Raw genomic sequence first — 70,756 nt, forward strand, 5'->3', positions numbered from 1 at the left:
GCAGGAGGGAGAGGATTAGCAGGTATGCAAATCACAGTGGGTGGGGGAGGGAGGTAGAGCTATGCTAAAAAATTAATAAATGCCACGGTGGTATTGCTGTTCAAGCTCTCCGGTGCCCTTTTTAGGAGAACTAATGTGTTTGCAGGGTGACTGCAGGCCTGATGGGAAGAGGGAGCCAACCTTCCCCCTCCTGGCTCCTGCTCTGGGTCAGGTAACAGGATCTCCAGCACAGCTGGGGCTAGGAGCAAGCAGCCAGCACCCCCCTGCACACGCACATGCACACGCACGTGCACACACTGTGCAGAACTGCAGCATCTCCCCGCATCAGATGTTCGGGGCTGCTGCATACTGAGGAGGGGAGACGGCAGATGCTGGCAGGAGCACAGCAAAGGCTCCCTGTTAGGCCAGCGTCCGAGTGAGCGAGGGAAGGGACTCCACAGCGTGTCCATCGCTGCTGGGACTGACTGTGGTCCCTGACACGCTGGGCTGCGTTGAGACGTCATGTCATGCTGCAGCCACACTGCACGCCAGCTCCTGCCGTCTGGCTGTCATCTGTCAGTGGCCAGCGCCAGGCAGCAACCCCGGGTGAGCGGGCAGCTGAGTCCCTCCTTCACCCTGGGTACCTCCCTAGTCACCCTGTCCCAGCTCCCAGCCCCCTGCCCAGGTCTGATTTAAAGGGGAGGCAGCACATCTGCACCCCCACCTCACCTAACCCAAGAGAGTATGCACTGTTGGGGGGCTAATGGCAAGCTAGAGTGATTTGAATAAGTCCCTTAGTGCCCGATCTCAATTTCTAAATAAATCTGCTTTAAATTACACCGATTTATGATTCACGTATTTTTATTTGATCAGTCAGTGGTGCTGCAAAACCTTCAGGCGCTTAAGGTGTTTCTAATCTCCCCATCCTGTCGGATGGAGGCACCACTTGCAAAATGCTTGGTTTTAACCCGTGAATCCACCAGCCACTCAGCCAGGACCGGCCGGAAGCCTGTCTCCTGTCCTTTTACTGGGGCCATCTCTTTTCCTGGCTCTTGTACATCATGGTGGCCTGGTGTGATCACTGTGTAGGTTATCCAGCATCTCCGGGGTCCCCAGCTGTCATGCTGGGACACTTAATGTGAATCTGGGGTGAGGATATTTGGGACACTGGCTGTAACAGTACACATCCCTGGGAGTTTACATTTTAACATTTGTACCAGGAAATCAGCTCTCGCAGTGTCACGGGGTTAGACAAATACCTGATAAAGAAATAAACCTGTCAAATAAATTTACTTTACAAAAAGACCCAGCCCTGCAGAAGTCTCCGTTGTGTATTTAAAAAAATGCCTTACGCCTTCACAAACAGACTGCCTGGGATACCGCATTCCTCCACGCTTGGGAGCTGCTGGCAGCAGAAGAGGGGTGCGCGTACAGGAACGTCCTTGGGGCTGTTTTGCTGCGATTCGGCACCAGCTGCGGAGCAGACCCGCTCTCCTCCTCCTCCTCCTCCAGGGCTGGCTGAATTGCTCTGCCTCCAAAGCAATGCCGAAGGCCCCACCGAGCACCGAGCTCGCTTGAGAGTTACCACACGTGAAGTTAAGTCAAACACTGAGCAGGAAAGACTGTAACGTTAGAAACTTAGCCGGATATTTGAAGCCCTGGCAAGTCAAACATGGGCTGAGTACAAGGCTGCGTTTTCGAGATGATCTGTAGCTGTAGAAATAAGCCTGGGAAGGGGCTTTCTGGATTTCTCCAGCCTGCGATGCCCCTGCCACAGCTCCTGCTGTGCTCACAAAATAGCCCAAGCCCGAGCGCTTAGGCAGCAGTGGGTTGCTCTCCTCCTGACGGCACTTGTTTACTATTAAATAACCTTGAAGATAGAGACGCTGCTTTGTGTCCACAGAGCCATGAGCTGATCTGAGCCACTGGTTTCTCCAGAATAACACACTCTCCCTTCTCTAATGTTTCCCAACAGCGAGAGCTGTTGCTTGCTGCTACCCAGGGCATTGACTCCCAGACTAACAAGGCACCTTTTTGCTGCAGCGTATGTGCATCCCTTTGTTGACTTTGCTAATTGAGCTCACTCCTGAGCCTTTGAAAACAGTAGTAGTCAAAGGCACACTGGCTCTTAGGGCATGGCAGCCATTTCAGGAGAGGTAACCCCTTGGGGACCAGGCACTTTCGGTCACTAGACTGTTAACGGCTGCGTGGGGAGCTGGTGGATAGGCTGTGCATCCAGGCTCCGGAGGCACACGCTCACCCATCTTTCTGAGCCAAGGTAATGCCACACTGCCACCAAAAGGGCAACGCTTCGTTGCCCGTCCCTGACCCCTTGCCTGGCTCCCACGGCCAGGCACCACTGCCTCCTCCCATTGCAGGGGGCTGGGGTGCTCTCCCACCCTGTTACCCCCCCACACCCCGACGGTCTTCTGGGTCTGGCTTCTGCTGGTTTAGTGAGTGCAACCAGCCCACGGGGGGAGCAGTGGACGTTCCCAGAGGGGACCACCCCATCCAGCAGCAGCCATCCCTGCGACGGGCCCCGCTCTATCACGTAGCTGTCGCAATCACTGCCCTGCTGAGCTGGCCCTGCAGAGAGGCTCCCCAAATTCCCAGGTGCTCACAGCAGCCAGCGGGTAGCACAGGTAGGGTTCCTGGGCTGGGGAAGTCGAGTCAGCCAGGGCAGCCGGGCAGCTACAAAGCCACCCTCGTGACACGGAGCTAGAGGGCAGAAGGATGAACTCCACTCTGCACCCAGCTCCCATCCCATGCTTACCTCTGCCCATGGGTTGGCCCAATTCAGAAAGGAGATTTTTTTTGTGTAGACTGGCGTATCACAAAGATACTTAAAACTGATGTTTCCCCTAAGATGTCACGGAGGGGGGAGGTAAGATATCCAGCTTCAAACTATTTGTTTCAGTTCCCTCAGTGTTTCATGCCACCAGTTTCAGCATCTCAGCAAGGAAGCCCGAGCCTGGCCCCACCGAGCGGTCAGACACCAAACGCCCATTAGATTCCTGTGGTGGTGGAGGAACTTCTCCTAAACAAGCACCCACAGACCACTGACCTAACACGTGGCAGTCGCAGCCCAGGTCTCCCCGCTCCCAGCACTGGGCTCTGTGATTAACGGCGGTGGTTTGAGAGCAGCCAGGCCAGGCTGTTAGAGAAGAGTCCCTTCGGCGCATGTTGGCTCCAGCGCTAAATTTGCATACTGTATTTGCCAAGGGTTATTAGTGTTGATCAGCTGTTAAATAATCTGCCCTTTTCATTTCAGGAGGCCTGTCAGGACTTGCCTTCGTGGAGGCTTTACTTAAACAGGAGTTTTATGGCATATCAGAAAAGGGTTTTCATTAGGGAGCCTTTTCCTTGAAATTTCAACAGCTACAAATACTAAACACTGTCTCTGACATCATGAGCGTCTGCCACATGTGTTGCCTAACCATCTACCTCCTCAGCGCATGAAAATGGCTGCAGCCACGGAGCAGTGGAAATCAGGACACAGCCCTGCTGGCACTCCTCATTGTGCCAGGGAAGGACCTGAGAGAAGAGATGAAGATAAGGACAGATCCCACATCAGAAAATGAAATTATCCCCTGTTGGAGAAGGGCACTGGGAGGTTGATGTATACCGGTTTTAAAAACAGCCTCACCCTGCTCTGCACCTGCAGGGATATAGTCTTTGGGGTGACTTATGGCTGCGTTTCACCATCCTCAGTTTTAGCTGTGTCTCTTCAGGGCCATACACCCTTTGCAATTAGCCAGCAACAGGAGCTCCTGAGCCTGCGGAGGCTGGGAGCACGGGCCAGCGGTTCAAAGGGGGTGGCTTCTGACTCATGAGGAAACAGCAGGATGGGGTAAGAACCGCATTTGGCCTCATGGTTAGGCAACACCGTGAAAGGCCTCTGGAAAGTCAAGCCAGAAAAAAAAATAACTTGAGGACTGAGGGGAACTTTGCAATAACCAGCTGGTTCCCACACGTGTAATTATGCCCAGTATGCTACAAATTGTTAAAAGAGCCAGAAAGGAATGAAAAATATGGATGCAGCAGGGAGCTGAAGAGGGTTTTGATATGCGTACCAGCTAGTCTTGAATAGCCTAATAGAAAAAAGTTGTGCTACTTTGTGGGCAAAGGACCTCCACCGTTACCAGCAAGTGAACTAAAATACATGCCTGCAGGACAGCCCCACGCTCCACATCTCCTATTCCTCCTGCCTGCAGATTTTGAGCAGCTGTTGAACTCCCAGGGCTTTTCACCCTGGTTTCTTCAGCACGGGGACGCACCTTCCCCACCGTGCCGGGGGGAGTGTGCTGCCCACCGCCCGCCTGCCATGCTGGGGGCCAGAGCGCTGCCCTCCTCCTCCCCGGGGCTGAGCCGTAGCTGGTGTCAAGGCGGTACCCGCGGGGAGCGCCTGCCGGCGGAGATAAGGGGGAGCAGGGGGGGCCCTGCGGAGCCGCGACGGCCACATTTCCCTCAGCCATGCCGGAGAGGTGCGAGTAAGACGAGGGTGGCAGCGGGTACCGCACCAGGCACGGTCTTCACTTTCTCTCCCACCACTCCTCTGGGGGGAAGAAACAAAAGCAACTATGAAAACCAAACAATTTGACTGTAACGAACCATAAAACATGGGATCAGCTGTCTGCCCCTCGCTCACCTCGCCGGTACAGTGACTTGGTTGTGCCTTGCTGGTACTGTCTGCGTTACGGTCATCAGGCGACAAAGCCAGCAGTTAGAATTGATTAATTGATTTGTACATTAAATAGGTATTCCTGCTCAATTATTGGCAGGTTTGTTAATGGATTACTATTTAAACGATTCTGATATTTTAAATTACATGTTATTTTATAGATGCACATTTACTTAAAAAAAGAGCACCCCTTGCATCTATTAACATATTAAAGAGAAAATAAAACATCCAGGCTGATATAATGCACAATGTAGCATTACTCTGGGTGCTTCCTAAGCTAGGGAAATCTTATTTGTTTAATAATAAGTTGGTCATGAATATGCAAATCTGCATCAGTGCAGTACCTCACTGCTGTCACTATTAATGAGTTGCAAATTAATGTGACAACAAAAGGAAAATCTATTTAGTGGCAGATTTGTGGTTTATACCTGGCTCAAGAGAGCAACCATCTACAGTCACGTCGGTCTGCTGGAGCAAAATGTGTACATGGTGTGGACAAGGTTTGCTTCGGGGCTGGCAAAGCAGAAACAAGCACCGCGCTGCCTTCACTCCCAAGGGTAGAAGGCAGTGTTGCTCCTAATGATCCATCACACTTAGCTTGCAGGAAAATACAATCTCTTCACTCTGCAATCACGGTGAACCCATGCAAAGCACACTAACGGGTGAAATGCAGAACTAGCAAGACTGACATAGGTGCGAAGATGGTGTGGACATCTAGACGCGGTACTTAAAAGAGAACTTCTTCTTCAGATCTGTTTGGGGATTTTTTTCCCCTGAGAATGCTACAAGCTCACGAAGTGAAACTTGTTGGATTCCAGTCACTTTCTTCTCCTGCCCCTCCTTCTAGCAGAAATGCAATGGTGAATAAGCACATTGACAAAAGACCTAATATATGTCTTCACAACTGTGGCATTCAACTCTTCTGTCTTGTGTAGTGGTGCCAAGCCCTATTCTACCAACACTGGACCATACTGAAATGAACATATGATGTTCTGCAAACAATTTTAAACAGATATGATACTATTTCTTCAGTTAGCTTGCAGCTGTACAAGTTTAAAGGAGCAATGTGTGCCTTTTTCCTGTACGAACTGAAGAAATGATGCTGAATGTTTACCAGCAGCCCCGCAGAGCCTGGGAATGGCAGCTGCCTGCATTTACCACTCCCTGACACCTTGTTCATATTAATGCACAAACGATGGGTCTCATCTATAGTTTCGTTATTTAGCACAGAAATGAAGGGAGGAGTCAGCTTCAAACTCTTTGATTCACGGAGTGAGCTTGGCCCCTGGGAGCAGTTTTTAAGACAATTTCCTTTCTGCTTCTGTGATCCTGCAAACTAGAAGCTGGGTCGGGCTTCCAGTGGGCATCTGTGCTCTCCTTTTAGCAGATTGCTCCCCAAAGAGCACAAACAAGGACCAAATGCCTCTGGCCGTTGCTTGCCACTCACTGTATCAGTGTCTTTGGCACAAGTCTCCAGCTAGGCCACCAGAGCAAAAGGGGGAGACAACAGCAAAGCAGAAGAAACCAGAAGAGTGTCCAGAGGGAGAAATAACCCAAATGGGAAACTCCCAGGGCTGACCCCACTATGCAGAACCCAGTCCTCTTGGGTAAGGCAAGAAGGCGAAGGAGGAGTTCAATATTTTGCAGTCCTCAGCAGCATTGCTTATCTCGGGGGAAACCTCCCAGCACTGCCCGTGCTGTGGCTTCCCCACCCCCGCCAGGCAGCCAGCCTGGAGCCGGGTATTTCCTGGGATTTCCCAGCCAGCACCAAGTAAAAGTCTGACCAAGGAAACTCCCTTCAGTGAGGCTCACCTGCCTGCTCTAGCTGGAGATGGGGTTTTCGCTATTGCACCAGTGGTTCTTCAACACCTCCACAGGGCAGCAAAACCTCCCAGCCAGGCAAATCCAAGTGATAAGCAGGGGAAATTCAAGGAAACACCTTGGCTTGGGCCCCAACAGCATCAACGCTGCACTTTCACCTTGCAGAAGGCAGGACACGGGATCAGCAGGGTTTTACCATCCCCAAAGGCGGCGTTTCTGTTTCCTTGTTTTTTATTAACCTGGAGCAATGCCAGCGGTGTGAAGCAAGTCTCTTTGGCCCACGAAGGATGCACAGGAAAGTGCTTTAAAGGAGAGCAGCACGAGTCCAGAAGCTGAAAGGCTGAACATCAGCCCCCTCCCAGCCCTGCCCTGCCATGCTGGTTGGAGCTAGCTCAGTCCCTGGCTCTGCACCGTGCAGGATCCAGCCAGTCCTGATGCTGGCAAGGCAGCCAGCATTTCGACTCCCCTGCCTACACTTGCTGTCACTGAGTTCACTCCCTGCCGGCATGCTGCCATCTCTCCTCTCCCCAAGGTAACTATCCCCTGGGCTTGCCTACTGCAAAACTACACGTGCAGCCAGCCTCCCCTGTGACAGTCTCTCCCAAACCGCCCAGAATAGGGTCAGTCAAGACAGCCTCGTTCGCCCAGCAGCACGGGATGCTGCCCTCCTCCTTTGCTGAACCCTCCGTGCTCTCTCAAGCACCCTCACGCAGCAAAGTCTCTTTAAAAGAGTACATCCTAGAAGGTAAAATGGTTGCATTATGTCAAGGGAGAGCACTGCGACCAGGTGTTCCCCGCCACAGCCCTATTTTTAGAGTGCAGACGAGCCCCAGGATGGGCACACGCTTGCATTACAACAGCATGAGGCTGTTACTGTATTTGAGCACGGATGCAAGCGCCAGCATGGAGAAGGCCCAACTGTACTCGGTGGAGATAGTGGAAAGCTGACTAAGCGGAGATGTTCGGGGAGCACGTGCTCAAGATCATTTGAGGAGGAGCTGGCCAAAAGAGGAAGCTGCGTCAATCTTCCGTTTGCCTGCGGGGCATGGCGAGAAGTGAGGTGTCTGCCACACACCCCTGGAAGTGACACGAAGCTGATTTATGCTCAGCTCGAACCATCCAAGCATTACGCAGCTGATCAGATAAAGGTGTCTGTAACAATTGCTTTTAATGTTCTCCCTTGCCTTAGTTTTTCTGGCCTACCTCTGCTTTCCGGGAAAATCAGGGGATAAAAGCAGCCGGCGCTGGAGAGCAGGGATGTCTGTATTTCAGTTCCTTGCAAAGCTGGAGGCTGGCTTAAAAGGAAACCCAGGGTGTGCATGTAAGTCGTACAGGAGATAACCATCATCATCCTTATCCGAAGTCTGGAGAAAGATGTTGGCGGTTGTATTAGGACTAAAAATTCCCTGTCCTGTGCAGAAATGGGACTTCTAGACCCCTGTCCGACCCTTCTCTTGCCTCTTGGCTCAGCTACAAAACCACCTTACCCCCAGAAGCAGTCCCACTGTAAGCCACACAGTACAAACGCTTGGCGAAAGACTCGATGGCAACACACCACGAGAAGCATCAGCCCTGCGTCTTTCCCTCTGGGGTACCTTCAGGAATGAGGTGTCATTCTCCCTTACCTTCAGGACGACGGTAATTCACACCCTTTCTTAAGCTCCGCCAAGAGCAAAGATCTAACCTGCAGTACACTGTCTATTAATCAAAACCTCTGAGCCTCACTGCTCCAGATGGAGATACTTTTTCCCAGATGCTTTTCTCAGATGCACCAGGTGCTCTGCTTGAGACCCTTTTGGTGGGTGTCCTGGCCCTCATCAGAAGAGCAGCGCGATTTAAACATCTCAGCTGAAGCGTTTGGCTATCGCAGGACATACTACTGTTACAAACAGCCCCAAAGCAAAACTCCAGAGTTTGGGTTGACAGCAAGAACTTCTTTCCACAAGGGGAAGGGCAGACCCAGACCCTTAAGAGAGGGCCTGCCCAAGCCCAGGGAGCCCAGCCTCTTAGATGCAAGTTCCTGAGCTGTGTAAAAGTGACATTCTGGTCACTGTCCCTTTAGATCCCCCCAAAGTGTGCTCATAGCTTTCATGTTCCACATTAAAACTAAAGCATTTACCCTGGTACTATTTTCCTCCCCTCTGCAGACACCACTGAAAAGAGAATTCAGTCAATTCAACTTAAAATGATTACAAAGGAGGGAAAAGAATTGAAGCTATTCACAATTCTTTAACTAAAAGGCGATGCAGAAAGTATTGTGAATACTGCTTTTAAACCTCTGTCCTACAAAAGGCGCCCGTCCGATGTTTTCTTGCAACCTTGAATTTAGAAAGCCGATGCAGATTCTACCTCAGATTTCATCAGCTGCTCGCTGCTCGCCGGCACCTGTGCCAGCTCTGCTCCGCTTTGGGAGCCACACGCGGAGCCTCCTTTCATAAACATTAATGAGTCAGAGCTCATTTCGCAACCAGGCACGGAATTAATGGGAGTCACTTTAGCCTCTTCATTTCTCAACAGTTTTATTGCCTTTAAGAAAATTTTTGTAAAATATAAATACAAAGGCAGGAGATTTACTTACAAAGTTAAAACACAGATCTCAAACATAAACACACAATTCAGAAAATTTAGTTTATGTACAGTTTCAAGCAACTTCAACATATGTTAGTTTTTCAATATTTTACAAGGTACAGAAAAAATAGTTCAAAGTCTTCTTTAAATAAAGAGCATAAAATGTTTAAACATATATAAACAATCCGGTTTGATGTGTGAAAACTAAATTTCACAGCTTTTAAATTAGGATATAAAAGTTCTTACAATTAGTTGATGCGTATGGATATGGTTTAATTTATATTACAAACTATTGAATTATATTCAATAGTGCTTACCTGGCCAAAGCAGGTAATTCTGTAAACAAAAAAACAAAAATAATATCACCAAGTGCCTTACCGAATTCTATCTCCCAAACAAGCCACACGACTTTGATCACATCACCTAGAAAAAGTATGTTCTGTGTAATCAGTGCTTTGTATGAAACAAAGTCAATGTGTGGGTGTGTTCTTTAAAAAAAAATGTGTTCCGAGTAATAACAAACTTATCCCAAAGCCTGTGTGCATTTAAAGAAACATTATATAACAATTTTGTAAAAACTGATTGAAGTTAAAAAAAAATTCTTCCAAAATCCATCCAACTGGAATTCAGATCTCTTATATAAAGGAAAGATATTTTCATATTTAATAGTGTCCTTTCTTTACAGAAACAATTGCATTTGAACACATATACATAAAGAAGTAACTGTATAGAGCACTGTACATTAAACGGCCTGATGGTTCACCAGAGAATGTCGAAGGGAGGGTCCTCGTGTGGATGCAACCAGTGAAGCGAGGAGCCGAGCAAAGTCTTGAGTTCGCTTGTAAACTCTACCAAGTCCAACAGCTCTTTGCTCTCCGGGTTAAAAGCTTCAAGGTCCGTAGCGCAAGAGAACAACTGGCTGAGGGAAGTCTGTTTGTAAAACTCTGCCTCCGTGATGGTGACAACTTCCAGACTGGGGAAGTTGCAGCGGAAGATGCGAGATGACATTTTTAGCCTCTTCACCACGTCCGAGAGCAGAAGCCAGTTTCGTGGTCTGTGGAAGCGAAGGAGAAAGAGGCTCCAGTAACCGACATTAGGTCACGGGCTTCTTGACTCTTCACTGTGTCGCTGTGTGACAAACCCTCCCTGACGGTACCCGCACAAACAACCCCCCTGAAATCAAGGCCATTGCCCAGGGGGTCAAATATAACAGATGTGCAGGCGCGTATGTATTTACTCATAATACCGCTGCCCGCAGCTTTGGGGAAGGAGGGGGACCAGGCATGCAGGGGCACTGGAGCCTATAAACCCGGGGCTCGTGAGCGCATGCGTGGGTCAGCAGCCATCCCGAAGGCTGCTCACATGGTTCAAGGTTCGCCTGGCTGAGCCCAACTCCCATTTAAGCGAGTTAGGAAAAGGCCCAGAGCTATAATCAGGAATTTCAGCACCTCTGACTTCCAGAGATGCCAATATTAAATACAAGTCAACCGAGGCGTTTTTCTCAGATTAAGAATACCATTTTTTAATTCAATCTTTGTACTTGTCCACTTCAGAGAACTTAAGTTATATCCATCACTCAATAAAAACATGCTAAAACCCGCACTCCTGCACGATTAAAACTATTTTTCCCACAGCTGTCATCAAAACTGGTGCAAATGACAAATGGTAGCTGTTTATGAAGCTAATTTATATCTTGAATATAACAGATGATAAAATTTTCCAGGTCTTTGTTTATTATTAAGTATCATAGTATCTTCTTCAAGATGTTTATTTGTTTGATACGATTCAGGGCTTTAAACCAGTTTTGCTGCAAAGTCTAGACCAGTTTCGTCATCCACAAAAGCATGTCCACTCAGCAAAACAGAAAAGCCCATTAAATAAAATTAAGAACACCTTACAAACATGATATCCAAATTTAAGTGCTAGAAGCACTCGTATTTTGGGATGTTATACCAAGATGCCTGCCTGGGATGAGGGAAGGAATCTGTGCTCAAACGTCATTTGTTCAGCTCAGGAGTATGGCACTCAAAACACAGCCCTGACAAGTCAGCCTCTCCCCCTCTCACCTCCTATTACCTTATTTCTAAAAACCCTGGCAGTTACGGTATTGCTCTCTCATTTACGTTAGATAAATGCAAACGCATTTCCCCACAGACACAAACTGCTGCCATCCCAAGCAGATCGTCTCAGCTATTTTTACCCCGAACCCTGTATTTGTTCTTACCCCTGAGAGAGACACACTTGAATGTTGTAACACGGCAAGGGAGGCTCATCCGAAAATTCAAATTCAAACACATCGCTAAAGTCATCCTCCTCTTCATCACCTGGGCCAGGAGGATTTGCCAAGATGTCAAATCCAGACTCATCTTTTGGATCTAAATAAAATTGAATAAAGGTGCCAAGTCAGCATTGAAAAGACTGTTGCAGGTCTTGCTTTTGCTTCCAATAGCGTGATCTGTAAATAAAGTCAGTTTGCTTCCTTCCTAGCTTCCTCTACCATAAAAACAAAACAGCCCCCACCCCCACGTGCCGCATGTTTTGAAAGTCTCCGCATACAAAGAAATAAAGGGTAACATTTGCTCACCACACACAGAGCTGCCATAGAAATCCCAGTACAAACCAGGGTCATCAACACTTCGACCTTGCAGGTCAGTTAAATACTCTGGAGAGGAAAAAACAACAACAAAAACACACTGATGAGAACAAAAAGCTGGCAAGTTTAGCAGACCGTGTGTCATACAGTCTCACTATGCATCCTCCATACCTTCCACAAAAAAAACCCCGCACCGTATTCCTGATGCACATGCTACAAACAACAGCATATACACACCCTTCTCGCAAATATTCCTGGAATTCGCTTTTCTCCTGCATCCCTTCTCCCATCACATCAAATAACGACCCACCGCATCAAATAATCACCCAAGGTCTAACAGGGACAGACCCAACCTTAAGCTTCAGAAACTGAGAGCGGCATTTTATTTTTGTGAAGGACAGGGATGTACCACACTTCATAGCCTGCACAGTTATTCTGGACACCAACTTGGTGGTCAAACAGTGGCCCCAAAGAAACTGATGGAAAAGATTTTTCCACACAGATACGTTCAGAAGATGTAATTCTTTTCTACAGACATAATTTGGGAGATTTGCTACCTGAGTTGATGAAAAGACACTCGGATTCAACATGCTAAGAAGTCCAAGATACTGGACTTTACTGGAGTCCTGATACACCTATGTGCTTTCTATGCGCTTTCTACATTGCACCGTTTAAACAGGTAAGTGGATGAGTACTTGAACTCATTGACTGTGAACATTGCAAACATTTTCAGAGTTAAGTTATTAGGGAATGCAAGTGTCTTTATCCAAAACTAACAGGAAAAAAACCCTGAAACCACAGTAGAACATGGACATGTTTAAAGACAAGAGCCTTTAATACAGTTTTACAGCATTTCAGATATAAAATGAGGCAGAACTTGCAAAAAGACAAGTACTAGAAGGATAAAAAGCAAGACTATGGGAAAACATGATTAATTTTAACAAACAGCTATTCGATTTGGCAAGTTTCTTATTTTCATTTCAAGCAGAAACCTGAAGGCACCGAAACAGCCCGCTGACCTCCTACCTACCTATCAAATCTGATAGTGGCATAATCCTTACGACTTATTAAAAGTTTCAATTAGGAGGAGTCCCCATGCATGGCTATGCTTCCCACCTGCAGCCACTGGGTTTTTGCGGGCAGAGAGGGAGCTACTGCAGCCTACCCTAACGCTCCTTGGCATGGAGCCATCCCCGCCAGGCAGCAGAGACTTTAGGGGGCCAGGGAACGTCCCCCGTTTGCCACAACCAGCAAAGCCCCACGCAATGTGGCCACGGACCTGTGAGGAAGGTCTCCATGAGCTCACTGTGGGTCATTTTCACAATGGTCCTCCCAGAGTAGGTCGCAAGCGTTGGATCAGCACCGTAAGACAGTAACAGGCGGACAATTTCCAAGTGATCGTTTTCAACCGCATCGTGGATTGGTCTGGGGAGAAATAAAAAAGATCGCGGCGTTACATTTTGACTCAATCGTATTAAACAAATGCGTTTGAAAAGAAACTTTTGACTTCAGATAAAAGTTATTTCTAGCAAATAACACTATTAATACAGCTGCCAATCATCTCATTGTCAGTTTTAGTTGCACATCATCCCCTCCCCTCTTGTCTTTTCACAGTCAGACTGCTTGGGGCAGATATTTCTGTTATGTCTATTCATTGCCGTACGTATTTCGAGGGCCAGTGAAATAATTACACCACTGTAACAGAAAGCAGAAGTTTGCATGAAGCCTCACAAACATCATTTTGCTGCAAGTCACTCTACCGTTCCAAATCTCTGCCAATTTAACAGCGTGTTGTGGAGTAAGGGCTCATTCAGCCTGCCTCTGGGCAAGCACGGGAATCAGTTACCCAAAGCTCCTAAATTATGTACACAGAAATAAGTTATGAAAATTTGCTGGGAATTAAACTTCTGCGCCATATCCTCTTTAAATAGTACTTGCGAATATATTTGCAGCACAATTCAACCCTTCTACTCGGAGAATAGAAAAACATGTTATTTTAAGTTTAGTCCACCCAGAAGTTAACGCATTTTACGCAGCATGAGCAATCTATACAAGCTCAGACATAGATTTTGTGAGCCTACAGAAGGATTATTCATTAATACGCATGCCTGCAATTCCAGGTTTAGAATTCCTTATCGCTAATTATAAATCGCATTAACTTTTGCCTTTAAAATTGATTATACGTAACGGGGAGTTGTCTGGAAGAAGAATATATTACCCTTCAGACTAATGAAGATGTGTTAAAATCCCATCTTTTCCTTTGACGGCGATGAGCAGGTGAACTGCCACTGATCATGGCAGTTCAATTCAACTCTACACACCTCCTGCTTTAGGCCGTCAACACCGCTGCCCCCCAACAAGGCTTTCAAGCTCTCAAACAGATGTAATAAAAGGCAAGAGAAGTAAGGAAGGACTTTAACTAGGATCATGTACTGCCTTCCTGGAAAGCTTTCAGAATGATGTTACAAGGAGAAGTCGTCTGGAAGCACAGACAAGTAAACCCCTCAACTCCGTCTACCAATCTGCCAAGCAACGCTCGGCTAACAACCATGGCTGAAACTCCCTCTGCAAGGAGGCCACGTCCCACCACTCCTTCTGCCACATGCGGCAATGTCCCCTCTACGCCACCACCACTTTGGTACGGACTGTCATCCACGTGAGCTCAGGGCAGAGGAGAGGCAGATCAAACCAGTCAGAAGGGGAAGGCACACCACCGTTTTCCCATCTATCACACAGCACTGCTGGTAGGAGGGGGACTCTGATCCATCTCAAAAAGAACTATGTTCCAGGTGTACTGTCCAAGTACTTTCCAGTAGGCTGTGACTTAGGGTGATTAACACCTCTCACACACGAAGCACTCTCGCTTGCCCCCATCTTGCTGGAAAGCTGTATGCAGTTTTGGTTTTGGCATATGCACGCTATATTGGCATGAGGAGGTGCACTTGGACAGTTTGCGGCTCGTTCCCTATGGAGAGAGGACTTATCCTGCGCTGCCTGCCTCCTACACACCCCAGGCCACCAACACAGCAAAGAAGCAGGTGATCCTCAAGCTGCTGAGCACAGTCCTTAATCCAGCTCGTGCCACCCCTCAGACCCCCGGCACCAGAGAGCGCAACACGTGCAACACCTTCAAAGCTCGACATGCTGCTCTTTGGAAAGCCACTTTCAAATTTTAAGACCAGAGATGTCCTTGAGGATCACTTGCAAAGGGTCAGGATATCCCTTCTCAATTTCTCAGGGAAGTCTCTAACATAACACTGAAACTATGTGACTCCCTTGAGACAGACAGTGCTGCAGAAGCCAGCATTTCCAGGGTCCCCCACGAGCCTCAGCCCCCCACCTCCACCTACTGACTCAGTTCTTCCGCACAGGGACTGCCACAGCATCGCATGCCTCCGCAGCACCCAGCGCATCCAGGATGTGGCCAGCGCTAAACATCCCAGGCGATATAACACGGAGGCTGAAGAAGTATCGGGTGTTTCTGGCTGTCAGCAAGCATCTGAGGCCTGAGCTGCCGGGTCACGACACTCCAAGCATCTACAGCGGGAAAGGTCAGCCTTGCTGCAAACCCTCCTGTCCCCCACTGGGCATGAAGCAACCCTGGCTGAAAGTCTGGCAACAGGCACCGGGAACAGATGAGAGTTACGGCTGCCGCCAAATGCTGGGGATGCTTTTTCTCCCCCACTCCCTCACTTCACTGGAGTCTTTAATTTTGAACTGTTTTCCATTTTATTTTAGAATTAGGATTTTCTGGTTTTGGGGGGCCATGGAGAGTGTTGTGGGTTTATTGGTTTGTGGGTTTTCTTGTTTGTTTTTTTTTTAAACTGACTTACCTAAGTGGCTTTTGAAGTGGTAATGAATTCAAGATGATCCCTTAACGTATTAAAACCAGCATCTAAATCACCGCCCAGTGTTTCAATCGATTTAACGACACCCGGACAAGTTTATTAAAGGGCGCCTCAGTATTCCCCAGAAAGGAAAAATTGCAGCGCATGGGCTGTAACCCCGGGATGGGACCCCCTCTCCCTTTTTATGCGTCACCCAGCCCGGCGCAGTGGTGCAGACAGGGGCAGAGGCAGCGGGGCAGGCAGCGGGGCAGGCAGCGGGGCAGGCAGACCCACCTTTGTTGCCTGCCGGAGCACAGCGAGGCCGCCCAGGGCACGAGAGGGGAGGCAAGGGGAAGGAAAGGCACAGTAAAGGCGCGCGGAAGGAGGAAGAACAATAAATAGAAGGAAGCAAAGGAAGGAAAGAAAACACTGGCAGGGAGGGGAAAAAAAAAGGAGATTCCCCATAGATAAGGCAGGGGAAAAAAGGCAATAACAGAGCGCTGACAGACTCTTTTTACTGGCGAGCACAGCTTCTCGGCAAGCTCACGAGTGGGACCATGCAAAGGCACAGCTACTCGTTTGCTTCTCCCACCAGGGCCAGCAGAGGAGGGAGTATTTTTCAGTCTTGGCAGAGTTTAACCATCCTCTTTGTAGGATGCAAAAGTGACTACTGGAGTCGGCAACTTTTTGAGATGGGAAAAAAAGATTCCTGGGAGTCCTCTCCTGGGCTGCTTTGCCCATATTATCTTTTCCGCCCCGAGCATCATGGAAATAAACGCTCTCTATCCCTAATGGTACAGTTAACGGTAGTACAGCTTGTTTCTAAAACAAACCCTTCGAAAGGCCCCAGAAGGATCTGGGGACATTCGAGAGCTGCAATATCCTACAGGAGACACACATCTCAACCCTCTCTTGTGTACTGTCGAATTCTTCCTACTATTTTTACTGCTACTAGAGTTAGGAAAACATTTCACTGGGGGTTTATCATTCCACCACCAAAATTATAAACTATTTAGACCAGTCCGGGTTTGCTCTCAGCCTTTCAGGCACCATCAGAATTTTCCTCGCTGCAATAAGAGGTCTCGTAACTCGCCGAGCAATACCATATCTTGGCATTTTATTTATACTTCCATCTACTCTATTATGCAACGCTGCCCCACAGAAGAGGCAAGGCACAAGTTGCAGGAGGGCAGCTACGCTGGCTGCCTCTTCTTTAACGCAATTAGCTGCTGGAGGGTATCGCTCTGCCAAGACCAGCTGAAAGGACACAGGAAGAGAGCCATCTTGGCATGGTCCTCCCAGGGAAAAAATAAAAAAGGCTGAGCTCATCAGCTGCCAGCGAGAAGGATAAAACAGAACTGGCTGTGGAGAGCGAATCTAGCGAGCAAACTCTGAAGCGATGGAGAGGCCTCACTAACAGGCAGGAGATGCCTATATTTTTGGCATGCGGCTTTGTTTTTAAAGCGGTGCCGGTTCAGCTAGGGCATGCTGCAGAGGTAAGAGGAGAAGAACAAGGAGAGAAGGCCAAATACACCAGCAACCATCCTTACTAATGTCAGGCACTGGTAGTTGAACGTCCCTTGTTGAGCTACTGCACTTACTGCGGTCCTGTCAGGGAAGGAAAGCGCTCACCTCTTAAGCACGGTCTATTATTATTTATAGGTAAGACGATTAAGAGCCTTTAGTGACTGTGGCACCTCTGAGACAGGTCTTAAAGATCTCACCCCGTTCTACAATAATCTTTGATTAGCCACTAATTCAGCAGCAGAGTGCTTGTGTATTCAGGGTCTGCAGGCGCTGCATTTGGAAAGCCACAATCAGCATAGAGTTTAAGGGGGAAAACATAGAAGACCACCGTATTTAGCCCGGCCAGATGTGCTGTCAATAGGGCAGATAGAGGGACATCCTGCACTGCAGGCAGCAGTAGGTGTTGCAGGCAAAGCCCCAGCGCTGAGCTGAGGGTGAAAGGAAGGACTGCACCACACCTACACCCCCCAAACGCCGTCAACTCCTTGCCCTGCCACTACAGTCTGATGCTTCGTTTGTTTTTGGCTTCACCAAGATTTCTGATAGTATCAGGAACCGGAGGCTGAAAGCCTACCTTATCTACTGAACTCACGACAGACAGACTGGCTGCGTAGGTACATAAAAGGCAACACTAAAGCAAGAGGCTCAGGTCTTTGCTTCACTTTCAAAATTAAACACACACATGCAAAACCACCACACCGATCAGAGCACCTGCAGCACTTCAGACAGGACTGAAAGGAGAGATGCACGGACTTTGCAGAACCTTCCTACATCCTTCACGTTCATATGGACATTTTGTTCAGACCGAAGCCATATCCTCACTTGTCACAACTTTTCAAAGAGCGTCCTCCAAAAAGCTGACTGCAGAGGCAGCACACAGCAAGTAACAGAGACCGAACCTTCAGGCAGCTGGGATCCAAGTGACACCCCAGGCTGCCACGCCAACAAATGCAGTGTATGCAGTTACATCGCTCCTCTATGCGGATTTACGTTAACTGGCTGAACAGAGCTAAACATCCACTCTTACTATCTGGAGACTTGAGAGCTTCCAGCACGACCAAAAATCTCTTTGGCTAGTGGGCTTGTGAGGTGGCGGAGGGGGCAGTAAGGCACATTCAGCATAGTTAAAGCAGGGGAGGGGGGGAAGTCTTTCATGGTGGATTTGTTTGGGGCTTTTTGGTTTTAAGATTTTAGTATCTTTCCAAGGGGTGAACGTGTTCAGGAATTTGAATTTAAAAAGCAACACAGTTGAGGAAGACTGACACTTCTTTCCTCCTAAAAGTTAAAGGAGAAAAACTTATTGAGGCTTCAAGAGAGAAATGGGATTTGTCCTATGAATGCCATGATTTATTCTACAGAGACACAGAAGTCTGGCCCTACCAAAAGGCAGTGGGTAACACCGACCAGAAGTTCCTTACAGAAGCTTCTGCTCTCTGTCCTGCCCAACTCAGGGCAGCTAGACCATCTTTCATCTGTATATTAGATGCGTTTTGGATTCACGCTGTCTGTTGGGCAGCTTTTCAAACAAAAAATAAGTCTGCCATCAGAAAAGAAAGGGAACCGCAAGCTGAGTTCTGACATTACCATCTATGATCAGATCATTAATATGTTGATTTCTAAAATGCATTTTCCCCAAAACAACTTTTCAGTGTACACAAGCCAAGTTTCTTTCTTGAAAATCAGCTCCATCTGTGAATCGAAATCAAAGGTGGACTCTGAACTGGCGGGTGATTAAGACTGGTCAGAAACTTTCTGGGGTTAATTTTCTATATAGGTTATTCCAACAAGTGAGACAAAAATAATTTAGGATTCTTTTTATGGCAACTCAGCGCTGTTGTATAGGTCACGTATTAAAGCTCGAGACAGCAGAAAATGCGGGGCTGTTTGTCAGCCTAGAGAGCTGAGACTTCTTACAAAGAAGTGGGAGATGGAGAAGGGATCTGACAATCCAGCCAGAGTTTCACTGTTTCTCCAGAAACGTCTCCTTTGGGCCGTGATGGGCCAGTAATGACTGACCATCATGAACTTCTAATGGACCATCCTAACCAGCCCTCTAGGGACTTTTGTTTTCCTGACTCCTCCCTTCCCAAGTTAATAAATAAAGAACTTAAAAACAAAAGAGGCAGACTCTTAGTTGTGCTAATTTTACCTCCCTGGCTATTTGGATGGTGATAGTGAATGCGATAAACCATTTAAGATAACAAGCTGCAGGAGCTTCGCAGAATACAAAGCGACCTGTCCCCAAAATGCATAGACTGGATAATGTTCTGCATATGCTGAGGACAAGCTACCCCAAGGTCAGCCCCGCAGAGGTCGTCAAAGAGGTACTTTAGGAGATGCACAAGAAGCTTAAAAAAGGTGTGGAGCAGCATTTCTATCTCCACAAAGCAAAAAAGAAAAGCTCACTATCTATTCTGCGAGCACAGGAACTAAGCACCCCTACTACTCTGTGAAGAAACTAAAAAAGGCTAATTCGGGACAAAAAAAAAAAAATCCAAAATATCAAATGAGCAGGCAGTTTAACAGTTCAGCAAAACAACATTTTTATATAGCATATATAGGACTCGCACACCCAATCGCCGCAAAAGCCTGACGTGCTCTTAAAAGTAACCCTGCTAACGAGGCAAAGCCCACTCTTTTGGCACAACTCAAAGGACCTGGAGCGCATACAAGCAAGGCTGCAGCTCAAGTATCACTCCTTCCTGCCCTGCAGCTGGCAATTTCACAAATTCTTTAAAAAAAATAAAGCACAACTTATTAAAATTCCCAGAAGAAAAAAAAATTACACTGAACTCGAGTCACAACAAAAGCGCGTCCCCACCACTTTATCAACCGGAGAGCGGAGGAGGTCACCGAGTCCTGCACGCTCCTGCCCAAGGACCAGCAATAAGGAGGACGCCGTGCCAGGAGGACCTTGGCAGCGTCACCTGCTTTGGGGATTTCACACAGGATGGAGACGAGGGGGACAAGGGGAGGATAAAGGAGAGGCATAAAGAGAGAGGGAAGGGGTGCTTCCTCCCACCATCGTGGCCAAAGAAACCACTGCCCGGCCGTGGTGACCACCCGATGCTGGGCCGGGGGTGCTGCTAACCTGGTTCCATCCTGAGCGCTGCAGTTGACGTCAGCCCCGTACTCGAGGAGATGCCGCACGATGCTCAGCCAGCCTCTGGCACAGGCCTCATGCAGGGCACAGTAACCCGCGTTGTCACGATGATTCACATCACACACCTTGTTTTCCAAACAATACAGAACCACTTCCTGGAAATAGGAGGAAAAACAGATACATCGAGTTATTTCTTGCTGCGGAGATGCACAGATTTCTCTTCTTGAAGGAAGGGGGGGGGGGGGCACATGGGCGGGGAAGGGCAAAACACAAAATCCCTACAATATGCCTAAGTTACCCTCTTTGAGACGGGTCAGTCAAAAGGAAAAGAAAATGGGGAGCCATTGAAAGTCACGTTTATTCAGGAGACATAGCAGAGACCACGACTTCCCATGAGCAGACTAGCTTGGGCAAAGAGCCACCAAGACCTCTGCGCCCTGCAGGGACCTTCCCGCAGCCCCCAACGTCAGGAATTGTCGCAGAGGGAGAATGTGCAAATTTCGCAGACAAAGCTCACAGCTTTCCACTTCTCAAAACTTCCATGCATAAAGCTAGCAGGAAGGTTTTTACTCTTACATCTGCATTTTTTAGCAGAAAATTCTGCAAGCACAACAGCAGCACAGGCCAACGTCAGTTTGATTTTAAAAAGAAAAAGCGCATGACCCGAAACAAAACACATTTAAGACACACAAAGGACGGTTTGCTATCGGCAAACAAAAAAAAGCCCGGCTCTATCAAGATCGGGGAAATCCCATTTTCACCCACCCTGGTTTTCTGCATGCAGAACTAAAGCCAGGCGCCAGGTTCCAATAACGAGCCCGGCACCGTGGGAAGCCATGTGAATTTAACACAATTCATCCTGCAGTCAAATATACCACGGTCGAGAGCCTAGGCCAGACTCAGCTCTACGCTGTCATGCAGCCTTGAAACAATGACTGCTCCATCACTCAACCAAAAATTTAGGATGGTGCGAGTCTTCCTCCATTTGTGTCAGATCCAAAAGTAAAAAAAACCCCGCATTTCTAAGTGACGCTGTGTATAAAATAGCCCCCGCGTTCCCAGATTAGTGGCAAGCCATTAATTTTGCATTTGCTTCTCTCAAAGGCTGAGCGACATCCTCGCAAAGCCAGATACGGCGTGGAGGGGGCGAGTGTTTGCTTTGCCAAAACAAGAGAATAAAACAACTGCCGGGTATGATGCATTTATTCTTCCCGTTTCAAAATCTACCGGAAAGCCCACAATAATCTGTGCTCTGGGTATACCTGACCCGAGAGCTGGTATCCAGGATACAGCATGAAGCTGCTCTTTTAGCAGGCCCTCACTAACAAGGCTAAAGCGGGGAGCTAATGAGCTGCCCGTCCCAGGTGCCAGAGCATCCCCCTCACCTACCGCCGGGACGGAGCGGTCCACCACCTATACCTGATGCACCCACCGGTTTAACCTGGGATCCCCACAGTCCCGCCTCTTGCCAAAGAGGGGCTCTTAATGTTCCTGCTCATCAGCCCAAAGGCCAAGAATCGGTCCAGAATGGATGCTCTTCACCCTGCACTCACTCAAGCCCGTAAGAAAGGGCTGTGCAAAATTATACCCCGGAGGTATGAATTTTCCTTCAAAACCAGACCACCCTGCCAAGCAAATTAGCAGATGGATATAGGTAGCAGAAACAGCTGCTGTATTCGGCTCCACTTTTAGCACGCAGTTACCATTTAAAATAGATTCTGCAACTCAAAATAAAAGACCTTTCATCTATTTTTGTAAAAAGGAAAGGCTCGTCCTAGGGCGGAATACCTACTACTGGACGAAAAGGCTAATTTTGTCGGGCAATTCTGTGTTAAGAGGCTATAAGAAGAATGTCATTAACCACAAAATGTAACCATAAAGACCATAAAACTCTACATTGTTAATTAATTAAATGCCTCATTAACTTTTTTTAACATGATTTATTCAATTTACAAAAAAATTAGCCATCACTGCCGAATACAGGAACATGTGGTGCCACAAACACACTTTTGGTTTCATAAGCATCTCTCGCTAATGTTAGAGAAAGGCTGTGAAAGTGCCACGGGGCAATTTAATGTCTGTTCAGGCACTCTATTTAAACCAGCAATCTGAAAATCACTCGCAGTTAATCCAAAGAGTCAAGCTAGCACGTCACAAGCTAGCAGATCTTTCTGATCTGTGCCACCGCCGCTCCTGCTGCCTGCAGTTTGTTAGCCAAATTGCAAACAGCAATGTTAAAAGGTGCATGCAAATATGCACGCTCCATCCTCGTCTACAAAAAGGTGCCCTTCCCTTTAGTCTCTCCCACCTTCTGCTGCTCTGCAGCAGCTCCTGCCCCCTTTCCAAGGGAAAGGGTCAGCATCCCCCTGTGCATCCCCCATGCCCGGGGCACGCATGCTGCCACCAAGAAGCACTATTCCCCTTCACCCAACCTCGAAACACGGCCCTTGGGTGAGGCATTATAAGCTGAGCCGTAATGCTTCCCTGCAGCGCCGTGCCAAACCCCAGAAGTGATGTTCGTCCCCTGGCGAGGTGCGGGAGCCCCAGGGGAGCTATGCAAGGGCAGGACGATGCTCAGGAGCTCCTGCTCCTGTGCCACTGGGGACCCAGGGCCGGACCCTCGTGTGAGGCATCCCCAGGGCAAACCCTCTCCCCCTGCCTGGATAAGCCCTGTCTGCATGAGTGTTTAAACCCCCTGGAAACAAACACCGTCTTTCCCCCACCCCTATCATGCACCACACATTCCTCTAATTTCACTGCCTTCCCAGGCAGGATTTAATCCCAAATTCACCAGAGAACTTTCCAAGTCCAGACACACACCAAAAAGCAACAAGCGGCACAAAGACAACCCGTGTTTCCTCTCCCATTGAATTCATTATGCAAGACTTTTGTAATTTTTTTCCCAAAAAGACTACGCTCCCTATAATTCCCCCTTCACAAAAAGTAAATTACAGTTTTAAGACTACTATTATCTCAAGTCATTTGTTTCAAATGCCGAAAACAGCATGGATTCAAGAGCGTCAATACACTGGGATGGGTTGCTAACATCCTGGTGAAGCAAGGCCTGGTACAGAAGCCTAGCAAAGAAAAGGCAAAGCTTCCCACCAGCTTCGGCAGGGTTTTGCTCAGACCGCATGGATTTCCAGAGCCGAAGACCATTTGCCGCACTGTCTTTAAGTAGCCTTGTTGGCTGCAGCCCTGCAATTTATCTGACCAGACACAAGCCGCATTTGTCCTTCGACATTTCACTCTCACGTCAGCTTTTACACACAAAATCATAACCATGTGTGTGTCCCCCTCCCCGCTACTACCTGGGGCACATCCATACTGTGCAATCGAGAGCAGGGCAGAGGCACCTGAGCTAGCAGCATTTGGGCTCTCCATGGGTCCAGGAGCGATATATACAGCTCGCCAGCATCTTTGCATGCCAAAGGTGCCAGCGCTGCCTCTGGGTTTGGAGTGGGATCTCTGCACAGCCGCAGGGCATCCCTGCTGCAAAGGCAGGCAGGCAGGCAGGCAGACTGCCAAGGGCAGGCACGAGCTTGCTCGGTCTCAGGGCAGAGCTGCTGGTGCTGCTCTGCCCCATACAGCATCCCTGCCGCCGTGAGGGCTCAGTGGTGCCCTGTGGTGCCAGCCACTTCCAGCTCCGAGTCCTGCACCAGCACTTGGCATCCCTTTGCAAGCCATGGCCCCAGCGGCGCAGACTCATTCGCCTCCTCTGCCATCGGGCTGGCAAGGGGCCACGGGGCTGCCTGCTGCCACCACAACAGCTATGAGAAGCCCCCGCGTGCCCATGAGCATCCAGCGCTCCCACTTCAGCCCCCGGCCATCACGTTGTAACCACCAAAGGTTGCTGCCCTGCTAACGGGGATGGCAGAAAACAGACACGTGCAGCTGCCACAGGTCACAGACCAGCAAATTACCATGACCCATCGACTTTTTTTTTTTTTTAATAGAGGAATTTGTGACTTCTTGACCATTCTAATTTTTCTGGAGACAGAGGAAATTCAGCTTTCTACTAACTGCAGTAGTCTGGTCGCTAGCAAGAAAAACACCACAGCTACAGAGCTTCCACGGCTGATCAAACTATCACAGCTCACCACAGGCCAAATGAAGCCCCGACAGGGCGGCGCAGCCACCCACCGCTCTGAGCCTTGAAAGACACAAACGATGCCAGATCCCAGCAGCAGCTCGGGCGCACAGACCAGGCTCTCCCCCCTGCCCTGCTTGGCTCTCCTGCCCCGTGCTCCACCAACAACAGGACCCGCTGCTGTGCTGTCAACACTGGCCGAACAACCAAGTCAAATGATCGGAATATTTAAGCCTATTAAAAATGTGGTGTTCACTTGAACTTTTGGGTGAATTCAGGTCAGAAAATCAAAATCCCCAATCAGCTGATGATGGGAAGGCATGGTGAGCACACAAGGTTGCCCCAGGACCCCCACCTTGGCGAGCCCGGGCATCCCCACTTTCTGCAACCAGCCTGCTAACAGCCAATGCTGCAAAGAGCTCCCGCTATCAGCAAAGCAAACACAGAGCCCTCGGCCCCTGCTTGAGCAAGGCCTCAGCGCATCACTAAGTTTCGGAGCTGCTCCCATTGAGCTGCGTTCAGCAGAGTGCGCCGGGCACAGTAAGCAAAGTGCCCAAGCGTACTCACCCCTACAGACACCGCGCAGGAAGAAAATACACACCGATAGCTTGGAGCACATGCTACAACACATTTTGATTTTGGATCCACAGGAAATTTTAGGTCTGTAGGAAATTAAATAATTTAAATTATGGAGATTACCATAGCAACATTGTAACAACCACTTCTCCTCCTAGCTAGAGCTGAAGTGCCCTGGGTTAGAAGAAGCCTTTGTCTAGGGTAAACAAAACCTTTCCAAAAAACCCTGCCTTCCAGAGCTGGAGAAGGCCTCTCTCCACACAAAGCTCTCCAGCTATACAAAGGGCATTTCGAGACTTCAATAAACCCGGGAGGCTGGGCAGGCCCCACCTGGCCCTGGGCTGATGCCACCTTCCAGCACAGGGCTCAAGCCCAGCTCTGAGGTCCAAGCAGTCCTCTCATCAAGGCGAACCCTGCAGCCGCACCTAAGGCAGCAATCACTCTCTGCAATGAAACACGTCTTCACAAGATCTGAAGTTGAGCAACAACGACGCTTATACCTACATGCCCATATTTCCCCAATAAAAGCATGCTTCAAAACAGCAGAGCTAGGGGATTCATCGGTTTCTGATTTTTGTAGCAACAGGGGGGCCATTTCATTAGACAACATTGTTCCAGCTATGCCAAGCAGCTCCAGACTCTGAGCATAAAGCATGCAGAGTGCTCCTACAATGCATCTGATCATGCAAGAGGACACTCCAAGTGCTTGTCGTGGTTTAACCCCAGCTGGCAACTAAGCACCACACAGCCACTCGCTCACTCCCACCCCGGTGGGATGGGGGAGAGAATCAGAAGAGTAAAAGCGAGAAAACTCGTGGGTTAAGATAAAGACGGTTTAATAGGTAAAGCAAAAGCTGCGCACTCAAGCAAACCAAAACAAGGAATTCATCCACCACTTCCCATCAGCAGGCAGGTGTTCAGCCATCTCCAGGAAAGCAGGGCTCCATCACCTGTAACAGGTACTTGGGAAGACAAGCACCATCACTCCGAATGTCCCCCCCTTCCTTCTTCTTCCCCCAGCTTCATATGCTCAGCATGACGTCTTATGGTATGGAATATCCCTTTGGTCAGTTGGGGTCAGCTGTCCTGGCTGTGTTCCCTCCCAGCTTCTTGTGCACCCCCAGCCTCCTTGCTGGTGGGGTGGTGTGAGAGGCAGAAAAGGCCTTGACTCTGTGCAAGCGCTGCTCAGCAATAACTAAAACATCCCTGAATTATCAACACTGTTTTCAGCACAAATCCAAAACATAGCCCCATACTAGCTACTACGAAGAAAAACTCTATCCCAGTCAAAACCAGCACAGCACTATATCCTGTGTCACATACCAGACACTCCTTGGAGAAAAGAACAAAAAATAAAACCGTTCTCCTAAACTACACGCTCTTCACAAATAACAAAAGCAAAACTCGTACAGCTCATTAAAGATCACCATAAAGACTACTTTAAAAAAAAAAAAAAAAAAAGGCATTCACTCTGTTTGCAGATGGTTTATATTTAAACGGAAGCGAGGGTTACCAATAAAACTTTACCCTTTGCTCGTTCACGCAGGATGCTGCTTACCCTGCGTCCCTGCCAGCTGACCCAACAGCAGTGGGGACTCGTTCCCGCAGAGACCTGCCCCCAGACCCTGCGCGCCGGGGAAGGGAATGCGGCAGGGGAGGGGGGGGCCTGCAAATTTCAACGACCAAACTCAAAGCTGCTGCTTCGCAAGATTTCCATCTATAAAACTGGAAAGAGGGTTTTAACTTTTGAAATTAAAAAACCCCATCATCCCGCAGGGTGTTGAGGGACCCTTACCTCGTACCCCAGGCGTGCCGCCCGCTGCAGCAGCGTTTCCCCCGCGTTCTTATTGACAATAAGCCTCCGCGCTTCGGGCGGCATGGGCCGGCTCGGGGTGGTCTCCTGAGGGGGGCTTGCGATCGGCAGCTGCGAGGGCTGTGAGACGGGTAGTAATGAGGGAGTCTGCTGCAGGCGATCGTACAGCTTCTGCTCATACGACTTGGCTGGCGAGGAGTCGCAGTCTGAAGTAGGCTCTGGTCGCTTTCTGACTTTCCTCGTTACCGTGACCTGTCAAAACCATTATTGTGGGGTTTTTTTAATCCTCGTTTTTACAATACAGCGATGGGATTATATTTTGCCAGCAAAGAATTACACTTCTCTACTCGTATTTAATTTTTTAAGAAAGACCTGCTACAGCTTTTAAATGCAAGATGCCTCACCCCCTGCAACAGTGCCTTTAACTCGGGTTAAGAAAAGCAAACACAAAATGTGCATAGCATCCACAGACAAATGTGAATGCAACCCCCGCTACCCTGCATGCATGACAGCGCATTAGTTTTAAGCGGGCTGGCTCTGCCTTCTGAGAGGCTGGTGGACAATTAAGTCTAAATAAAGATACCTTATCTTCAGCATTTTCGATATCTGTGGTGTCATCCCCTGTCAGAGATGACCTCCTTCTCCTCTCCTGCAGTGCCAAGTGTTTTGTTTTACACTGACGTTTCCCTGATGGCTTCTCACACTCGCTGTATTTCTGCAGCAGAGATGCATGTTGGAAATCCTCCTCTTCGTCTGTGTACAGCCCATCTGTCTTCCGGTTTTCTTTAATTTTCTGCTGTTTGGCAGCCAACCTCGAGGCTGGAGTACAGCTTGGCTGAGCCTGCCTTTTGCTGTTTGCATTGGTGGATGAAAGGCTCTTCATGTGCGGAGACACTGGGAATACGGGCAAGCCTAAATGGGAAGGAAAGGCATTACACGTTGCGTGGTGTGTTAAAAGGAAAACACATTGCTAGCACTTAACACAAGCTCCTCCACTGCTTAAGAGATCCACCATTTACATTTTCAAATCATTAATATTTTAAGCGTTCCACATTCAAACTGTAAATAGCATCTCGCCAGTTAGCGTTACGTTAACAGTTACAACGCTCCGATAAAAATCGCTAAATGAAATGCCCCGTGCCAGGTGCCGGGGCACCGCGAAGGCCGTACGGTGCCGTGCCGTGCCGTGCCACGCTGTGCCAGCTCAGCGCTGCCGCAGCCCAGCCGCCGCAGGCGGAGCGGAAAGCCGCCGCCGCACCGCCTCGCTGGGGGAAAAACTCGCCTCCTTACCTGGAACTGCTTTATCTGAAGGGGAACCAACTCCTCCGGCAGCCTGGGCCCGGCCGGGCTTGTCCGCCTTTGGCTAGGTGTGGTCGCAGGGCAGATACAGGGATGGCGGGGGAGGAGGGGAAAGCCAGAGAGGCGGGAGCATGGATGAGGTCTTAATGGGACAGCACGGGGAGGGGGGAACGTTGAGCTTCGCCCTAAGACGGCAATAAGACGGGGAACATCTCCTTGGCAGCGTTTTTACTTAAAAAACAAACCAAGAGAAGAAAGGCTACTCAAGGAGCCGTCCCTACAGAAGCCCTGTGCGATCTCTCTATCAAAAAGCGCAGGGATTTTGCAGGAAAAGCAACTGGCTGTGTTTTCCGGAGGACTCCATCCAGAAGCGAGTCTTTCTGCGAGACCAGAAAGCCCCGGGACATCGGGGAACTAAGGCCAGCGCTCTGCTGCCTGTGGCAGGATACTGGCAGGGCCGGGTTTTCTCCGGGGGTTAGCTCTAACAAGCTGGATCCCACAATCTGGGCCACATGCAAAAAGCATGGTTATTTTTTTTCCCCCCCCAGAGTGCAAGCAGGTTTACAACTAAACAAGGACAGGAAAGTTGACTTTTTATAGTCTGAATTTCCCTTGGGAAGAGAATTGAGGTGACCTCAGAACCAACTCCTCTGCAGAAAAATTAAAGGTTGCTGGAAAGGAAGGGACACTTCAGCCAAACAATACCGCACCACTGAGGGAAGGTGCGGAAAACACCCTGAGCACTTGAAAGAGGCTCCTTTGCTCCGAGAAGTCTCTGAAGTGATGCTACTCTCAGAACAGAAGAGATGGCAGGAGCAAATAAGGCAGCTGCTCAGAGAAGAGAGACCTTTAGTTAAAGAGACTCGATCCAGAGCCAGTCGGTAAAAAAGAAAATAAAATCTAGAATCCTCTTGGTGGGCAGCTTCACACTTTTGTCCTCCTTTAAATAGATCTGTGAAAGCAACTTGCAGAAGGCTTTCTAGATTAAAGATGAAAACAGAAATCCCTCAGTTCTTTCGAGCCACTTTCTAGAAAAAGATGCATACCGTGGCTTGCCAAGCAGATGTCAAGGAATTTACGGGACACATGATGTGCAGATTGTTCAGCAAAAATCCAGTAATTTTTTTAGGCTTTGCAATCCTGAAGGAAGGCGCCCAGTCGTAGGCTGAACCTATGGATGCAAGGCTGTCTTTCCAACTCTGCAGACAACTTGAAGTAGAGAGTGTTTAATTCTCCTGTTCCCAACTAACCTAATTGGAGTAGCACGTGAAAAGCCCAATTCCAATACAGAAGTATCATCATTATCTACTTAATCACTTACTAAAAAAATTGTGAAGATGGAAAGCAGCAGCGATGAGGTCTGGTGAGTGCAAAGGGAAGTAAGAAACTGCTGCATGTAGAAAAACTAGAATAGAAAGAAAAAAACCTCACAGGTCTGGAGAAGGACAGAAATACCGAAAGGATGGAAGAAAAAAACACAGGAAGAGAAGCCTATCTCAAAGAACTGCAGGCTTTCCTATGCAGGGATGCCGAGGCGTTAAAAGCAGAAATTTAATCACCACAAAAAATGCGTACTCCAGCCTGCAAGCTCCATGTAAACTCTGTGCTCCACTTTGACCCTCCACAGTGGTGACAGTAGGCACCAGGCTAAACGTGCATCGCAGCTAAGAGATGGAGAGTAGCAACGCTATGCCCAGGAGCTTCGGGATCAATAACGTTGCAAGAGGTCAGTGCTATCCAGAAAAAGCCTGGGAAATGCAAGACACACGGGCAGAAAAAAGGCAAGCAATTAATCCTGGAATCCCACCCCATCTTTCTGATCACTACATATATGAAGGGAGAAGAAAAACAAGAGTGAGCAGGAATATCCCCAAATATCCATGGAAAAAAAAAAAAAGCTCTAAACCAAAAACCCAAAAAAACCCAGGCCTCCGACTGATGTGGGTTGTGGCGAGTCTGACTCAGAGCAGGACCTGCCTCCCCTCCCGCAGGAGCAGGCTGCAGAGAGGTCCACGCGGAAAAGCAGCTGCTGCCGCGTCACCTGAATGCTCGCTTGTTCAGCTCCCACCCCGGCAGCTGCCTCCTCCTGCCTGCCAAGCCAGCGGCCGCCGCGCTGCCTGCAACCCGAGGCGGCTCCGAGGGGCAGGCAGCGGCTTTCCCGGTGGGCGAGATCCTCCCAGCTCCTCTCCTCAGGGCTTTTGTTTCTGTGCTGCTTGGGTTTTCTTCTTGCACCGGGTGAGCGGCTGCGGCTCCCTGAGGGACTGTTGGAAGAGCTGGCTACTGCACCGCCGGCAGCGCCAGTAGGTTATTGCTCAGCTGGGATCCCAGCAGAGACCGTGGCTCCCACCTCAGCCATGGGTCCGGGCGAGCAGCATGATGCCCTGAGGTTGCAGGCATCCCCACACTCACGGACATGCTGCACCCCGGAGAGCCAGCACGGGCAACATGACCTCGCGAGCGGGATGAGGCAGGGCCCTGAAATTATTTTGGGCAAGCCACATCCCGGCTGCTCTTGTGGTTCTGACCTGCAAGTGAGGCTGCAAGGAGGTGACAGCCAGAAGAATCACCGGGGGAACATTTCCAGCAGCCACCGCTCGGTCACCCAGCCAGCAAGCACTGACCGGGGGACAGAGGGGTGACAGCCCGGCGGCAGCTTGCAATGCAACGCATGACTCGTCCCACACTAAAATCCCGGGTTGAACACAACTGGAGCAACAAGCCCAGAAGTCAGCACCCTCCGTCTTCCCGGAGATTTGCAGGCACAGGCGGCAAATCATCCTGCTATTAGACTAAGGCTTCATGGGCATAGGGGCAGACCTCAATGCCTTGTTACAGCCCGCTTCTTGGGATACAACCAGCTTCCCAGCAGCAGAGACTGCCACGTTCGCAGGCAGTGCTTGGGCACTGGGAACAGCTGTTCCCAGTTCCAGAGGAAAAAAAAGCTGCAAGCGACAGGGTATATTCTCATATTCACAATATCTGCTTGATTAAGAAAAGTTTGAGGACTAGTCCTGGGCAAGAAAGACAAGCTGGAAGTCTCCATTCCCATGTGACTGTCACTCAGAGGATGCTCTGTTGCACAACAGGGAAAAATGTCCTCGTTCTAGTGAACTAAGAAAAAGGAGATTCAAAGGTTTACACTTCAATGGGGCTGGAGGAGCATCAGCAAAGTGATCTGAACGATCTCCAGTGCCTCTGCACAATGAATGGTGAGGCATAACTTAGTCAGGTTTATGGTTTTATAGCAGCTTCCAAAACCAAGAGGTTTTTCATAGCCATGGGACAACTGAATCTGAATGGCTTTGGGAACGGTGCATAAATCGGGAGCCACCTCTTTTTCTTTCCCAAGGTCATGCGTTAGAGAAGCCTGTCGCTGCCACAGGAGGCATTGCAGGGGAAAGCTAGAGCATCCTTACACAATGCGGCTTCTTGTTAGTGACCCTCGTTTAATCTCTACAAGGTATCTCTTTCTGAAAGTACAAAGGGGATCAGGTGATGGGCAGGGATGTTTGAGCCGATACCATGCTCGCCAAGGCAGCACATAAAGCAAGGGAGTAAGAGTCAAAGCTCCTTTTAAACTAAGTTTTGATCTCCTGCTCCACAAATCCTTTTGGAGAACCTTCCCCATCAATAAGCATCAAAGTTTGGGGTTTTCTGCCCTCAGATAATCCTACCGAGGGGAAAGATGGGTGAGGAGCTTTAGGACAGAAGGGAAGCCAATACTTTTGCCTGTGACCGTTTTGGAGATGCTACCCAGGAAAACTCCGACCACTGCAGGACAACCTGGACTCAGTCCTTTCCACCACATGGGACAAGAGGATCCACTCTCCTCATGCTTCTCTCTTTTGAGGGGATCTCAGCTAAACTACAGGTTAGGCCAGCTGGAGGGTGAATGTCTACCAGTCTGATGAAGCTCTCAGGTCTCTGAAGGAGGAAGGAGCCCAAACGTCCAACTCTGAGCTCCCTCTCCCAGAAACAGCCTTTCCTCAAAAGCAGGCAGGGGACTCGCAAGGGTAAGAGGAGGAGAAGAAGGAAGAAAAGTATTGGCAACCCTTTACCTGAAAAGCTGAAAGAGGAGACAAGGGCTCTCTGCTGTGCCCAGAGGAGATGGGGATTCACGACAAGGTGCAGGGGACGCGCGAGGGGGATCGGCCACGTGGGCTGCGTGCTGCCGCTCCCCCATCAGTCCTTCAACCAAGCTATGGCAGCAAACGTCGCAGGGAAGGGGAAAAGCAGCAGAGCAGACAACGCGTCCGGAGGCTGAGGACAGCGGGGACAGGAGAGTGACCTGTTCATTCAAAGGAAGATTTGGCAGATTGCCTCCATGGGCTCTCCCCCAGGACAGGGAATGGGCAGAAAAGGGGGAGAGGATGGGGAAAAGGAGGAAGCGGAGTGAAGGGGAAAGAAGCAGCCAGAAACAAGTCAAGGAAAGCTGATGTGCTTTGAGGAAGCGACCCCTTAGGAGAGAGCCGCTGGGAAGATCTCTGCCAAGGGGCTGGGGAGTGGGGCCACAGGGGTTTACAGGACATGCCCGGGATGAACCAGCAAGGCATCCTCTTCGGGAGGAGGATGAGCTTTGCTCTTGAGCATATGCCCTGAGAACGGCAGGGAAACCCAGCAGTGCTGAGGGTGCTGGAGGCGTTGGGTTCCCGAGATCAAGAGCTGCTAGCTGTGCTGACGCTGTTTCAGAGGGTCATAGCCCCTCAAATCCTACGTGTGGTTAAACGCTCTTACACCAACTAGCAGCCTGTTTGCTCCCTCCCTCGCCCAGAAGCATGCCTGCGTCATATGCCCCCCCAGCTCTCCTCTAGAGACATAAACTTCATCTTCACGTTATCTATGAAAGAGTATTTAAAGCCAAAACACACACACACACACACACACACACACAAACACATAGTTACACACACATACACAAACACATTTTCTTGTCTGCCAAGTATCAGCTACAGTGCAATTCTTAAAGAGGAGGTGTCAGTCCTTATACAAATGGACATCTACAGAAATATATATATAATTAAAAAAAAAAAAAAAAAGAAAAAAAAGCTCTCGACAGTTCCTTAACATCGGTGGCAGCATGCGTCACTGTAAATGCTAAAGCCGGCTGGTTTCCCTAGTAGTCTCTGCATACCTTGTTCATTGTCACTTGTTTTGAGGGACTCTTCAGACCAACTTCTATTGCTTTTGGCCTCTGACCTTTTCTTGGTGTGCCTTTCTTCTGTGAAGTCTTTGACCTTTGCAGTGGCCTCTGGCTGAACAGCCTCAGCTAAATCTTTCCTGCTTTGCCGGCCCAACTTGCCGGACGGGGATCTCTCTGGTGACACCTGCTGCTCCCATAGTTCCCTAAGATGCTGCAGGTGACGCTGCTTTTTGGGATGGAGCCCTGTTAATTCAATGCACACCTTCAGGTTGGTCACCTCATTACAATTGGGCTCTTCTAAGTGGTTAGAGGAATTGTTTGTCATTTCCCTCTCAGGCCAGTCATCTAATGGAAAAATAACTAAAAATTAATCAAAAAGCCCCCTCAACTTAAAACAAAAGCTACATTTCACTTTCGGGGCATATAGTCTCAGCTTTACCACCACACTATGCATTTTAAAGGTTCGCTCATTAAGGGTTACATGCACTACAGTAACTTGCACTGCTGTGGCTACAGTGTCCAACGACTAGTGCTTTACCCTTATATACCAAGTTTTTTATATATACATATATATATATACACATATATATACATACATATATATACATATATATAATTTTAAGTGAAATGACAGTGCTCACATTAGTAACTATCAAGTTCAAAAATGGAAACACATTAAGCCAAAGGGACGTTCCTTTCACAAGACATTCCTTGAGAGAGACCAAAGCAAAATGCTGTCTTACCTTTGGAGTTCTTCTTCTTTTTTGCTTTTGATATAAGTTCATCCTGCAGTTCATCCACAAAGTTTTCATTTTGGCTGCCATCATTTTGCACTCCGTCACCAGAGTGTTTACGCTTCCTGTCCAGACGTGGACATGGATGTTGGCCAATATCTTCTGTTGGCTGGTCTTCCACTTTTTCATATATAGAATGTCTCTCTAAATAACATTTCTCATTTGAGAGATCTTTTTCCTCTGGAGTTTCAAGAAAGTGACCTTGGTTGTTTTCTGTACTAGTAAAGTTACCTAAAAATGAAAAAAAATAAACACCACAAGACCTAATAAATACAAAACAATTCATTGTGAGAAAGCTATGCTCTCTGATCTCTTCAATGGCATCTCCATCATGACTTATGGCTCATGAGGCATGCAAATAAACACAAAATTGTACTTCGGAACAAGTCTCCTCTGGTCAGCCTAAGGCAGCAGTTTTTTCAACAGTTAAGTACAAAACCCCCAAAAGCGCGATACTTTGTGTTGTTTTTACATCAATTTAAGTAGTACAATATTCACAATACTTATATCCATAGAAACATCACAATACGCTTTTTTAAATAAAGAAACATCTTTAGACATTGAAAGCACAGACCCTTTTCAGAAAGCAACCTTGCCCCCCAAAACCGTGGTAAGTAATAATCCAAGCTCCACTTTGCAATGACTTTTTTTTCAAAAACACCTTCTGATGATAATAAAGTATTAGTCTCTCACTAATTCCTAATCCTTCCCTAACTTCTCACATCGAATTGCAGAGTCTGACTTAAAAGCGTTTGTCCCTTCTTCTGGAGATATAAATGGGATACAGAGCACGCGCGCACACACATACACGGGAATACCACTAAGAATAGCTGTGATATTTTGCAAAAAGCACTACTTGAATCCAAGGTTATAAAAAGGCTTCCTCACTTCAAGTAACCAGCCAGTCACTGTGCATTACATGATCTTTGTCACCTCCTTTTAAAAAAGGCCTCACTTTTTTCAGGGAATATTTCCAGCAGCAGAGAGCGGGTGATCTTTGAAAAGCTTACTAGAAACTAGTCTGACAAATTAGCCACAAAAACACCCACGTTGCCACACTTGCCCTAACTTCAGCTTTCCCTCTCCAATACCGTTCCCCCAAATTTAGAGACAGCTTAAGCAATTTTAAATGGATGCCTGACTTAAAATGACACTTAATCATCATCTTGAACAGGTATTTTTTCTTGGGTTTAACCAAACTAGCCGAGGCACAGTTAGGCAGACATGCGGCACAGACTGCAACACGGTTAATCAGCTTCCTATTTACAATTCTCACAAACAAGTTGGTTTTCCCATGTGTTTTAGCCCTCCTGGCTGACCAATACTCTTGCTGTATGTCTGCCCCTGTTTGGCAAACTGTCTGTATGCTCCATCCTACTTCCCCATGGCCCACTGTCCCTTTTCCTCTTCCTTCTCCTTGCCCTTCCTCCTTCTCCCACTTCCCTTCCTGCAAACACATCTGCTGATTTCCTACCCGGACTCCTGACAGCTCCATTTCCCTTCCCCCCCCCCGATCCTCCCCATCCTTACTCAGCCTCCTCCCCCGTACAGCCTGGCTTCAACTTCTGCTCTTCCCCCTCGCCAGGGCAGATGTGGCTCCCCTGCAGCCCCCTCTCCCCTCCTGTCCCCTCCGAGACCCACCACACCAGCATCCAGGCACCAGCAGCCCCTGGATGAAGCCCAACTCTGTCCCACCTTATCTTGAGAGCACCTTCCTGCAGCTCTGCCAACACCTTCTGGTTTCATGGCCGTCCTTGAAATACCTGTTGTCAGCAATGGAATGCTGGGGGGGCGGGACGGGGACGGGGACGGGGATGACTTCTCTGATGAGATTTTTCTTCACCACAACTTGGAAATGGCTCCAAGTAGCACCCAGGGTTCTGGAGATGTTTGCGGACACCAGAAGACACCCCAGCATCATTTTTACACTGCTTGGGAAGCTGCCTGCAGGGCTGCTTTATAAAACAGCAGAAGATATTTGGCCAAAAAAAATCAAAATGAAAATTGTATTTTTCCAGGCGAGCGGGACGCTTGGGCCATTCTGCTATTTGGCGATGCTCCTCTCCGCAAGGCCGTCTGGCCAACACCTGCTCCCTTCAAGACTTTAAAACACAGTTTGTCCCACTTCTTCCAGCCAGCAATGCTGACACATTCCAGAAAACAGGTGTTTTCTGGTATCTCAGAACTTACAGGTATCTCAGCTTACTATGACTGTGCCTCTAAATTGCCAGTGTCCCCCCAAACCAGAATGAATCTGGCAACACCCCGTGCTTGCACATCTGGCGTGAAGATGCTGCCCAACAGCTGTACCCTATAACCACACCAACAGCACCAGCAGTCCTGTTTCACACAGCATAAAAGAAGCTGGACCAGCCACATTGTAAGTATCACTTTAGAAATGCTTCTATCGGATTTCATTTTACATTTTTAATGCAATCTGCTATTCTTCCCCCTTTCATAAGGGAACATTATACTTATATGCTCAGTTTCAGATCAGGTAAGGGCTCCCTCCGCCACACTCCTCCTGTTTATAGCTTTTGCGTCTCCAGCAGTACCAGCAGCTACACGTCATGGTTCACGCCAAGAGTCACTAGATCGGGACAGCTTTCCTGCTCCTAGCACTGTCTGGCCTGAGAAAAGGCAGGCACATCCTGACCAATTCCCAAAGAAGCTTTTGCAGGGTCAGAGGAAGTAGCAGGCTGTAGGGGGGGGGTTGATGGTCTTAATCTTTGGGGCTTGCAGGAAACAGCAAGCTAATTCCAGCCTGCCACCACCGAAAGCGACCCGCTGCAGATTAATTCCTTCTCTATCTGCCACAGGACTCGGCACAAGGATGCCAAGCACCGCTCGCTCAAACCATCCGTGCTAAAAAATAAAAAGGAGGGGAGAGACATTTGCTGTAACCTTGCTAACAGCTCGTCACCATCGGCATTTCTCCGGGGCTCCACGTGCCAAGGACAACAGCACGCACCTATTGAAGTTTATCCAAAAAGCCCTCGCTGCCAGCAGCTCTGCGACACCTTTGCCTCCACTCTCCAGTCACATCTGAGGGGGAACCCTCAGGTGACCAGAGCTACGTCTCCTCGGCCGTCGAGCCAGAAATCCCTCTCGAGGACTGCCTGCTGCACGCGCATCTCTGAAATCCGTCTCGCTAGATGCGGTTAAGACCATTAGAGGAGCGACATCTCCGCACGTTAATCTGGGTTGTGTAATCATCCTGCATCGACATGGGAGGACAGCGACAGCGATGCCGGGGAGCCGCACGGGACGCGTCCTCGCCTATCTGCTCCACTGCCGATGCTCCCCGCCTCTTCTACAGCCAGATTTTCACCGTGAAAGAACAAAGGTCAGTCGCTGTTCGGGACACGGCATAACCCACAGGCTGGCAGGCTCTCTACGCAGCTCGCACGCACACGTCACACGCCCAGAGGTTTTTCCCCTTGGCACAGCAGCGACCGCCTCACGGAGCGCAGGCTCTATTAATATTTTACCACCGGATTCCACTCTGTCCTCAAACTGTTTTGCAAGCAACCCGGATCAGACGCGATGTCTCCCCAAATTAAGATATAAATGTCAACATGAAGCACAGCAACATAAGCATATCATGCACGCCCAACAAGGACAAGGAGAATTTATTTGCTTTTGATCCCCCCCGCCATGTATCTACAACATCCTTTTCTCCGCCCGAGGAAGAAAACAACAACAAAATACTTGGAGTTTTCATATCATCATTATTCAAACAGTGACGAGGTAGCCAGAAACACAGGATAAATGCGGAGTTCTCATAGCAACACACCTCTATGAGTAAGGAGATTAAAATCCTAAACGTGTTCCTTCCTTGAGCCTCCAGCATTTGCCAGTCTCACACCAGCTGTGAGAACCAGCACCAACAACTGAAACCATTTCTCACTGTCCTACCCAACTAGAAACAAGGAAGAATTAAGAAGACGCTTCTTCCCATATGGTCTCTGCCTGAAGCAGTATCTCCGTAGTGCAGGGGTTACAATCTCACGACAGTCAGTTACACGCACGCACAAACACACTACCCAAAAAAAACTTTCCTTCATTTTTCCATCTTCCTGTTGCTGTCAGCTGCTTGAGACCAGGCCCTCCCATGCAATGCAAACAAGGAAACACATCTTAGTGTTTAAGCTGCGATTCTTTTGTTCAAATAACATGGCAGCTAAAAACAGCCTTTCCTCTTCCCTGGAGCAACCTCTCATTGCATTCACTTATGCAAGGCACCCTTTATTCATCCCAGGACGGTAATGACTACCCAAATGCTAAAACCCAGTATTCAGCACGGAGATCACAACAACAGTAAGAAATTCCGTAAGTCACCTTCAGCATCCAATTCTGAGTATCCCATGGGGCAGAGGGAACCCAGCTGATTTCATTTTTCCCTCCAAGTACCTCTGCTTGGGAGCTTTCCACATTTGTTTCCTGCTGCCCAAGCCTACCGCACAGCACAAACAAGCAACCGCCATTCTCCCTGCACAGGCTTTTGTTTTTTCCCCTTTTTTTTTTGCACTATGTCCCATGGCAGAAAGGTAGTAACTGCCCAGGTCAAAGGACATGTTTACTGTCTCCATCTTTCATTTATTCAGGTATACACACAGCCCAGCGAGAAAAGAAAAGCAGGGGATTACCATGCAAAGGGACACCAGCACCTCGCTCTGACGCTGAAGATTGGCTCTAAAGGCTTTGGCACATTACACCATTTACTTTCACACATAGAAACTGCTTTAACTTTTTCCCCATGACCTCATGCCTCAAGATCAGGCTTTTAACATATCCAGTTTTATTCTTCCCAGCTAAGGCTTTTTTGGAAGCAAACGAAGGCACAATATCCGATGGGCAGTGTCTTCCTCCTAGAAAATTAGATAAACGGGTAAAATCACGCTCCCCGATCAAGAACTTCACAGCTTGTAGAATTTATTCAATCTTTCACACTCGGGTATGATTTTCAATACCACTAGAAGAGCTTTGTTATGAACCAACATGCGATCATCACATGCTCGTATTGATGCGCGTGTCCGTGCCAATAGCTTAAATCACTTGATCTCTGAACAATCCTATGACTCATGACATATGCATCCCATAATTTATCATGTTTGTGCTATGGAAATGCACCCGAGCAGCATCGCCTCAGCAACATTTACAAGTCACCTTGGCAACAAAGCAGCTTCGCGGCTGCTCTCAGAATGCCCGGCAAAACCTAAACGAGATGGGAGAGAATTAAAGCACTTCTACTTTACTCCTTGGCTTTAATTGCTCATTAATTAGCTAACACACGGCTACCTATCTTAATTTGGGCCTTTAAAAAAAAAAAAAAAAAAAAAACACAACCAACACACCACCTTTTTTACCCTTCTCCAGAAGGCACGATGAAGCTTAAGAAGACTCTCAGTACGGCAAAGCCATGCACCGCCACGGCAAAGCCATGCACCACCAAGTCAGAGGAAAAGTTTAAGGAATCGGACATTGTGCCTTTGCGTGCTTCCAAAAAAGTCTGTACACGTGCTATACAGCTAGGAAAATGAGCAAGTCCCAGGGCGAGCTAAAAAAAAGGGGCTTCCATCCCATCAGATGCCTCTGTAAGCATCACCTGCCTGTGTTATTTAGCCTTTTGCTAAATTGTTGTCATCATCACACTGGTAGATTTAGAGGAGCGGAGGGGGCGAGCAGCTGCTAGGGCCCCGATCGGCTCCTGTGCTCCAGGCCAGGCGCAGCCGCAGCTGCGTTGAGGCAGCAGCAGAGGAGCCCTGTGAGCCGGCTCTGTGCCACGATCACAGTTTCAGTTGCGGTTTTCCTCTTCCCCACCGACAGCAGGCAGGTAAAGTGCTCGCGGCGGGGGTCACACCTAAGAGCTCGCCGGTTTTGCTCCTAAATTCCCCGCTCACGCACGTAAAGGCACACCGCTTTGCTTTTAGCCAGCGCTGGACAAACGCTACGTAAAACGAGGCGAAACATCTTTTCAGCAGCAAGATTGCTTGCAGGAGGCAGAAAGGAAAACGGAAGAGGTTGCAAACCATCAGCTAGTTCCCGTTCGAGAGCTTTAAACCAAATGCACCAACGGCGTGGTTAGAAATTGGAGGGAAAGGGAAGGCAAGAGATAAGTAGCCCTGGCTCTCGCTGGTGATAAATGAAGGGGAAGAGCAGGCAGAGCACATCGCCCCTTTGCCAGTCACTCGGCGAGAGATGCATCAAGACCGCTGGCAGCTCAAGCCCCACCAGAGCCCAAGCCACTACACCAGAGGCATTCAAGAAGTGTGAAACTCGGCTTCCTGATTTATCAGCTGCTATCCCGAGGGGCAGGAGGTGAACCACCACGATAAAAAACTTTTACTGAGACCTCAATCTGTACCGGTAAGTATTTGCTGCTATACAGGCAGGCATACAGAAGAGGAGCTCCCTCAGCAGAACAGGTCTGCGCTTTTAGGAGTTTAGACATTCAGCCAAATTCTAAAATAGCCTGTTAAGTCAGAGCTAATTAGTAGAGGAGAGGAACGAACTAACATAAGACTGAACATACTTTCCCTGCTTCCAACAGTTACTTAATAGTCTCAAACACATTTTAGCCAGCAGATTCAAGTGCCGGAGACCTCACTAAATGATGAATTTAAGGACATACCGTATCATCAGCCTTTTGCAAGGATGGGGGGGGGGGTTCAGCAAACAACGCTCTTCCTCCCCGCAGCCCCCCAGCAGGCTCTCCCTCCCTCCCCTGTGTCCATCCCTCACCCCGCAGACCACCATCCCCCTCTCCTCTGCTGGACCCATCTTGCCCTGCAGCCAGAACAAGCTGGCAGGACCCCGCTGCTGCTGCTGCTCTTTACGCTTTCCAGCACACCCAGGGTGGGATTTAACAGAGCACATCACCAGGGCACCCTGAGCCCTCTGAAGAGCAAGGGAGGCTGCAAGGGGGAGAGCCGGGGCGGCAGCCTGCAGAGCTCTCAGCTTTGGCACACAGACCGCGAAGGCAGCAGTGCCTTCCTCCCCAAAGCTGCCTCGATACAGGTTGGAGAAGGGAAAGCCCGCCCAGCTTCCAGGGGCTCAGCCTGCCTCTCCCCACCCTGGTACCTTCTCCACTTCCACAATTAAAACTTTCCCTTGCTATTTTGCCAGGCCGATTTTGTTGAGGCTGTTATTTCAGTGACAGCAATACCACAGTAACTTGATTTAGGCGAGTAACTGAGCAAGTACGACTGACCAGCATGCTCTCTGCCAAAAGCATTAACCAAAGACCAGAACAATAATTCAAAGTTATTAAATTGCCTGAATTAAATTTTCTACTAGCCCTACTCATGAATCTCCACCTATGGAAGAGCACAGTTAACCACCGAGTTACACAGTGCATGCACACACACACGTATGATGCAGTCTGCAGTGTGTTTCCTCTTGTTCTGCAATGCTTTCAGCACAGATTTTTTTTTTTTTCTGAGTTGTGCAAAACGAAGTAGCAGCAGGAGGAACTGATCCATTCCTTAATTATACAGGTAAAAGAAAAAAAACTGGGAAATTGATGGAAGCCACATGCTTACCAAGAGTTCCCCAAAGAAGTGATTTTGCTTGCATACAGTAAAAAATCCCCTAATACCATTTATTGATTTATTTTTAAGTTTATCTTACTTTTAGGACAATGTTGCTAGCACGCATTTTCCACAGTCCTCTGACACCTTGCCACTGCCTAGAGGGAGCAGCCAGCCCCATGGGGAACTTCGCAGCCCCCCGCCTGCCCACGAGGACCTGCGCCAGCTGGCCACACACACACACACACCCACCCCCCAGCCACTGCAGCAAGAAGTCACCCAGACAAACTAGCTTCTCATCGTTCGGAGTTTTACGGCCAGCTTTTATGGATAAGCCAGCCTGGCAGATGACGTCCTTTCCCGCTCCCCATCACCCTTCTATCCTCCATCCTTGCTTTGCCTGAAAGCTGCAATCCTGGCATCTCCCAGCGCTACAGCAACTTCAGGAAGCTGAACTCCTTCTTGCCTCTCTCTCTTCTCCCACCTCCTTTCTGCATTTAAAATATAACCTTGGACCTTTGCTTTCACTAGTTGATGTGGTACCCCATCAATTAAAAGGACAATCTCTTTAAGACAGTAACTTCGGTGACAGTTAACTATTTCCTGAAAAGCAGGTACAGCTGTAACCAGTAACTTGCAGACCCCAAAACAAGCACAGAGAGCACCAGCCGCGGCAGCTCCGTACCTGCAGAGGCTGAGGTCAGTGACTTTAACCAGCAACACCGCGAGAACACGAAGATTACGCTGCCCGCGCAGCTCTGCTGCAAGCTGCCGCGGCACAGAGACACGCACGCGCTTCAGAAAGCCATCTAAATTCGCTTACATCTGTCATTGTCATTTTGGTCAGCAATGGCATCTTCCAGAGCGACAGACTTTGGCTTCTTTTCACTGTTTCCTTTCAAGTTTTCCCAGTCTGCCTGGCTGAATCTGCAGACCTCTGAGTCTTTGGTAGCTGTTTGGCCTTCTCTCTCTTTCATCTCCAACTCTGAGAAGCGCATCATTGCACGCTAGAAAGAGAATTGATATGAAAAAAAAAGTCTTGCGATAAAAGCTACTTCATTTACCTTACCTTATATGAAAGCATTTCCAAAGAAAAATCGGCTCAAAACCAAGGTTTCAGATAGATAGCTAGGGTAGGATTTTAACACACCTGACTTGTAAAACAGTGTTCTAGCATCTATATGCAAATAGCCACACAATTCTTTCATATATAAGTGCATATATATATAAAAGATATATATAAATGTATACTGTATATAAAACAAAAACATTCCGTTTTGGAGGTAAAAAGAGACAAAAACAAAAAGAAAAAAAAAACAACACAAAACCGTACAATGAATAAAGACGACCATGGCCCACAAACTTCCCTTTGTGTATTTGGAAATGAAATTTAACTCAAAGGTTTATGTAAGAGTCTAGTAATAAAAATTTGAAGAACTGACCTCACAGTAAGCAGCAGGTAGACATAAAATACTGTCCTCTTGTAATCCTTCCATCTATGTAATTAAAATGGGCACTCAATGGATCATTTAGATAATTTCATCCATTTTTATAAGCATAAACCAATTCTTTTCTTAACAATGCAAAACAATTTGGCTTAACTCATCCCTTCATTAAAAGTAAAATACCTTAAGGATATTCCTATACCATATCTGTCTCTCATCCCTCAGCATCAACCTCAATACCAGTCCTACTCTTTCCTACGCGTCCGCTTGGCGCAAACGTTGCCCGCTAATACATGGCTGCGACTCCTCGCCATCAAACGGCACGTTTGGCATACTAGTCACAACGTCTGGGTACGCTTTGCTAGCTGGCACTACAGGCCAGCTGAGAAATTACAGCCATCGCTAGCGCCAAGGTAACATGCATGCCTGTCCGACTCCCCTCCATAACTGCGCAAACATTTCATACGTACATTAACATTTTTATCAGATCTTAGTAAAAGCCCTTTAAAGCTTACTAGCGCGTACATACGTAAAAGCCATACATACTATTCTTTACATCGCCTCGCTCTCATTAACAAACTTACTTTGCTACTTAAAACCGTTCCTGGCGAGTACGCCCTAACAAAAAAATTTCTGGTTTCCCCACCTGCGTTGCTTCTCTCAACTTTAATACTTGACTGCGACTTGCAACAGAGAAATATCGACAAAAAGCGCGGCGGTCGTTGGACCGCGCGGACTCACCTGCAATGCCCGCTGTTCCCGGCTGAGCTGGCTGGAGTCTGCGTACAGTTCAGTCGTCACACACTTGAATCGATCACCTACGTAACCGGCAGAGTTTGCGATCCTCTTGGCCAACTTAGACGGCTTAGGTTTCAATATTTTGCCATCGGCAGATTCTGCGTCGTCGGCTCCGTCTTTGGTATAGGTCTGGTTGGTGTCGATGCTCGGCGGCGCGGTCCCCATGCAGAATGGCTTAGCGTCCTCCTGCACCTTGCCAAAAGCCAGAGCTGGAGCATCGTTCTCGTGAGCACTTTCCAAGAAAGCAGGCGAAGGCTGGACCGTCACTCTCTCTTTAGGCTGGCTCACAGATAAATCTTCTTTCCTTAAGCCGAAAACCGATGAACTCTGGGCTTGCTTGAAATTATAGGTTTCGTGAAGATCATTATTTCTTCCAAACTCCTCTCTCATTACAATAAAATCTCTGTGCTGCGACGCCTGCTCTACCTTGTGCTTTGTAGGGTCATTAGCCTGATTACTGCTTTCCGTAGCAAAGCTGGCTTTCGTTACGTTTGCTTCGCTTTTAGCCTCTTGCTCGTCTCGCAGAATATCCGGGAAGAGGTGTTTGTCGCTTTTGGCCGAGTTTTTACCGTGGCCAGAGCTCTGGTGCAATTTCATGCTCTTGTCGCCGGGTACTTCGAAATGCATCTTCCCGCTGCTCTCCAGGAGCTCCGGCAGCCGGCCCCGCAGAGCCGGGTCCTCGTAGCGGACCCTCTCGTGAGACCGTGACCTCCTTTCCGCCTTCTCCTCCTTATTGATCTCCAAAGCCGAATGCTGCAGTAGCATGGGGTGCACCATCCCCATCCCCAGCGCGTCCTGGTATGTCATGAACTCCCCCCGCCCCGCCGGCAGGCTGTAGGGGAGGCCGGGTTTGGGAGCCAGGTGGCCGGGATAGAGGCTGCCGTTGGGCAGCAAGACGGGGTGTGGATACACGTGTCCTTTCCCATGGAGGGAGAGAGGGCTGATGGCTATCCCCTCCGGCACTGGGTATGGGAGGTAACTCCTGGGGTAGGGCAGAGGCGGGGAGCGAAACGCCTCGTTGGGTGGCAGGAAGATGGGGCTGGAGGCCAGGGCGGTCTCGCTCGCCTTGAAGTTGGCTTCCTGGCCGCAGGATTTGGCCACCTTGTTGCTGTGTTTCGCAGGGGTGGCGACGGGCTGCCCGACGTGCTGTATGACCGAGGCGGTGCTCTCCGCAGAGCTCCTGGCCGTCTTGGCGCAATCCACGTTGGCGTTGGGAGCCGGCGACGCCGACGCCGGCCGCCCCCCCGCCGACACCGTCCCCGAAATGCTGCCGACGACCGCCTCCGTGCCGCCCATCCTGGGGCAGGAGGAGCTCCGCTGCTGAGGGATCACCCAGTCCAATGCCTTGTTTTTCAGCTGGATGCTCTTCCCGCTCTCCTCGCCGGGGCTGGGACCGGGAACGATCCAGGAGGATGGCGCCGTGCTGATAATTTCAGGCCTGTAGATGGGGCAGCCGTTCCCAGGAGAAATGGTTTCCTTCTGAACGATGTCGCTGCCGGGCAAGTGCGTCCCCCCTCCCGCCCTGCCGTGCACCAGCACCGTCGGTGTCATTTTCTTACCGTGGTCTGACTTGCCGGCGGTTTCCGCGTCGACAACTTTCGCCGACAAGTCCAGCGGTTTGTCGGTGACGTCTTTGGTCGGGGTCTGCTTTTCCAGGAGCGGGGGGGACCTGCCATCTTTCCGGTCGTGGCCAGCTTTCCGCGCGTGGGGGGCGGCCGGCAGGGGTGCCTCCCCGGCGTCGCTGCCTTTGGGAAGTTTCCCGTTGGAGAGGCGGGAGGGCGGAAATTCGCCGCCGACGTTCACGTAGGGCTTTGGGAGGGTAACGGCGGAGGAGGGAGAGGTGGTGATCCTGGGGAAGTGTTTGTGGAAATCGGTGTAAGCGTCCCCCACCTGGGCGGGCAGGGGGAGGCGGGGGGACGGCCGGGGCGAGTGCGGCAGCAGGAGCGCGGGGTCCGCCGGCATGTTGGCGGGGGCCGGCTTGGCGGCGGGGACCCGGGGCTGCTTGCTGCTCTGGATGTGGGGGTAGGCGTGCGCGTCGACGGGGTTGCCGGGGCTGACACCCATCTTCCACGACAAGCTCTTATCCGGACAGTGTACCAAAGGCGGGATGGCCGGGGAAGCTGAAGCAGTCGAGAGCCTCATGGGCGACGCCAGCGACGAAGGGATGTGGGGGGCAACGTAGTGGGAGGGAGGCAGGTATAAAAAACGTTCACCGTTCGTACATACGGGCGAGTAAGCCAGGTGCTGCGGTAAGCTGTAGGTGGACTGCTGAGGTAGCAATGCCTTGTACATGTTCAACGAATACTTATTTGGTGAGTCAAGGAAAGGGTATATGGTGGGCGTCGCGCCCTCCATATAGGGGTTTACCCAGGGGAGCCTTAGGTAACTAGCACCATTGACACCGAGGGGACTCTGCTTGTCACCCGCAGCTCGGTCCAAACCCAGCGTCTCCCCCGTCGGGACAGAGTTTTTTTGTATTCCAGGTGGCGTTTTGTATATAGCGCTGAAGCCATTCGGGGCTTTTCCAGAGACAGCTGCGTTTTCTACTGCTTCGGGGGGATTAGACTTAAACTGTATCTCTGGATTTCTTTCAGGAGTAAATCCGAGCCCGGCTATCGAACTCGTAGCATCCCGTGATTTTTCTGAGCCGAGTCCGCACAAGCTGGAATAGACAATGCTACTGGGGACTCTGAGTCCTTCTCGCATGAGTCCAGACCTGTCCATACTCAGAGCTGCGAGACTGTCAATGCGATGTGCTGTAGTTGCATCCACCTTTACAGAACAAGAGGTATGTTACTTTCACGTGTCATTAACATGACTACTGCTCAAGCTACAGATCCATCAGCATTTTGGAAGAGAAACAATACCAATGCAAACACACTGTTTGTCACGACAACGTACAGAGGCTGATCGCACTGGAAAATGGGAGAACGGGAACCTATGGAGCAATATATATCACCACAAATGTCAATATAAATCTCCCTGCATCCAAAATTCACCAGCTAGAAACAAAGGCATGAGGACCCATAGCCCAAGCAGCCAGAAGTGGCCCAGAGACGATGCTCGGTGGCACCGCTCCAGCACGGCAACCGGCTCCTCAGCCCCAGCCCTGCCAGAGCAAGAGGACGTGGGCTGTAGCATTGAGAGCAGGAAGAGAAGGATGGAGAGCCCCTCCTCCTCCTCCTTCTCCTTCTCCTCCAGGACCTCTCGCTCCGCTGCAGCTCTGCTCCGGGGCTCGCCACCGCCACGCGATACATGGGGCGAGGCGTCTGAGAACGCAGCACGAAGAAAGGTCCGCTGCCAAATTTCTTCCCCACTCACCGCTCCCCACGTACACTCAAAGGCAAAAACCACCAACTTTGCTGAAACGTTGATGTACTTAATGCTTACATGAACTATTTTTGTTACGCATGCCAGTATGCTGCGTGACATTATTCATAACAGAGCTAAAGTAAGAATATGATGTCATACGACGACACACACCACAAAGTCAGCGTCAAGAGATTAATGAGATAAATAAAAAAAGCCCCATTTCACTGTTTCACAGAAACAACTCGCATGTGCCCAAGCCCGGCTAGAGCTGCAACAGAAAGGTGTTTTAATCATTTCTCCAAATGGATCATGTGATAACACCCAGGGGCAGGAGTCGGAGTGTAGAGGACAGGCATGGATTCAGCTGCAGCATGAAGCTATTAACTTCTTACCACACTGTGGTTCAGGTGATTTTCTTCCCTCAACTCCAGTCTGCTTTTCGGTGCATCGCCATCGTTAACGGGAATTTTCCTATTAAAAAACAGCAGCTTACTATTTGAAAACATCCTGCGCATCTCAGATCAGGACAAGATTATATCACCTCTGTATTTTGATTCCCCTAGAGAAGTCCCATATGATACCGTATTTATCCTTCTGCGTACCCATGCACAGCAACTACTTTAGAAAGCAAGGACCGTTTGAAAATAAGCATAGAGGGTTTTGACACAAAGAACACACCGAGCACATCTCAGAGCAGCCTCTTCCAATGCAAGTGATTTTTGTCAAGGTCTTCTCTTTCGCCCCTTGCCCTTTTCTTTTTTCCAAGGAGAGAATATCCCATTTTAAACATACCCTGTTCATGTACCATCCATAAACACTGTCGAGGAGAAAATTAAAACACACACGCTAATATCATACGAACGTCAGCTGTCCCATGCTAAAGAGGGAGCTGCACATCTGTGCCATACCAGTGTTGCAGCACTGGGACTTGTTATCACAGAAAGCACCAATAAAGAATATACCTTAGTGCCAAATTTCAAATCCCAGGGATAAAAATCACTGACATGCAGCAGAAGGAAAGTTTCAGCATTACCCAAAAGAACTCCTTTCAATCAAAGTGCTTAAAGGCACATCATCACCTTAAAGTAGACATGCGATTTTAACGTATTTGTTTTTAAAAGAGTCACCTTTCCTGCAAGTAGCACGTAAAATTATTATCCCTAAATAACTGGGAGGAAAGTGGGGAGGGAGGGAGCGAGAGCAGAGTGAGACATTTGGCCGTTTTCCTTCAGCTTATGTTTGCAAATAGCATTCCCTACAAAGACCAAAAACTTTCCCCAGCTTCTCGGAGGCTTTTCACACAACAGTGAGAACACGGGCTCAAAGAGAAGACAGAAAAACACTAAAACCACACAAAATTGGCACAGAGAAGCACAGGCGTACCTGCAGCTTCTGTTCAGTGTCATTTTGCTTTTTAAAAAGCTGGGGTTTAAGGGAAGAGGACACTGGCCAGTACGTGCGTCACCCCATTGAAAATTATTAAAGACTGTAATTTTAATCATCAAATGAATGATATTGAGCAGGGGAAAAGGAGGGGAGGAAGAGAAATTCCACTTGTGGGAGACGGAAAGGCCGCTGTTCCTATCTCACAGGACAAGCTGTTGGTCCGAAGGCAGGGAACGCCACGTCGCAGGCAGGAGCCCCTCTGCTGTAGAGAGTCACCGCAAGAACACGTGCACTATTTGGTTTAATTCCCCTTCACAAATACGAAATAATAAATTAATTGTAAAAGCGCGTTTAAAGGCTGCTTTGGGGAGTAATCTCTTTAAAGGGCGTCCCCGCTTCACTGACCCAGCTTGCCTGTTAAATAGTAAATCAGCGGCTGCTCTACCGCTCTCAGGCACGTCTTGTTTCTCCCCCCCTGCCCTCCCTCCAAGCTGGGCTGATCTCGATGCAAGGCGGCAGCTATCTGCTCCAGTATTAGGGAAGCAAGCAAACTACGAGACCTCACGCTGTAGAATTACAGTGTGGTTTAACTTGCCAGAAGCTTAAATATTTACCTGTCTTCATTAATTCCACACATGCGGACCCTTTCATTGCTCATCCAGCTATGAACGTTGCCATACAGGGGAGTTGCAGAAAGCATGACGTCTTCTTAAAAATCGTCGCTTTTCTTCACGGTTTTATATTCTATTTTAAAAAAAAAAAAAGAGAAAAGAAAAAAAAAGTTGAGCGGATTTGTCTAGGAGGAAGTGCAAACATCACGGCGGAGCAGCCAGCCTCCCTCCGGGTAATTAATAATGAATGCAGGATTGGTGCGGGGAGTGAGCTGCCTACGTTAACCGCTAAGGGAGATACCCTGCAATAAAGGAGCAAATTGAGGGCATTTATAGGTCAGAGGAGATGGATCTTTTCCCCAGCGCACATCCAGAAAATTAAGAATCATTCCAGGCTATCAACAAATAAAAGTTTCTCCACTGCATTTCATTTCCACAAGAAATAACTCAGCCGGCCAAGTATACACCAGTCCCCAAACCTTCATCTCACATAGGCTGAACCAAGGAGGGAGACCCCACGGGCTGGGGGAACATGCGAAACTACCCACCGGCGCTCACAAAAGCCCTGCATTAGGAACACACAGGAGCAGGAGTGCATCGCAAGAACAGCCACATACCGTGTGTATTAGCTACGCTGATTGCTGATAAAGCTTTCACACGAGGACTTAAAACTGAAAAGACGCTGCTACAGAAGGGATCTAAATAAAAACCTCCCCTTTAGCGTCTGCACATGACTAACTTGGAGAAAGGGGTTAAAAATAGTAAGTGGGTTGGCGAGCTCCCCACCCCTTGATTTGATTAAGCACTGAGCCCTGGTGGCTTCTGCATCGGAGCTGCTGCTGCTGCTGCTGCTGCTGCTGCGAGTGCTTTCAGTAATTCAATGATGCCTGCTCACTCCAGGGAAAGAAATCATTAGCGGGCTCGCTGGAGAAGTATTAGCAGTCCAAGAGGATCGGCGCTGTGTGCAGCCAGAGAGGCAGGTGAAAGGTAACTGCATTTTCGCGTCCAGCGGCGGAGAGGGAAAGGCTTTTCCTCCCCTCTACCTTGCCTAACGCCACCTCCACTTGCATTAAATTCTAGTTTGCTGCATGAGCGAAGTGTCAGGACAAGCTGCGTTTTATTAACAGGATTATCGCGGCGCATGATTTATTCCAGTGCAAGATTTTAATTGCTCTTCGGAGGTTGAGTCGTTTCTTTTGACTGAGCTTCAGCCTGCATCCTGCTGCTAAATGCTGCGTTAATAAGTAGGGGGAGCCTTTAATGCACAGGATATCCCTCAGCTCTTCCTCTCTCACAAAAATAGAAGCCTTTAAGCGGGAGGCATGATACTCCTTTTACACACACCCACAAGCCAGTAACGGGCGATTGACCACTGGGAGTTTAATGCCTAACGTCTCCCAAAGCATCCATGCTTCCCCAGCAAACTCATTTCCTTTGTCAGGCTACAAAATATGCAAATGATCACTTTGGCATTTAATGGGGAAGCAGCCCAGATTGGGCCTTTAACACAATACTTCACACAGGTTCAGAGAGGTTTAAGAACTGAAACGGCAGGAAAGCCTTGTTCCCCAACACTTTTTTCTCCCCTCAGAGAGGCCTTTTGTGCAAAACTCCACGTCTGGAACAAATGTATATTAATGAAACGGCGTGTTGTCCCTCCTCTCTCCAGAACGGTTAGCTTTCCCTAATGAAGTCCACAAAAATCGCTGCGAGGAAACAAAAATCCGCGGAGATTAGATACCGTGCCATCATTCAAAAGGAGTTATTTCACTGGAAAGACGGTTTCTGGACAGATTTACTGGTTTCCAGATGCGCCGCTCGTAATGTTTTCAATAGAGGCAGCAGCAGCATGGAGAGAGTGATTTAGGGTTTTACATAAGGTTAGTAGCCGCCCCGCACGATGCCTCATCCGTGAGGGACGGACGCCGGCTCGGAGGAGACGGGCCTCAGCGGTGGACGGCCCCGCTCCCCGCGCCCCACTTTCCTTCGGGGGCGCGCAAGGCCAACCCACGCCGCTCCTCGGAGGGGCCGCCTGCGCCCGCCCGGCTTCCTCGGTGGAAGTGTATCGTGAAGATAAGGCGCGGTGCCTGAATTGGAGCCCGTCAATCCCCTGACGTGTGCAGATAGCGAAACGCTGAAGTTGCAGGGGTGGCCGAGAGCTTCCCCAGCCACGGCGGGCAACCCGGAGGCCCCACGTCCCACCACCGCCGCCAGAGCAGGGCAAAGCCCGCCAGGGCGCGGGGAAGCGGCGGGATGTCCCAGGGCCCACGCGGGGGGGGTCAGAGCCCGCGCCCCGACGGCTGCCGGCCCCTTCCCCAAAGCCGCCCCTCGGCGCTCACCGCCCCGGGTGCGCGCGTGTGTGCAGTTATAATCACCGCCCTGATGAACTTCTTGTGAACTGTTTAAAAGTGGAGGTCTGCTGAACGAGCAGCGGCGCCACTGCCAGCCATAATTTCATTGCAACAAGCAGCAGACTTTTAACTCTTCGCACGCCCCTTCCCTCCTCCTCCTCCTCCTCCTCTCTCTTCCCGCAAGCGGCCACCCGTCGGGGCCGACGGCTCGCAGGGGACTCCAGCGGCTCGGCCAAACGCCGGCACCTCCGCAACCCCTCAGCGCTGCGAAAACGGGGCGAGGGGCCGCGGGGGGGGGGGCACTGCTCCTATTTATACCCCGCTTCCGCGGGGGCGGGCGCAGCCGGCCCCGTTACGCAACCCCGACGGCGGGCTGAGCGTCCCAGCGCACGGGAGGAAACCGAGGACACGTCTCTCCCTCCCTCCTCCTCCTCCTCCCCGCCCGTCACCCGCCGCGCCACGGCGGCCCCCCCCCTCCCCGCCGCTGTCAGCGCGCTCCAGGGCGCCGCAGCGCCCCCCCCCCCCCCCGGCCGCCTCCGCTGCGTTGCGCGGCGGGGCGCGGAGCGGGGCTCGGCCGCCGGAGAGCGCACGGCATTTCCTCCGGGAGGTGTCTGGCCGACAAAGCCATTTGCGGCTAAATATAGACGGTGAGGCACGGAGGAAGGAGGGAGGGAGAGAGGGAGGCGGGGGGGGGGGCCCGAGACGCGCAACGCACACGCGGTTCCGCAGCGATGCCGCCGTGTGAAACCAGTTGTGAAAAGCGCCTGCAAGCACTAACCTGCTTCCCGGCGTGCTGCCGAGCGGGGCCCCGGCGTGCCGTGCCGTGCCGTGCCGCGCCGAGCCGCGCCGAGAACACCCACCGCCCGGCGCTGCCCGCGCCCCGCCGGCCCCGCGCCGCAGAGGCAGGCAGAGACACACACCGCGCTGTTCGGGCAGCTGATTAAAAAGGGAAACGTTTGGGTCTCCCTCGCAACGTCAACAGACTTTTGGCAGCCATTGACGCCAGCAGCAGCAAAGTTTTGTTAACACGCTCCTGGCGTGGAAACGAGAAAAACCCGATGCCCGCGGGGAGGGGGGGGGGAAGGAGGAGGAGGAGGAGAAGGAAGACGACGACGCTTCTCCGTGCCTCCGGGGGAAAAAGGAGGGCAGGGCAGGGCAGGGCAGCGCCGCCCGGGCCGGGGCAGCCTCCGATCGCCCTCCACCCCACCCCCCAGCCCCGGGGTGCCCGGCGGGAAGTGTGCGAGGTGAAAGTCTCGGCGGGGGGGGGGGGGGGGGGGGGGGGGGGGGGGGGGGGGGGGGGGATGATGATGATGGAGGAAGCCCGGCGGGGCCGGCGGCTGCAGCGAGCCAGGAAGCGGGGCGGGAGGAGAATTGCAGCGGCGCACGAGTTCCCTTTTGGCGCCTTTACTCTTTTCCACCTCCGAGCTCCGCCTGGCAGCCCGCCAGTTTCCACTGCACAAGCCACAGAGCCAGCAGCAGCAGCGCAACGGCAGCCGGCGGGGAGGGCTGCGCGGGGTGAAGAGGAAAAAAAAAAAAAAAAAGTCTGCGAGCGCCGGTGGCACCGACGGAGCGGCAGGCGCTTCGGCAAACAACTCGGCCTTTCGGAAATTAAAAACGATGCAATAAATTACCCGGCTCGTGATAGCCCTCCATCATCCTTCCCCCCCCCCCCCCGACCCCCCGTCACCGCTCGGTTCCAGGCCACTGAAAGGATCATTTCTAGATTTGTGAATATCCCTGCGAGAGGAGTGAAAAGCAATCGGGGACTCGTAGCGATCTCCTTCGATTAGCCCTCAACCCGTTCATCTGGAGCTTGATTTAAAGGGCAGCGCTCATACGGTATTTATAAGCTTAAATACGGGCAGCTGCTTATGAATGTGTTTAGGTACCTCGTTTATCTTGTACCTCCGACTTACATATTTACGAGTTATAAAAAACAACGACCTGTGCCACGACTAGAAAGGAGACTTTAAAGACACTGTATTGCTGCACCGTTTACAATGCGCCGTATAAAGCTCTGGCAGCAGCCAGCGATCTAATATTAGACAAGTGTTTAAAGAACAGGGGTGGCTGCGCTTTAAAAAAAAAAAAAAAAATTCCGTGGGTTATTTTTTGCAATCTCCACACGGCATCACCGCTAGTGACACGTTTTGTAAACCAGAGGAGGAAGCTGCAGACTAAGTAGCCGCTGCACGGATCCGCGGATTAGAGAAGTTTGACCTTTACCCGGGACGTGTGGCATTTCATTTAACCATAAAGCTAAGCACAATGCGCCAGCGAGATCGCTAAACCGATTTAAAATACATATTGAGTCATGCACGACAGCAGTGCATTTCGGTTTAAGCAGCGTGCAGGCAGCGCAAGGGGGTCGGCGTCTATTTTAAGGCTCCTGCCGCAGCCGCCCCGTCCCCCCGCGGCTCCCCACACCGTCACGTGTCGGACGGCGACCGGGACTTTCTGCCGTGTACACACGGCGCGGCGGAGCCGTCCGAGGGCAGCCGGGGCCGCCGAGCCAGCGCCAGCACCGGCACCGGCGGGGCATCCTCCCCGCCGCGGGGCACCGCTACCCCGGGCTGCTCGCCGCGGTGCGCCTGGCTCCGGCCCGGCGGAGACACCCCACCACCACCCCCCCTTCGTCCTCGTCCTCCTCCTCCTCCTCCGCCCGCAGCGGGGCTCCGGCGGGGGCAGCCCCCCCCCCCCCCCGGCACAGGCAGCCCGAGGGAGAGGCGGCCCCGGCCCCCGCGCCCCCCGCGCCGTCTGTCACGCCTTGGACCCTGCACAGACAGTCGATGCGCCGTAGCGGCAGTGGCGCTTTCCCCCTTTCCCATATGCTGCGAGGCGAATCATTGCATCGCGCTCAGCGCCGGCGGCAGCCAAAAAGGCGGAGAAGAAAAAAAAAAAAAAAAGTTTTCAATTAATAATAAGCCTAGGAACTGGGGAAGGGGGCGGGGGAGGAGGCCAATAAGGGAAAGTTAAAATGGCTGGCGATCCTTCAAGTAGCACTGGCCGCCTTCCCTCGGAGCCCACACGGCACTGCCTGCCGCGGAGCCCCGGGGGAAGCCCCGGACCCCCAGACACACGCCTCCTTGGGGCGGCCCGGGGGGCCAAGGCTGCCCCGGCACACGGCGATGCCCACACCTGAAGGTTACGGGACATCTGCAGGGCCGGGGCCCACGCTTCCATTCCCCCCCCCCCCCCCGGTTAAAACGCATCGAGGGGGTGCCATAAAGAGGCTGCAAAGGCTCCCACGAACAGACGGGGGGGAGGCGAAGCGAGGCGAGGCGAGGCGGCTGGTACCCAACTTCGAGGCATCGCTGCATGAAGGATTTCCCGGGGATTCGCGGGAAATACCGATCCCGTCCGCCGCACCGGCAGCCCCGTACCGCCGCTACGGCGCCCGCGCCCCCCCCCCCCCCGGCCCGGGCGACGCCTCCGTCCCCCAGCGCACGCCGCGGCGGCGGGCGGGCAGGCAGGCAGCTCTCTCCGGGGGGGCCGGGGGTTTCCCCCTCGGCACGCCGCGCCGGGCAGCCCGGCGGTTCAGCCTGCCGCCGCTCCGGCCGTGAGCAAGGCTGCCGGAGGAGGAGGCGGCGGCGGAGGGAGTCGCAAACCGGAGATGCCGCAGAAACCCCCGGGCCCCCGCGCAGACGGGGCCCCCCGGCGAGAGCCCGGCCTCCCTCCCTCGCCCACCCGCCGCGGCATCTCCCTACCCAGGCCGTCCGCGCCATTTTAGAGACACACACACACACGCACCCACACACACACTCGCACACACACGCACGGGAGCGAGGTTTCCGCTGCTGCTGCCAGAGACAACAGGCAGCAGCCGAGCCCGGGCTGCGAAGGAGGAGCAGCGGCAGCAGCGGGAGAGGGACACACAGACACCACACACACACACACGCACGCACACCCACGCACCGCGGGCCGAGCAGAAATGTGCATTTCAGGTAATTTAAGGCCGCCTTCCCGGCGCGGGGAAAGGAGAGCGCAGGCCTGCGCGCCCCCACCCCATTAACCCGCCGCGCACTCGGCATCCCGGGAGCCCTTCATTGTTGCCTTTATTCCGTATGGCTTTTGCTTTTCAGGAGGGGGACAGAAAGAAAAGAGAGAGGGGAGGAAAAAAAAGGGGGGAAAAAAAGAAAAATACCACCAAGCCAGCCCCTTCCCCCCGCCCGTCCCCCATTGTTCGGCCGCGGGAGGCTGGGCGAGCGCAGCGCCACGGGCTCGCCATTCACCGGGCTCCGCCGAGCCCCCCTCTCCCTCTGATAGCTCGGGAAACTTATGGGGCTGGGGGCGGGGGGGGGGCACGACACCCCCCCACATTGAATACAAAAGTCCCAGCGCTCCTGCGAGGGAGAGTTGGGCGAAAGCCTGGGCTCACTTCCGCAACGTTATCCGTGCAGAAATACCGGAGCACGGCCCCTGTTTCCTTCCCCCAGCCCCCGCCGCACCCCCGGGGGGTGGAGTGATTAATGGGACGTACGCCCTTGGTTTCCCTCCGGCCACCCCGGCGCACCGCTCCCCGGCGCGGAGCCGCCGCGGCACGCCGGGCGGGGGCGGCCCCCCCACGCATCCGTCGGGGACGTTGGGAGATATTGATCACGGACGACTTCATTTTGCATAATTGCGGCTGACAGGGCCTGTGGTTCCCTCATTTACGGAGCAACAGCTTCGAGGGGCTGATGGATGGAGAGCGGCTCCCTCCGCTCCCCCAACTCCCCCCCGCCGGCAGCCCCGCCGGGGGACGGCGGCTCCGCGCCTCATGCAGCAAATGGCCGGCGCACAACAGCGAAATATTAAACTTAGGTGCCTCCGTCTCTCGTTTCACCTAGCGCGGCCGGCCTGAAAGCCTCCCGCTCCCCGCAGGGCTTTGTCTGCACAGCCGCGGTGGGGCCGGGGCCGGCCCCCGGTGCACGGGGACCTTCGGCGACCGCATGTAAGAAAAAGTGCTTGGGAAGTTGGGACTTTTTCCTCCCCCCCCTCCCCCCCCCAACAACAAGCAAATAAACAGCTCGGTTTCTGCTAAACAATGCATAAAAATTAGCCTCGCCCCAAAGTTTATGTCGGGTTTACGGCGCTAACGTTTCTCCTTGATGGGAAACGCTTTCCCGAGCACTTCTGGAAAGCGCTGGCGAGCCCTCGGTTACGAAAGCAGCATTACAAGCACCTCGGCAAACGTCTCCGCAACTCTGTGTCCCAGCCTCACATCACCTTCTCCAGACCTTCAGAAGAAACGCACGTCCAGGGCGGGCACAGCCAGCGCCGCGCACCGCCCGTCTCGGCGTGCAGAAAACACCGGGGGGGGGAAAGAAACCCAACAACAACGCTCGGTTTTCCCATGAAAAAAATAAAATTAAAAAAAAAAGGGGGGGAAGAAAAAGGAAAAAAAAGGAAATAAAGTTGCCGGTGGCAGCGATGCCCCGCTGGAGAAGGCGGCAGCGCGGGGGCCGCCGCCGGCCCTGCCTTCCCATCCCGGCGCTCCGCACCGAAACAAAGCAGCGAATCAACTGCGATGCAGATGGGCGGCTATGAATTTTTTGCTGCTGCTTAGAGCTTTAATTACTCGTTCTTGATCCGTGGGACTACGACACGACACCGCCAAGGTTAAAATGCCCTGAACAGCTCTGAGCAGATGTGAACGAGTTGGCAGACGCGCAAATGAGGTCTGCCTCTAAGCATGATAACAAGTGACTAATACATTGCATATCGCTGAAAGAAAATTATTTTTCTCTAATTTGCATTAGCTTTTCTTTTTTTTTTTTTTTTTTTAACGCCATCGACATTCCTTCCTCAGAAGCAGCAGCATAATCCTGAAAATACTACTCCGTGACTTTAAAAGATTTGGAAGGAGGCAGAGATTGCCAGTGTTTTGGCTATGCAGGCTTGTTTATCTTTCCGCCTTTGCTCCAAGGCGAAACTAGTTTCGCAAGCAGTATTCTTGCAGAAAAATGGCACATGTCATATAAAACACCAGTTTATAGGAATTGATGCTAAAATTGTTGAATGACTCCTGGTGCACTTTCGCCACTAATAGCACAGCATAATCCATAAAGGACCGAGGGGACAGTCAAGGCCAAAAGAGAAAAAAAAAAAATAGATTCACTGGAGAGAAATAGATAAAGGCAACCCATCGACCAAAATTACAAAAAGCAGGGTGGAGGAGGAAATAAGCATCTCCCCTCCCTACCTGCTTTCCACCCCAGAGCCACCTCATCAAAAAGACAATAGTACTTGGAGGTCACTTACTATATAAAACATAGCGATTCTCGTAGGTAGCAAAACTATGTCAGGTACAAATATAGGCCGGAACCCAGTTCTCCAAGTTCCCTCGACTTTGCAGAGGCTCTTCTGAAAGGGCCAGGAGATCACTTTGGGTACCGGAGCAAACTTCAAGAACACGCATCGTTTTATATCCTACGCTCAAAAGGCGAACCGAGGGGGCTTAGACGCAGAGGCTTTGAGGAGAAAATAGCCGCTCGGGCTATTTACGCAGGAGGAATTTTTCACCGAGGACCTACTCCAGGGGTGCCTGCGCATCCAGGTTACCAGGGGTTGCGCGCTGCCATCTCAAGAGATAACAACTTCTCCTCCGCCAACACGTGCTCGGGAGGCAAACACGCACTGCCAGCCACCGCACCGCGCCGCGCCCTGCCCGAGGCCAGCAGCGGCTCGCAGCGGGGCTGCCCTCTCCTCCCCCGGGGCTCCCGGGACGCCTCGCCCGCCGCTCCCGCAAAGTCACCGGGGCCGGCGCAAACCCGCCGCCGGGAGGGATTTCCCAGCGCCGAAGCCGGCCGGGGTCGGGCGCGGAGCCGACCGCTCCTCCCGCAGCCTCCCTGCGCTTGTAAATCAAGCGGAGGAGGAGAGAAGCGGGGGGGGGGGTGGGGGGGGTGGCGGCTTCTCCCCGCCTACCGGCGTTGGCTTCAGCGACGCCGCCGCCGGCGGCAGGGGAGCGAGGCTCGGCGCCCTGCCGCCGCCCGGGATGCCCGCCGGGCCCCGCAGCGGCGGGCGGTGCCTCCGGGAGCGGCGGGGCGGCCCCGGGGCTGCTCCGGCCGCAGCGAGAGCTTTTGTGTGCGAGTGCCGGCGAGGCGCGGGCTCTTCGCGCTCCAACAGCTGTCACATTATTTGCACTGGCTGTAAACAGCCTTCGCCTTCCCCCCCCCCGCCGCAGAGTTAAATCCAGACTAACAATCCCCAGTTAGAGATCAAACCAACAACAGCAGCATTGTGTCTGCCTTCGTTGCTTTACCATCAACTACTGCAGCTGGTTTACTCGAAACAAGGAACACCCTCTACCCACCTCCCCCGCCCCGGGGCCAGAAACGTGCTTGTTCCCGGCGGTTGGTCAGGCGGAGCCGCGCTGCTCCGGGGGGCTTCTGCAGGCGGGGGGGGGGGGTGGTGTTTGCTCTGCCAGCCCGATGCCGGCGGGGTCCCGAGCGCTACGGGGCTCTCCCCCACAGCGGAGAGGGGTTTCCAGCCCGCACTCCCGCCCGACGAAAAGCCTTATCAGAAGTTGAGCTCCGCTCTCGGTTTGGCTTTTGGGAAGGGCGAGGGGGAGCCCCGCAGCCGCGGGGAAAGCCGCGCCTGCAGCTGCGCAGCGGCACACGGCGAGCTCGCCCCCGCGGTGCGGCGCGCCCCCGAGCAGCCCTTCCCCGAGAAGGCCGGGCTCCCCGCACCCCCTGCCCCGCCGCCTCGCACCGGGCCGGCGGCAGCAGCGCCCGACCCGTTACCGCAGCAAACCTCCCGCCGAGGGGCCCCTCCGCCACGGCCGGCCAGCCGCCCCCGCCGGCCTTGCCCCGGGCGATGACCCCGGCCCCGCCGTGCAGCCGGCCGGCAGAGACGCCTTTCCACCGTCAGCCCTTTCCCTCGTAAGGAAAAAGAGAAAGAAAAACCCCCAATAACCTAAAACAGGAGTCCAGCTTCGCTCGCGACACAACCACCTGGCAGCAAGGCAGTGTGCTGCACGCTCTCAGTGGGCCTTTTGTTGGGCACAGCTGGAATTTGAGTGTAAATCCCCGTACCTCCTTCCCTGCCCTTACGTATTTTTCTATCGGCGAAGTTAGAGAGGGGGAATTCACTGAACAGAAGCAAGGGAAAAATAAACCCACTCGAGGAAACCTTTCCTTGCCCAGTTTGACTCCTAGCGTTACCCAAATCGTGCATCTCTAAGGGAAAACCATGACACGGCAACTTTCTCTGAAATTTGTGTACCGCACAAACTCTTGAAGAGGCCACGGGAGCTGGAAGCGCACTTTCTAGGTGCTTTGGGAGCCAGCACCAGCAAGGGAGACTAGCTGATTTTATTGGAAGCACATCTCCATCTTGGCCTGACTCCTGCCAAAGGGCAGCGCTCCCCAGGCAGGTAAGGTGCTTCGCACCACCGTGATACGTCTCCAATCGACTTCCGAATCGGATTCACCGACAAATGATGCCAGTACATACTCGCAGGTCAGTATCATCAACTATTCATTGCCTATACGTAGCTAGAAATCTGCTGGCCTGGTAAAAACCACTGCTAACAAAACAATGTCAGCAAAGGCTGCAACACACTCTTGTGAGAGACCGGCGATTCGTGCCTACTGAGGCTCTTTCAGCACAAAGGCTTTTAGAGGAAGAAGAGAGAGAAGGGGGGAAAAAAGGAGGGAGGGCTCTCGTGTTTCAGGGCTGCTGTCCCCTGGGAACCAAGAACCAAGTGTAGCTTCAATCAAATGCTGACTTCTCCTCCGGGAGCTCAGTAGGAAACCTGATCTCACTAGCTCATGCCTGCCTCCATGCATATAGGCTGGGTTTTCTTTCGTACCAGCAATTTGTATAAAGAGGAGAGCCAATACAGTTTATTGCAAACGAGATCTCGCAGTAACGGATCTAGAGAGATATTTCTGTAGCTAAAATAAGACAACCTTCAGCCGCCTGCTCAGGGCAGGCCGCGCCGCAGCCGCCCCCAGCTCCACACACACGGCTCCGCCGTGGGCGCCCCTGGCGCGGCACGGCACGGCACAGCCTCCCACGCATCTCCCCGAGCCCTGCATCCTCCCCAGCTGGCAGCAGCCGCCCTGGGTTGGGTTTTTGCGCAATGCCAGGTTACACTTCCATTAAAACGTTTACCCCGGGAGATCACTTCCTGCTTGCAAGTATTGTTCCGGCTTCCCGTGCTGCTCGCAACTTTAGCCGGAGCTATTTCTCTCCTCGCCCACCATGGCACGGAGACTCCGGGAAGCATCCACCCCTGCCCGCTGGCCCGGGGCTGCCCTGGCACGGCAAAGCACGGCACGGCACGGGAGGTCTGCGGGGGGAAGGCAGGCGAGTCCTCCAGGCGGAGCTCGGCATAACTTCGCACCGGGCTGCTTAATTCTGCACGGGGCTTTGCTAATCCACTTTGTGCTTGACTACTGAAACGGGAGGAAAGGAAAAGACCGCGCGGGGAGCACGACCAGGCCAGAGCAAGGTGAGCCAGGGGGACCGCAGCCTGTGGGAAGGGCTTCCCCCAACGCCCAGCTCAGCCTCCTACTGCTGTGGGCAAGCCGCAGAGGCCTAGAGCACAAGCCAGCACGCCAGGGCTGGGGAGCAAAGGGGATTGCCCGGGGATCAGGGATCCCTGTAGGATCTCTGCATAGCCAGGAGCTTTCACATGGAGAAAGTTTGGCTCAGGGAGGGAGTTTACACTTAGAAAGAAGAGGAGCTCAGCCCATCCCTTCTCATGCCATTAGCGAGTTCTCTGTGAATTTCAAGGAGAGCTGAGAATACGCCCCTCCAGCTTTGACTTCACTTCTCTGTCCCTATCTGCCACCATGCGCAAATGCCATACTCAAGTCGTGGCTAAATGAGCCCCGCAAAGCTCTCTCACCCCTTCCAGGAGACCCCCGGCTGCAATGCCGCCCCACTCCTGGGGAGCGTGGGGGAAACACAGCAGTGGGTGAGGGACAGGCAGCCCCACAGCACCTGGTCCACGCAAGCACAAGGACAGCCATCAGTCTGCCCCAGACATGGGGTCTGCTGCCTGTGCAAGTACGGGCATACTTCTCTCTGCTATCAACTGTGCCAGGAGCCAGCTACTCCGATACTCCCGTGCAGGAGGAGATCTGACTTTCATAACTGAGGATACAGGCCCAAATGTTTTGTAATATGCAAATACTGAAAGACGTACAAGGCCCCTAGGTGAGGTATTCCCGAGCGTTAAATGAACACCTGGGGTAAGAGCAAGAGCTACTCCAGCTGAAAACGAAAAGCAAAACACGCTTTGAAAAAGAATGGGCTGGCTGGCAGTGCTGGCGTACTGCAACCCACCACGGGCCGTATGGAAATGCATGGGGAACGACCCCGCCGCAGAGCTGCACCGGTGCAGCTCCTGGCCGTGGGAGATTGCTTCGAGGGCAGCGGGAGCTGCAGAAAGGAGAGCACATTTGGCTGCGAGTGCTCTCGCCCCTCCTAGCCGAGGAACAGGCAGAGGAAGCACAATGCCAGGCTTTCCCGGTGCAGGCTCGGCCGCGGAGCGCAGCCCCGAGCCTCCCCCTTTCCCCAGCGCTCTATTGAACACACTCAGCTCTTTATACGAGCCATTCCCAGTGTGGCTGGTGGATTCTGCGCTTTCCACTTTAATTGTCTTATCCAAATAAAGCTTTGTTTTCCGTAGCACGACAATCCCAACATTCAGGCTGAGATTTTCATTGGACAGAGGAGATATTTTATTCTCCGATTGTTTAGAGAGTCAGGGCTTACACGGAACAGCCCCGGCTTGTGTGCCTCCGCTCACAATGGGGTCTTTGCAGCCCCGGTCTCCGTCATGTAGATTCATTTTCCGGAGCGATGGGGATGAGAATCATTTTTCTCTGAATTTCATAGCTTTCCAAGTCTACCCTAGACTTGAACAAGTCTTTCAGTTTGCACCTAGACAATAAATTTAGTTTAATTTAGCTTCCGGTCTTTAATTTTAGCAGGTCGTCTTTTTGCATGCAAATCAATATGGCAATTACCATCTAAAAGCTCGCCCAGCCCCAGGTCAATGTAAATTGATCATTGTCCGCCTTCTACAAAATAACACCGGGAGTCTGTGGTGCATAATGAGATTATACTGGAAACTGTCTTTCAGATCACAAATTATATTTCATGCTGTCAGGATCTTCTCCAAGCGGACTTCCTTGCATGTCTAATCACCCAGCACCAAATCTATTAGCTCACGAGGTAGGTTTGGGGTGCGAGGAGCGCTTGAGTGCAGAGGGAAGAGTCCCAAATAATTCAGACAACAGTTAAGGAAAACAGGCGGGCAGGTACTGAAGCGTGCTCTCACTCGCTAACTTTTCCAGCGGTGGAAAGGAGGAGGGGAAAAAAATCTCCGCTCGGCCAAGAACTGCTGTCCAGCAAACAAGGAAAAATGAATTCCCTGCTGGAAAGCAGCAGAACTTTCCTAAATCCACATTTGCAACGAGTTCTTGGCCTCCTCCTTTCCGTCCCCACCTCGTCTGCTCGGCCATTCAAAGGAGCGCTGGCTGCCCGCTCCGGAGAAACCCCCACGGGAGACGCACTCCCCCGGGACAGACGCCCCTGCCCACCGCAGCCTCAGGACCCGAGCGAGTCGGGTCGGAGGGAAAGGTCGCTCCGGAGCAGCGACTGCTGTAAGCCGGTTCCCTGAAAGGACACGAGGATTAACGGGAGCTGCTCACGGCCAGGGGAACTCCCCCTGCCTGCAGCCCAGGCCTCCGCGCTGCCTCCTGCACGCACACGCACACACACACATATACACAGCGAGAGCTGCTCGCCGTAGTTAAAAGGGGTGAGCCCAGCTCTCCCCAGCCAGCCGGCTCGACTCCGGCGCTCAGGTTATTGCAAAACCAAGAAAGAGGGGAGCAGGCCTGCTCCGGCCATCAATTATTTCTAAAGCGACACCAGCCTAAGGAGGAAGTATTAAACTCGGCTTCACGCTGCTCTTTCTAAGCCCGCACTAAAACGTGATCTATTGCAGTGTTCGGGGGAAAGATAGCGTATCGCATATCACCTGTGCAACCCAACTGCGCTGCAGAGTCCCACCAAGAGCCCACACCTTTGTCAAGACATGCAGAAATCAGAGCCCGCTTCTGCTCCCTGCCGAGCACAAATTTACTCCGAGCCACGTTTACTCCCAGGGCAACGTGGCTGCTAGAGCTACGACCTGAGCTGGAGTAGGCCTTTTGCACGTCTTTGCAGGGGCCACTCACCGGTCAAAGTTGAGAGACCTTTTAAACGACAGCCACAGATTGCTAAGACTACTTTGGTATGCACACCACTCATTATTTTGGGCTGTGGTGGCCTGGGTCCATTTTTGCCACAAACGGAGACCCGAAAGCATGTCAACAACTTTGTGCGGTCTCACAGCTGCACAGATCCACAAAGTTTGCTTGCGCGGACTGTACAGGAGCCCCTGGAGCTCAGTCGCCTTGCCTCTGGCATCCCTGTTAGGGGACCTTGGCTTCTTTATCAACCTTTAAAAAAGTGAATTATCATGGGCTATGGGAAGAGGAGGGAAAAGGGACGACAATTTCGAACTGCCTGAGAAGCTGCAGCTCTCGGCACATCTTGGTAAAGGCAGATACAGTGCGTGACACGGAGCCTGGATTGTCCACCAGCGCAGGAATAAAGCCAAGGCACCAGTATTGTTTCAAGACCCAGTCCATATTTGGGCATTCAGTTCACACATCCTAAGTATTGCTTTAAATATTAGAATAGAGACATTCGCCAATGTGGTTCGTAACGCAAATGGGAGAAGTCATTGCTGTTCGGTCTGAGATTACTAGCTTGGTCTTGCTGGTCTTTGGGGGGGGGGGGGAGAAGAGAGGGAAACCCTGCTGAGTCTGTTTGCACTGGTCTCTATTAGATATGCAACAAATCTGCCATTTCCGGCATTGCTTCTATCTAATTAGAGATGTATTTAGATGTGACGTGTAAATAAGTGCTGAGCTGCCTGCTGCCCTGGCTGCGCGGACTGCTCGGGAGCATTTCCAATAACGCTGTAGCGCCCGGAACCAGGGCTCAGACAAAGAGGAATGGGAATGGTCTGCGCTGCAGGCGAAGCCAACAAAACCAGCTTTTATCTATCGCTCTAAAGCCTTAACTGCTTTTAATCTGTACCGCCCAGGCTTGCACGCCACGATCGCATCTCATCCACCGAGGACGTCTCAGTACAAAAGGAAGCAACACACGCACGCAGGAGCTGCAAATAACCCCCGACCCACCCGAGCCCCAACGCAGACCTCGCTCTCCGCCTGCCCTTGCGCTCCACGAGGTGTGCGTGCCCCCCGTGGGCTTCCAAACACCCCGAGGCAGGTACGCCCGGCTCCTGCGTGCACAGACACGAGCCGAGGGCTGCCCCGCGCTGTGAGCACACACGCGGCCCCGTGGGGTGAAGGGCGCCGAGCTGCCGGGGGTGAAGTTGATGGGACCTGAAGGCGGCCGCGGAAACTCGCTCCCCCCCGCGGGGCCGGGAACCTCCGCCGCGGGGTTTCCACTGCAACCCGCGGGAAGGCCGGGGGGGGGGGGGGGGCACAGCAGGGCCGGGGCAGGCGAACAGCCGCCGCGGACGCTCCGCCGCCGGGGCTCGCCTGCCCGGCCACCCCCGGGGTCCCGCCGCCCCCGAGCCCGAGGGGCTGAGGCGGCTTCCCCGGCCCCGCGGGCGCCCGACCCCGGCTCCAAGCAGTCCTCGGAGTTTCCAGAGAGAGGGCACTCCTGGGAACGAAATAATCTGGCGCTCGCCTCGTGAACTCTTTTCCTGTTGTGGGAAACAGCCCTTATAAAACCATTAGATGGACCGGGGCAGCGCCGGGGGCCCGAGGCGCGCTGCCCTGTCCCCCCCGCTCCGGCAGCATCCCTGCAACCGCTGCTGCTCCCGCATCCTTCCAGGCCGGAGCAGCCGGCCCCGATCCCCTCTCGGCTTTAAGGGTTAACAACCATCGCTACCAAAAAAAAAAAAAAAAAAAAAAAAAGAAAAAAGAAAAAAATATCGCGGTGACCTTTTCCTCTCCGACTCCCCCACTCTCCCTTTCAGGCTCCGGTTCCTGAGCTCGCAGGGAGCCTGAGCGGCTGTCTAGACCGATCTATCACAGACGGACAAACAATACCAGGAGAAGCCCCTGCCCGGTCCCTCAGCCTCCGCCACTCACCTTAGAAATGGCGAAGAACAGAAAAGTGACCGCGATACAATCCTCCTCGGTATATTTATAGCCTTCCACACAGCCCACCTTCATGCCTGACAAATGAGATTTTGTCTGCTCTCTCAGCGTACGCTCCAATAAACACACACACACACACACACACACACACTTTTTTTTTTTTTTTTTTGGTGCCTGTTTGTTTTTGGTAACATTCCGGGCTCGTCCCTCCGATCTCGGGGCGGGCGAGGGCCCACCACGCCCGTACGGGGAGGAAGGTCTGATAGCCGGGGCGGGAGGGGCTGGGAGGGGGGGAGCGAGAGGGGACCGGGCCGGTCGTCCACGCGCAACCTCCCAACCTGGAAACTTCAATGTCCGTATTCATCACGCCCCTTCGCACCCAGCCCCCCTCACCCGAAGTGCTCCCTGGTCCCTGCCAGCCCTCCGGGTTGCGTATTAAAGCGGTATACGAGGCGAGGAGCCGGAGGTCCAACGCTGCAAAAGGCTGGGGAATAACTAATGAGCTGTGCAGCCCATTGATCCGGTGCATACTTCCTAATTAACTCTGAGTCACCTATTTGTGACAGCAATTCAAAGAACTGCACCAGGGATAAACTGCAACCCCGGCGCGCGAAGGCAACCCGGGGGGAGGGAGGCGGCGGGGGGGGGGGGGGGAGAGGAATTTGCTCCTAATCCTCCTAAAAGCAATTAGGGTGAGCGCTGCGCTGGCTACCTCTCGGGAAGAAAAAAAAAAAAAAAGGAAAGGAAAAAAAACCACCCAGCGGCTCCAACAGCAGAACCGAAAGGAAATGAATCGGTGTGTCGCAAGCGCGACGGCACCGGGCTCCAGACAGATAGGCAAGCACCAGCGTCTCGGGGACGAAAGTAGGCGAGAGCGGCGGCCGGAGGAAGCGGTACGCCGGGCTGGGCGGGCAGCGGCGCGCATAAAGCTGCGGGAGAAGCGCGGGCGGGGAGGGGGCAGCGCGGGCCGCGGCGACCCGGGCGCGGCGGGGGGGTGCGGGCGCTGCCCCGGGGGCCGAGACCCCGCACCGCCCGCCCGCTCTCGCCCCAGCTTTGTTCCCCAGCGGCCCTGGTGGGGCACGGCTCTCCCCGGCCGCCCCCCGCGGCAGGGCCACGGGGAGGGGGCGGGGGAAAAAAAAAAAGTTAATAGAAACCTTTGGAAAATCCGGGCTTTGCTACGGGGCTACGTGGTGCGGGCTGGGCTCCCCGCGCCCCCCCCCCCCCCCTTTTAATACAAACACGAATACAAAAGCTGCAGGCTCCAAAGAGCAGATGAAAGCAATGAACGGAGTTTCTGGAAAAGATTCATTAGTGGGAATTAATGCTGCGAGGAGCTCCGAGGCGATACCATTAAAGCCAGTCCCCACACTTTGTCAGTTTTACACCGCTCACTACGGTCGGGTCGCCTTTTTTTTTTTTTTTGTCAGGGGAGAGGGGAGGTGTTCTTCGCCTCCCCCTCGCCCGCTCCGCGATCACTAAACCCGAGATCCGACAGACATCGCGGAAACGAAAGAGAGGGAGGAAAGGGGGAAAGAAAAAAAAAAAAACACAACACACACACGCACATCGAGAAAGAAAGAGGAACGTGAACGCTCCGCAGCCCTCGCCCCCGGACTCGCTCCGCGAACATCAAATGCATGCCTCATATGCTGCGCAGAGCCGCCCCACTTGGCCCCGGCTTCACAAAGCAGCCTCCGCTGCCTCCCTGCCTGGCCGTCCCCCTCCGGCCGGCCCTTTGATGGCAAGCCCCGAGCCTCCCTCCGGCTCGCTCTCCAACTCCAAACTACATTTTAGGGCTGACTAAACTTCCGTGTCACGCCGGACCTCACGCCCGCACAGCTCCGCGCACGGGAAAGCCCCGGGCCGCCCTGCCCCACGTGCGCGGCGGCGACCGCCCCGCCGGGGCGGAGGGAAGGGGGGGGGGGGGGGGGAAGCGGCGCCCCGGGCTCTCCCGGCGAGGGGAAGGCAGCCCGCAGCGGGATCTCCCCGCCGCTCACCTGCCCGCCGCCCCCGGACCGCCCGCTGCTCTCGGCAGGGAGCGCGGAGCCCGGCCCGCCCGGCGCGGGAGCCGTCCCCGCCCCGCGGGTCGGCAGCGCCGCTCCTCGCTCGCCCCGTCATCCGGGAGCCCCGCACCGCCGCTGCCCCGGCGCCTTCCCGATCGCAAAGTGCGAGGCGACGGGAACACCACCACCCCCCCCATACACACACACACAGCGGCGCACCGGAGCCGACAGCCCGACCGGCAGCTTCGCCCCCTCCGCCGCCCCAAACAGGCATCTTTACAAGCAACTGCCTCCAAACTTCCCCTCCGTCGCCGCAGCCCCGGAGGCGCACCGGGAGACCCCTCTCCCCCCCCCCCCCCACCGCCGCCGCCTGCCCGCCACTCCCGCCCGAGCCCCGCTGCCCCGCGCCGTAACTTTCGGCCGCGGCGGCGCCGCCGCCGCTGCGCTGCCGTCCCCGCGGCGGGCCGAGGGGAGCCCCCGCGGCCGCCCCGTCACCGCGGGACCCGGCGGCGGCGGCGCTTCCGCACGGGAGCTGTTCGCGGAGCGGAGCACTGACCTTCCTGCCGCGCCGCGGGGCTGCGGCGTGCGCGGTCCGCGCCGCGCGTCCCCACACCGTCGCCTCGCCCTGCTGCTCTCCCGGGAAGGGCAGCCCCGTCGGGGGCGGGGGGGGAGAGGCGAGAAAAGTTTCCCGATCCCCCTCCCCCTCTCCGTGGGTGCGTGTGCCGCGGCTTGCCCCGGCGCGGGCGGGCCGGGGAAGGGGTGCGGGAAGGCAGGGAGCTGCAGGGCGCGGGGGGCAGGAGCGCGGCCGCCGCCTGCGCCGACGGGGCAGGTGCCCGCGGGAAGGGCTTTGCTTCTCGGCTCGGCTGGGCTCAGCGGCGGGAGCGGGAGCGGCAGCCCGCGATGCTCATTCCGGCTGCCGGCTCTGGTTTGGCAGCGCCATGTTGCTGGCTTGCTCCGGGCGAAGTTCCTGCGCTGGCGAGCGCGGCGCTCCCCACATCTCGCCCGCGCCGCCGTCTCCCGTGCCCTGGCCGCCGCGGCTTTGTGTGTGTGTGGCTGGGGATTTAATTCTCCTCCTCCTCCTCTTCTCCTCCTCTCTCTCTCTCTTTTTCTTCCTCCCGCCCCCCCCCCCTTTAGTCCGCCGGGAAAGCCGCTCTTCCTCACCTTGCCGCTGGGAGACCGGGCTCCGTCTGCTGCACGCTGCGCTCCCCTCGCATCCCCCCTCCCTCTCTCCCTCCTCCTCCTCCTCCTCCTCCTCCTCCAGCCGCCGCCTCCCCTCCCTTCCCCTCCCCCGGGCAGGCGCTGCACCGAGGGAGCCGCCGCCAGCAGCAGCGGCGGCAGCAGCAGCGCCGCCACCGCTTTTTCCCTCTGCAAGTTTCCCCCTCCCCTGGCTGCGTTTCCCTGCCCAGGCAGGGCTCGCCCGGCCGCTCGCCCGCTTCCCCCCCCCCCTTGCCCTGACTAATTGATTTGTGCCCCCCCGCCCCGCCGCCAGCCCCTCGCCTCGCCTCGCCCGCTCCCCCCGGCTGGCACAGGTCGCTGCCAAGCTGCGGCGCCCCGGGGGACTCCGCGCTCCCGCGCTCCCCGGCCGGCAGGGAGAGGAAAGCCGCCCCCCCGCCCCGCCGATACTCCCCTCGCTCGCTACCCAGAAGGCCAGTGGAGAACCGCAATTACCATAAAGCTCCGCTCACTCCGCTCCGCCAAGCTGTCAAAGCCCCGGCGGCGGCGGCGGCGGCAGCGGCGGCGGCGCTGCCAGACATCGCTGCGAGGCTCCGCGGCGGGTCGCGCCGCGCTGCCACCCCCCGCCGCCCCGCTCGCCCCCGGCCCCTCCGCCGGACGCCCCCGGCCCTCCCGACCCGCTCCACCGCGGCGCCCGGGATCCCCCCCCCCCACGGCGGTGCAGCCCGCGCCCCCACCCAGACCCGCCGGCTCCGGGTTCCCCCCGTCGCGCAAGGGCATCCCCGCCGCCCCAGGACCCGCCGAGGGCTCGCAGCCGTCCTAACCCTCCGCAGGGGTCACAGCGCGCACGGAACCTTTCGCCCGCAGCCTCTCACCCGTGGAGGGGTTCTCCCCCCCCCCCCCCTCCGGCCCCGGGGCCCCTCTCTGGTCCCACCCGCCGCCCCAACTTCGCGTGGTCCGCGGCTCGGCCGCGCTGATTTCCGCGCTTCCCCCCGGTCCGCTTCTCCGAGCTCTGAATCGGGATGGAAAAAAAGCCAGTCGTTTGTCAACGTCTGCATTGCGCGGGGCGGGGGGGCCGGGGGGGGACCTTATTAAAGCGCGTTTTCGCCTGATCCGGCTTTGGCAGCCCTTAACGCGCTTTTTACTGCGTGTGAGCGGTGTGGCAACCCGGGGTGGGGTGGCGACTGAAGCGCCGTTTCCCTCGCTGGCATTTCTACGGCTGCTTTAAGATTTCTGCCCGGGTTGTGGAGCCCTTTAATCTCCGGGTTGGTAGTTATCGGCTGCATCTATTTAGTTTGGCAAGGCAACTTTTGGCTCGGCGGGCTCGACTCGTGAATTTCACGTTCATAACGCCCATCCCCGCCGATACTCCCAGCTTCGGTCCCGCGGAGCCCGCGGCGCGGAGGCTCCCGGGGCGGCCCCGGCCTCAGGGCCAGGCGGGCCCTCGGTCCCGCAGCTCCCCCGCACCGCCCGGCGCCTTCCCGGGGAAGCGGGAGTTCTGCCACCTCAGCGCCGCCGGCGCCGCATCGAGCCCTTCTCGCCGCCGCTCCGTGTGGGAGCGACTGCCAGCCAAACGCCAGGCGATTAACGCGGACAGCTCGCCCGGGGGGGGGGGGGGGGGGGGGGATTTTTAATCGCCACGTCCGAGACCCTGCGCGAAAAGGCTGCGGAGACGCTGCGAGCTGCAAAAGCTTTTCTCGCCGAGAGCGCACAAGCAGCAAGCAGGGCGGTGAGTATTCAGCGCCAGAGCAGGACTGCCGGGGCTGCCTGCCTGCTCTCCGCTGCTCCTGCTTAACTCCGAAGATGGAAGAGCAGGAGTTCCCGAAAGTCGTCCCTACCAAAGCTGCCCCCCCCCCCCAAAATCCAAAAGTTTTTAATCGAGAATCTAAGCCACGTCTGGAAAAAATGCGGGGGTTGCCAGATGCTCGGGGAGGGGGACGCAGAGTGCACACACGCCCCACACACTCGCGCAGCCGGGTCACGGCCAGAGGGTTGGCATTTCATGAAACTGCCATCACGGAGCTTTGGGTTTTCGCTACGTCTCTCTTAAAAAACTCGCCTGTCTCAAAGCAGAAGTGAAATATCCACCGTCTGAAACCCGAAACTCCAGCCGCACCGCTCGGCTTCCTCGCAGCGGAGCCCGGGAAGCCGCCGAGTGCAGCGGCCGAGCTGCGGTCCCGCCGTCCCGGCCGGCGGGACAAACGG

At 52.7% G+C, this 70,756-nt stretch overlaps 1 protein-coding gene across 5 annotated transcripts; it reads right to left on the reverse strand.

Annotated features, from left to right (window-relative positions):
- Positions 1-8,996: 8,996 nt before the first annotated feature.
- Positions 8,997-49,022, reverse strand: BCOR (BCL6 corepressor). 5 transcript variants are annotated; one of them, XM_050909043.1, is made up of 14 exons: positions 48,899-49,022; positions 47,291-47,369; positions 43,530-46,358; positions 42,786-42,839; positions 42,167-42,350; positions 33,761-34,042; positions 33,009-33,260; positions 27,162-27,490; positions 26,561-26,830; positions 20,088-20,254; positions 12,922-13,067; positions 11,634-11,711; positions 11,274-11,424; positions 8,997-10,103 (listed from the first exon to the last, which is right to left on the reverse strand). In XM_050909043.1, exons 1-14 carry the CDS (start codon positions 48,982-48,984, stop codon positions 9,809-9,811), a joined length of 5,202 nt encoding a protein of 1,733 aa, XP_050765000.1. In that variant the 5' UTR covers positions 48,985-49,022; the 3' UTR covers positions 8,997-9,808. The 5 variants fall into 5 exon arrangements, with proteins under 5 accessions (XP_050765000.1, XP_050764984.1, XP_050765006.1 ...); XM_050909027.1 differs by having other exon boundaries at positions 33,009-33,362; XM_050909049.1 differs by lacking the exon at positions 42,786-42,839.
- Positions 49,023-70,756: the final 21,734 nt, after the last annotated feature.

The sequence above is a fragment of the Gymnogyps californianus genome, chromosome 1 (genome assembly GCF_018139145.2).
Source record: "Gymnogyps californianus isolate 813 chromosome 1, ASM1813914v2, whole genome shotgun sequence".
NCBI classification, from domain to species: Eukaryota; Metazoa; Chordata; class Aves; order Accipitriformes; family Cathartidae; genus Gymnogyps; species Gymnogyps californianus.

Excerpts from the sequence above, each read along its gene's own strand:
- BCOR (XM_050909027.1), bottom strand. The coding sequence starts at position 48,984 with ATGCTTTCTGCAACTCCCCTGTATGGCAACGTTCATAGCTGGATGAGC. Across the intron at positions 47,370-48,898 it reads TGTGGAATTAATGAAGACAG|GAAAATTCCCGTTAACGATG; the intron begins GTAAATATTTAA and ends GTTTTTTAATAG. Across the intron at positions 11,712-12,921 it reads CATGGAGACCTTCCTCACAG|AGTATTTAACTGACCTGCAA; the intron begins GTCCGTGGCCAC and ends TTTCCTCTCCAG.